Source organism: Mauremys mutica, chromosome 23 (genome assembly GCF_020497125.1).
Source record: "Mauremys mutica isolate MM-2020 ecotype Southern chromosome 23, ASM2049712v1, whole genome shotgun sequence".
Lineage (NCBI taxonomy): Eukaryota > Metazoa > Chordata > Testudines > Geoemydidae > Mauremys > Mauremys mutica.
The window spans coordinates 8,576,313-8,648,401 of record NC_059094.1 but is presented as its reverse complement, the minus strand read 5'-3'; the positions used below and the strand labels follow the sequence as shown (position 1 = coordinate 8,648,401).

Here is a 72,089-nt window from a genome sequence, read left to right as displayed (position 1 = left end):
AGGTTTTTTAATCTGTCTTCATTGTGCAGGTTTTCTAAACCTTTTATCATTTTTGCTGCTCTCCTCTGGACTCTCCAATTTTCCACATCTTTCCTAAAGTGTTGTGCCCAAAATTGGACACAGTCCCCCAGCTGAGGCCTCACCGGTGCTCAGTAGAGTGGGACAAATGCCTCCCGTGTCGTCTGCTCTTGTTAATATACCTCCAAATGATATTAAGTCTTTTTCGCATCACATTGTTGACTCATATTCACTCCTAGATCCTTTTCAGCAGTACTACCACCTTGCGAGTTATTCACCATTTTGTAGTCCTGCATTTGATGTTTCCAGTTGAGCCTGGACAGTTATGTCGATGGGATAGCTTTTGCAATGACTGTAGATGGAAGATGACCAAGAGGGAGACCAAAGACTCAGTACCTGGACCGAATGTCAGTGGACCTCAGAGAGACCAATCTGAAAACAGCCTGGTGTATGATTATGAGTTTTGGAAGAAAGCTATAAAAGTTGCTGACTCTGAATAGGGAAGTGGCAAAGAAGAAGAGAAGGGATGAAACCAATATGGCTTATTCAAAATGACTGTGTAGAATTTGGTAGTGAGATTCTTTCTATGGATTATGGATTGAGGATAGTAAGAGATAAATGAAACATATGCAATTGTATGTACAATGCACCCAATTTTGGACGCTTGAGTGGGGTTGGATCCAGGCTTCCAATGCTTAGTTATTTTTACAATTCCTTATAAATTGTTCATTATTGATTGCCAACCCCCCACTATCAGTTTGTAGCTATAACCATTGCTTGTTAGTTATGGTGGACTAAACCAGGACTGCAAGGCATGGTTTCTAGAAGGCACCCAAAAATGAGACTTTAAAGATAACGCTACACTGCAACTACAGACTCAAGCTGGTGTGCTAAAAAGAACAGTGTAGCCAGTGGTGGCATGGGTGGTAGCTCGGACTAGCTTCCTGAGTTAGTGCGCGTCTGTCTGTTGAAGCTGGGAAGCACACTCCAGCTGCAGATTACAAGTACCCTAAGAAAAAAAATTGGTTTCTCCCTTCATCTGGAGTCCAGCAGTATCTTTGAAAATGGAACTCCTGTCGAGCTGAGTGGGATTCCTGCCTTTCTCCATCACCACCCAGAAATTAAGTGAGCTCTCCACCATCCCTCTACCCCTTTTAGGCTAGCCCCTCCAGCTGATGGATCCCAGCTCCACTGACTATCTGCCAGCTCTGCGTGCCATCAGTTTCATTTCCACCAGGTTTCATCCCTGGAAGTGCCTATCTCGGCTAGCCCAAGCCAAAGCGACCTTGTGGGTAATCATCCTCGCAGAAAGGGGAGAAAATGGCTCTCTCCCCCCTCAGGAGAGAAAACACTGGAATTGTTCTGGGGCTTGTTTGAAGTTTCTGAAATTGATTTCATTACTGAGAACAGCCCCCGCCTGTACCGTCTCTCATCTCTGCCTGCCAATGTGCAGCATTTTTCTCTTGGTTGATAACAGAATTTTTAATTATTGTAATTATCACTTGAAAATTGGGTTCCTGCCACAGACAATTCAAATTAGATTCTGTTACTTTTTATCTTTGTTAATGTCTTTTAATCTGAGGTTTCATTTTCTATCTGCAGTAAAATATGTTTGTGTGTGTATAATTTTATATATATATATATATATATATATATATATATATATATATATCTATCTTAGTATACACAAACAAATATAAATACATGCTTGCACACACACAGATTTTAAGGCCAGAAGGGACCATTAAAATCATCCAGTCAGACCTCGTCCATAACACAAGCCAGAGAATTTCACCTAGTGATTTCTTCATAAGGCCCGTAACTGATGCATCTCTTTTAGAAAGACATCTAATCTTGATCCGTTTTTAGATAGACAGATAGATTAGATTAGGGATGTCTATGGGGAGAAAGAGAGATAATGGGTGTGAGGATAGGTAGATAGATAAGGGGTGTGATTGAGGGCAGATTGATAGGTAGATAGATAGATAAGGTGTGTGTATGGGGATAGTTAGCTAGCCAAGATTTTTAGAAGTGGCCTGTGATTTTGGATGCCTATTTTTGGGTGCCCAACGTGAGTTGCTGTAAAGAGGCCCTGAGTTCCAGGCATATTTTTCAGGCATTGTTTTCTCTTCTTCTCCTGAATGTGGTTTCTGTGTATGGACAGCCCCTGGCCCCGGCTCTCCCATTGAAGCCGTTAGGGGTGACTCATGCACTGCAGAGGGAGGATTGGACACTGGAGTCTGATGTTATCCATGTGGCAGGCACAGCTTGGGGAATGGCTGGGTGAGCGGCCGCACCAGGCTTTGCTGAGGTGCCTTCAATCCTGAACTCCCGGGACCATCCCTAGCTGGGGGGCGAGGAAGATGAATTCCATTCTCTGAGCTCCATTAAATCCTCAGCCTCTTGCAAGACTGTCAACAATATGAGCATTGTGGTGGGGTGCACAGGCCCTACACTGGCAATGGAAGAGGCCAGTTAGGCTACCTGGCTACCCCTGGAGAGTGGGCAAGGTCTTATTCAAGATGAAGCCCGGCTGGGGAAGGAACTGGGTGATGACTACAAGGAAAGGAAGGCTGGAGCAGAATGAGACAGCAAGGAGAGAGAGAGGGGAACACTGCAGTCCCTCTCTGGGACTAGAGAGCGGAGAGGCTGGGAAAGTCAAGGGGGAAGCCCAGGGGACCATTGGGCCTGGGATCCTGCCTGATTAGAGGAGTACACAGGAGACAAGGGGACACAGGGAGCAGCCACTCAGGGGTGGAGGAGGGTCTGGTGGCGAGAGTCCTGATAAAAGGGCAGAGCCTGGATTCCAGCGGAAAGAGCCCTGGGAGATGGTCAGTGGAAGAACAGAACAAAGGGAATTTAAGGGGGATGAATGGCCAAGCCTGAGCAGGGCAGAAGTGGGGTTAGGTTTATATTTTTGATTTGGGATTGAGGGATTCCGGAGAGGAACCTTGAGAGGCCTGGCGCTGAGGGAAGGGTACATGTAGACCAGGGCAGAGGCCGGCTGACGGGCTACGGTAGGAAGACGCCCAGGGAGGCCGTAGTGAGGAATCTGATAGAGCAGAGTTTGGCTACTGGTTATAGGACCTGGACTGGAACACAGTGCAGTGGGAGGGTCTGGGTTCCCCTACCAGCCACTGGGGAACACGGTGTAAATCCTCTGGGCAGGAAGACAAGGATGACAGAGAGCCCAGAGAGGAGGGCTTGAGGACCACAGGGCTCAGAGTCAGGGCCAAAGATCTCTGGTAAGGACATTAGATGGTTAGTTGTTGGACTCTGCTACCCCGGAGGGAGTGGGATTAAAGCGTGACCTGGCTGGAGGGCCGAGTCACAAGAAAAAAACAGACAATAGCGGGAATGGGATGACTGTGAACACTAAGTAATTTAACACAGGCCACCACGCACAGATGAGTGGAAATAACCATTGGGAATGATCACACCCTGCTGTATTCAAAATTTACCTTGTGAACCATCTTGGTGTCTGAGCAGCTGCATGTGGCCGGGAAAAGCAGCTCAAAGTGTTGATTTTTCGTAGGCTTTTCTTCCCCCCTGCGCCAAGGATTTCTTTCCCCCACAGCTTTTGTCTGCCTCTCCCTCTCTGTACGCTGCACGGCGTTTTAAATTAAATTCTGGACTCTTGGTTTCAGTGAGGCTGCTGAGTTTTGTTTGGCTGTGATGGGAGGGACCTGCAGTGAGCTCTCTATTTGCAAGGGAAAAACTGATGTCTCTTACCTTGAACAAATGAGGATAATTACATCATGGGTTTGCTCCTTGCATTCTCCTTTGTTCTACTTGCATAGGCCCATTTAGAAGCCTGCTACAGTAACCATTCCTTTCCAACGGGAACTGTGTCTGTCTGTCTGTCACTCATCTATCTGCATATGCAAGCCAATATCTAATATCTAATCAAATCTATCTAATATCTAATCTATCTATCTATCATTTGTGATTAGATAGCAAGGTAGACTGTCTGCTTCTCTGTCTATTATAATCACTGTGTAATGCACCGATCACTGCAGTATATAGATGGACATGCAACTTCTTACACTTAGAGGCACCAGGTGGCACTTACCGAGCAAGGTATTTTAATGTCCCCGTCTCAATCTCTGCTGACTCCGTTTCTTTCAACACCTACAGGATCTCAAGCACATTGCTGGAGAATTACAAGGCAGCACTAAACCAGCTGGCCAACGTTGCTCCAGATATTGTCCAACAAGGGTAAATCCTTTGCGGTTTCAGCCAGCCCTCAGCAGATGAGCTATGAGCATAGGGTCACTGCCTCGGACACAGATCAACACCCCCATAGTGGATTTACAAATCTCGTCCCAGGTTTCCTCTTAGTGCCTCAAAGATCGACTTTGAAAGGAGCAAAACAGTCCGAGCCTAGAGCTAGGACTGGTATGGAGCAGGCATCACACTGGGGACTGAATTGCAGTGGTCGGGGAACAGGAGTTTGGCCGTGATTCTGAGAAGTACTAGGTGCCCTCAACTCTCATGGATTTCTCCACCTCACAGGACTGGGCCCTTCATGGGGAAAACCACACTAGAGATTGTGCTAGTAACTGGCATGGTGTTTCTTACACTTACACCCCTCCCAACTAGCTTCTCTGCCAAGTTCACCATGTTTCTGCCCTGGTGCAAGTTCTTAAAGGAACTAGTTGGTAACTGGCTCTGGGGGAAAGCTGTGCTTAACTGTTAGAAGGATGTTATCTATGAAATGAAGCCTGATGTGTGTGTGGGGGGATGTGTGTGCATGTGTGTCCGTGTGTGATTCAACACAAACATTTCAGAGTGGTAAAGAAACCGAGACTCAAGCTGACTGAAGAACAACAACTTTAATTTTTTGTAAAGAGAGGAAAAAAACCAGGAGTTTGATTTATTTATTAGTCATGTTGCAAGCTTCATTCAAAATACCAGACACTCGTAGAAGTTGAGAAATAAACCTTCCCCTGCCTGCTCTGGAAAAGAAATAATCAGATCCTGCCTCTTGCATAGACAGAGTTATAATTACCTCTGAAACTTTCATGGTCCCACCCGAACAGCTTTTCAAAAGCAATCGAACAATGAACAATAACCCCGCTGCTTGCTGCCTGGGAAGAAGCGATGGTATCACTTCCTCCAGGCACACACGCTTCCTCATCTCTCCTGCCGCAGCATGGATCAATTAATAAACTCTGCTGCTCAAGAGGAGATGCATGTGGGGATGGGGGGTGACCGTTCCATTCACCCATCCAGGACTGGTGATGAAAGTTGGCCGGGAACTGTTAAAACAAATGCCTGTCTGAGTTTTGAGCAAAGCATGAGTGTTTGATACCCAGATATAATTGAAACCCATTCATTGGCACGTAAGAACGAGTATACTGCTGGAGATCAATATTGCTGGAGATATTTTTATAGTGTAGAGAATAGGCTAATGTGCCTTTGCACTTCTGCCCTGTACTAGATGGAATCGGAATTGTGTAATTATATGTCCTAGGCCCTATACGTCTACAGTTGGTGTTAACAGATTTTCTCCTGTAACTGAAAGTTGAGCTCTGCAAATCTGCAGATATCTGCTTTATACCCATGGATATCCGTATCTGCAGACCATGTTTGAGGATCATGGATCAGATGCAGATACAAATTTTGTGTCCGTGCAGGGCTCTTACCGAGAGGTTTGGAGTTCTGGACACGCTGCTGATGTGAAATTGCAAAGGTCCAGAATCAGTATCTTAGTGACAACTGTGCAATTCTAAGTAGCCATGGATTTGATATCAAAAAAGCAAAACAAAATCTTATTGGGCAATAACAGGTTTGTATTCATTTGCATCTCCTGCTTCGTGGCTTCCCAGAATGCCATTCTGCAGGAGTGGCCTGGTGATACTTGAGGAGGAATGCCCCAATGCACAGGCTAGTGAGTGTATTAACCCTTGTTTGTCTCTGGGTCTGGGTGTTCATCTGAAGACCAACCATTCATAAAACCCGCTGCAGTCATTGATGGGCAACAAATAAAAAGGAGGAGGAGGAGGAACTGTGTGACTGAGAATTGCAGCAAATGTTTGCAAACCCCATTTCTGTAGGTTGGTCCAGTTCCGTGATCAGTCTCAAAACCCTGTGCACTAGATTGAAACGTTAGGCTTAGCCCCAGGTTGCGGGCGAGGGGCATAGCGGTGCCACTCCAGGAGGCACTCCCTCAGCATGCGTTCCTGGATGCTGGTTAAAGACATTTTCAGGATCGAACTCTCCCGCCGGTGCAGAGTTGACTGATTGCCAGGGCATGGTGCAAGGCAGACCCGTTGTGGTCAAGCATTGGTTTGGTTGTGGTTCACTGTCAGCAAGATATGCCTTCGACTTGGGGGTAGCGGTACTGGAGGCTGGCTATGGATAGCTATGTTCATGTCATGGACCCCAGAGCCACTACTATGGCTGCATAAGAACTGATTAAAGTAAATAATTGGTACAACAGGCCACTCAGCCTCACCTGGGACACAGATCTAGCGGCTTCGCTGCACAGAAGGAGAAAGGATGTTTACATTTCAATCTGGCCTGGTGACACCTGTTTACATCCTTCCCTTTGTTCCTGTTGGCTGTTTGGGAGTGCTGGCACTGCGCCGCCACCGTAGAGTAGTTGGTGATGGGCACTGGTTTGCTATTGCAGGACATTGCGAGTACTGGAGCTGCATCAATGGATTGATCATTGGCATTGTTTGTATGATGGTAGCACCTACAGTCCCAGCCCAGATCAAGGGCTGTACGGACATATGTTGAGTGACTGTGCCCGGGAGCACACGCTGCGCCCTTTCAAAGGGCGGAGCACATGCCACTCATTCAGCTATTCCTCATCAGCACCTCCTGGCGGTGCTCTGCCTGCTTGTGCTTCTCATCCACGAGGAGGATGACTCCAGTCACTGCTGCTCTGCACAGCTGTCCTGCTGCAGCAGCGGTGTGTAAAGCCATGATCCGTACCCCCATGTGCATAGACAGCGTGTGTGTGCATGGACCTATCCGACTGCAGCAGCGGCGTGTAAAGCCGTGATCTGTGTCCCTGTGTGCACACAGTGTGTGTGGGCACATGCACCTATCCGACTGCAGCAGCGGCGTGTAAAGCCGTGATCTGTGCCCCCGTGTGCATATGCTCAGTATTTATGCACACATGGATTAAGAAACATGCTCCTCGGCTTGAGGTTACACCCCTTCTCAGCATAATAAGGACTTGCTCCTCTTGGCAGCATTACCGCTGGGGCTGCGTGTTTCCGATTAGTAATTAAACACAACAAGTCAGGGGCTCGTTCGGTTGAAAAACTATCCTTGACTGACTGGAGAAACTGAGAAACCACAACAGGAAAACATAAGGGAAAGAATAATTGGATTTTGCCTAAGGCAGCCAATAAATCACCCCAACCCGACATTGTACCATTCAGCCCCTTGTGCAGCTATGGCCGATTTAAATCCCACCCCTCAGATAAACAGTGTTCTCTGTGGGTGCACAGGTGCTGTACTGATGCCGAGTGCCCTAGTCAGTAGCATCTTAAGATCCCGGCACAGCATGCAAACAGGAGCATGTTAGTTGCCTCTTTCTCTGTGGTGTCGAGCAGCGCGTATGGGGTTTTCTGTGGTGAGCGACACCGAGGCTTTGGATTTCAGTGGGGCTGGAGGGAGTCTGGTGCTCAGCTCCCACTGGATTTCATAACTCCCTGAGGCGGCTTTGAAAATCTCAGCCCAAATGTTGAGGCGATGGGTTCCTCCGCTTCGCGCTGGCTGCGGGGAGAGGGTGGAATGTCCCAGGGGGGTAGGAGCAGAGTCAGGCTACAGACAGGTTCCCTGGAATACTCCCTGGATTGTGGCAGCAGGGTCTGGTAGCTTTCCCAGTGGCTTTACATCTCCCCTCTTGCACCCAAAGTGCCAGCTCCCCAGCTGCTGTGAGCCGGCTTATCTCCACTGAAATCAGTGGAGCCGAGGGAAGCCAGTCGAGCTAGGCTGATGTACGCCAGCTGAGAAACTGCCCCCTGGATCTTTCTGCCAATCTCCTGCCAGCAATGGACACAGTCCAGTCCTCTAAGCAGGGCAGTAGAGGTTGGGTGAGCTCACCAACCTTTTCTCTCAAATAGTACGTCCAACATCCAACCCTTCTTCTATTTTATTCTTTCCTGGTAACTGAACCACACAGACACTTCCTCTGTGCCGGTTTAAGTAGAGGTGAGTGTATACACATACAGATAAATATACAATACCGCGTAATTAAAAGTGCATCATACTTCAATCCAGCCCTGTCCAGAAAAGGACTGAAATCGGCTGTTATCCCAGAGTATATCTGGGATGACTCCATTCACTTTACTGCAGTGACTCTGAATTTACACCCGTGTCACTGAGAGCAGAGTTTGTGCGGACTCTTAAACCGTCCCTTCTCCAAAGTACTTACACTGCTCCCATTACCACAGTATCTCAGTCCTTCATAGTCTTTAACATAGTCTCACTCCTAACACCCCTGTGGGGTAGTGAAGTGCTATTATTCTCATTGTACGGCTGAGATCTAGAGAGACCAAATCACTCATCCAGGGTCACAGAGGGAGAGTAAGGAACTGAACTAAGGGACCCACATCCTGCTCTAGTGCCCTAATCACTAGGCTATCCTTCTCCTGTTGGGGCTTGGCTTGCAACCACCTACCCACCACTGAGAATTGCCTGGGTGGCGGTGCTTGGGCCGTGCTCAGAAAAGAGAAAGGAAGGTGCTTGCCTGGAAGTGTGATAGTAAGCCAGTGTTTCATTCTCTTTGGCAGGGCCGGCTCCAGACACCAGCTGAGCAAGTAGGTGTTTGGGGTGGCCAAGGGGAAGGGGCAGCACATCCAGCTGTTCAGCAGCAATTCGGCGGCGGGTCCCTCGGTCCCTCTCGGAGGGAAGGACCTGCCACTGAAAGAAAGCGGCACGGTGGAGCTGCTGCTGATTGCGATTGCGGCTTCCCCACCCCGCCGCTTGGGGCAGCAAAAACCCTGGAGCTGGCCCTGCTCTTTGAGATCCCTTTGTAATTGCTGGGAAAGCTGGAGCGTAGCTCTCTGAACCCTGTATGTGGGTTCATCATTCAGAATGGGTAAAAAGTGTGACAGATGCTGCAAAGTTTAGGAGCATGGTGCTTTGGGGAAAACAGCTCTGCTCTCTGTTATCTAAGGTCAAGGGGGGAACCATATAAAGCCCATTTCTTATATCAACCTTCCTCAGACTCTCTTTTGGTTGATGAAGTCCATAAAGTAAATACGTTCAAAGGTTATGGGACTTTTAGAGGGAGAAGGTGAAGTTAGGAATAGAGCTAGTTGGAAAAACGTTGACCGTACCACTTTGCCAGAAAACGCAGTTCTGTCAGTATTGAGACACATTGCAACATCAAGTTGACGTCACCAAAATTTTGTATTGGAGAAAAAAATGGAGCGGGGGGGGGAAGGGAGGGAGGAAGAAAGAGTTCCAACAATGTCAAAATGTTCTGTTTGATGTTTTCAGAATGAAATGTTTCGATTTTTCCTTTTGAAATAACTTTTCTTTCAATTGTTTCATTGTGTGCAGATCTGGTCGCCCTATCTTGAAAAAGATATATTGGAACTGGAAAAGATAGAGAAAATGGCAGCAAAAATGATTAGGGGTACGGAACAGATTCCTTATGAGGAGAGATTAATAATACTGGGACTTTTTCAGCTTGGAAAAGAGACGACTATGGGGGGTTATGACAGAGGTCTATAAAATCATGACTGGTGTGGAGAAAGTAAATAAGGAAGTGTTATTTACTCCTTCCCATAACACAAGAACTAGGAGTCACCAAATGAAATTAATAGGCAGCAGGTTTAAAACAAAAAAAAAGGAAGTATTTCTTCACACAACGCACAGTCAACCTGTGGAACTCCTTGCCAGAGGATGTTGTGAAAGCCAAGACTATAACAGGGTTAAAAAAGGAACTAGATAAGTTCATGGAGGATAGGTCTATCAATGGCTATTAGCCAGGATGGAAAGGGATGCAAAACCAGGCTCTGAAGCAGTGGTTCCGAAACTTGTTCCACTGCTTGTGCAGGGAAAGCCCCTGGCGGGCCAGGCCGGTTTGTGTACCTGACGTGTTTGCAGGTTCGGCCGATCATGGCTCCCAGTGGCCGTAGTTTGCTGCTCCAGGCCAATGGGAGCTGCTGGAAGTGACACAGGCCAAGGGACGTACTGGCCGCCGCTTCCAGCAGCTCCCAGTATTGGCCACTGTCGGAAGACAGAATACTGGGCTAGATGGACCATTGGTCTGACCCAGTCTGGCCATTCTTATGTTGTATTATATTATAAATGATTATATAAAATAAAGAAGTCAAAATCAAAACATTTTGATTGATATGAATTAGGGCTATCAAGTGATTAAAAATTAATCATGATTAATTGTGCAATTAATCGCGCTGTTAATAATAGAATAACATTTATATAAATATTTTGGATGTTTTCCACATTTTCAGATATATTGATTTCAGTTACAACCCAGAATACTAAGTGTACAGTGCTCACTTTATTTTTTTATTACAAATATTTGCATTGTAAAAAAGAAACAGCATTTCAATTCACTTAACACAAGTACCGTAGTGCAATCTATTTATCATGAAAGTTGAACTTACAAATGTAGAATTATGTACAATTGCTGCATTCAAAAATAAAACAAATGTAAAATTTTGAAGCCTACAAGTCCACTCAGTCCTACTTCATGTTCAGCCAAATGTTCAGACAAAACTGTTTGTTTACATTTGCATGAGATAATGCTGACCGCTTCTTGTTTACAATGTCACCTGAAAGTGAGAACAGGCATTCACGTGGCACTGTTTTAACTGGCATTGCAAAATATTTATGTGCCAGATGCGCTAAAGATTCATATGTCCCTTCATGCTTCAACCACCATTCCAGAGGACATGCTTCCATGATGATGATGAGTTCTGCTCAATGACGAACCAAAGCAGTGCAGACCGATGCATGTTCATTTTCATCATCTGAGTCAGATGCCACCAGCAGAAGGTTGATTTTCTTTTTTGGTGGTTTGGTTTTCATAGTCCCGCATCAGAGTGTTGCTCTTTTAAGACTTCTGAAAACATGCTCCATACCTTGTCCCTCTCAGATTTTGGAAGGCACTTCAGAATCTTAAACCTGGGGTTGAGTGCTGTAGCTATCTTTAGAAATCTCACATTGGTATCTTTTTTGTGTTTTGTCAAATCTGCAGTGAAAGTGTTCTTAAAATGAACAACATGCTGGGTCATCATCTAAGACTGCTATAACATGAAATATAAGGTAGAATGCGGGTAAAACAGAGCAGGAGACACACAATTCTCCCCAGTGGAGTTCAGTCACAAATTTAATTAACACATTTTTTTTTAAAACGAGCATCATCAGCATGGAAGCATGTCCACTGGAATGGTGGCCAAAGCATGAAGGGCCATGTGAATGTTTAGCATATCTGGCATGTACATACCTTGCAACGCTGGGTACAAAAGTGCCATGTGAATGTCTGTTCTCACTTTCAGGTGACATTGTGGATAAGAAGCAGGCAGCATTATCTCCTGTAAATGTAAACAAACTTGTTTGTCTTAGCAATTGGCTGCACAGGAAGTAGGACTGAGTGGACTTGTAGGCGCTAAAGTTTTACTTTGTTTTGTTTTTGAGTGCAGTTATGTAAAAAAAATTCTACATTTGTAAGTTGCGCTTTCATGATAAAAAGATTGCAGTAGGGTACTTGTATGAGGTGATTGTCTGGGGATTGGTCCTGCTTTGAGCAGAGGGTTGGACTAGATGACCTCCTGAGGTCCCTTCCAACACTGATATTCTATGGTTCTATGAATTGAAAAATACCATTTCTTTTGTTTATCATTTCTACAGTGCAAATATTTGTAATAAGAATAATATAAAGTGAGCACTATACACTTTGTATTCTGTATTGTAACTAAAATCAGTGTATTTGAAAACATAGAAAAACATTCAAAATATTTAATAAATGTCAATTGTTGTTCTATTAACAGTATGATTAAAACTGAGATTACTCGCGATTAATTTTTTGAATCACAATTAATTTGAGTTAATCGCGTGAGTCAACTGCGATAAATTGATGGCCCTAATTTGAATCAATCTTTTCAAGAGAATTTTCCTTTGTAGAGGATTTCAAAATTCTCAAGTTTCTCTCTGCTTTGATATAAAGCCACATTTGAAAACGTCACTAAATGGAACTGGCATCCTCTGACCAGCAGTAGTTAGGAGTCAGTTGTGCCCTGATTGTTAGATATTCTGAACGCCTGTAGCTTGCTGGGGAGTCAAGCGCGTGCAGCATTTCTGGAACTCAGGCTGTTGGGTGGGCATCCCCAGTGAGCTGGCTAGTGCAGCTGAGGCTGGGTACGGAGGGGCTGTGATTTGCTCCTGCTGTGGCCCAGCAGTACATTGCTATCCCCTCTGTAGGAAAGACTGTGCAGTGAGACAATGAGGTTATGAGAAACCAGATTCAGAGAGCCGGATTCTCAGCTGGTGTAAAACAAAGTAACTCCACTGAAGATGCATGAGTTGAGGATCTGGCCCATAGATTTTAGGGCCAGAAGAGTCAGAGTTTAAGGCAAAATGACCCATCAGATCACCCAGTCTGACCTCCTCTGTATCTCGGGCCACCAACACAGCCCAGCACCCGCACACTAAACCCAACAACCGAAACGAGACCAAAATATCACAGCCCACAGGAGACTAGGCTATTATGTGCCACAGGCAGAAAATGGGAGAACCAGTGCACCTGTGCCTGAGATGCCCACAAGGCTAGTGAGATGTACCCAGATAATCCTGACAAGTGACCTGCACCCACATGCCGCAGAGGAAGGTGAAAAACCGTGAACGTCACTGCCAGTCTGACCTGGGGTGGGGGCAGGTGGGGAATTTCTTCCCCGCCCTACATATGATGATCGGGTAGACCTGGAGAGTGTGAGCAAGGACCAGACAGCCAAACATCTGCAAGAGCGAATGCTTGGTGCCACCTCAGAGCCCTGGCCCACCTCAGCCAAGGTCCAGCTGTGACCATCCCTGATGCTTCAGAGGAAGAAGATAAAAAACCCTTCTTAGAAAGCATATTTTGGGGGTGGGGGGAGAGAGAGAGGGCAAAATCCCTTCCTGCCCCCTGCCGATGGCTGGCTGAAACCCTGCAGCATGAACCCTTAGGGAAGTAGGACATAAACCGGGCGTGAGCCCCAGAGCTCGAGCTCCGCCCCCCACCATCACGAACAACCCCGTCATACCACTGCACTCATACATTTGTCCAGCTCTTTCATTCCAGTTTAGTTGTTTGCCCCACAAGTCCTGTTGGGAGGCTGTTCCAGAACCTCACCCCTCCGGTGGTTAGAAACCTTCTTCTGATTTCCAGCCTGAATTTATTCATGGCCAGTTTATACCCATTTGTTCTTGTCTTAACATTGTCCTTTAGCTTAAATAGCTCTTCACCCTCCCTGATATTTACCCACTAATGTATTTAGAGAGCCGCCATATTCCCCACCCCCAACCTTCTTTTTGCTAAACGAGCCAAGCTTTTCAAGTCTCCTCTCATAAGACAGGCCCTCAACTCCCCGACCAGCCCACTAGCTCTTCTCCACCCCTGTTCCAGTTTGAATTAATCTTTCTTAAACATGGGTGACCAGAACTGTGCACAGTATTCCAAATAACATCTTACCGGGGCCTTGTACAATGGCATTAATACTTCTCTCTCTTTACTGGAAATGCCTCGCCTAATACATCCTAGGATCACATTTGCCTTTCTCACAGCCACATCATACTGGTAGCTCCTGGTCATCCTGTGATTGACCCACACTTCCATGTCTGCCTCCTTTTTTGTCACTTCCAAATGATGAGCCTCCAGCTTGCGGCAGAAATTCTTATTATTAGACCCTAAGCGCATGACCTTGCACTTTGTACTGTCTAATTCCATCCTGTTTCTGTCACTCCCGTCTTCAAGGTCATCCAGATCTTCCTGTACAATGTTCTGATCTCCCCTCTATATCGTTTTTGTGTTATCAGCAAATCTCATTAGCACACTCCGACTTTTTGTGCCAAGGTCATTAATAAAAATATTGACTAAAATTTATCCCAAGACTGATCCTTGAGGAAACTCCACTAGTAACCTCCTTCCAGCCTGATAATTCACCTTTCAGCACAATCTGTTGCCTTCTCCCATTCAGCCAATTTCTTATTCACCTTACAATGCTTGTACTGATCCCATCATCTGTAATTTAACTAATAATTTCCCATGGGGCACAGAGTCAAATGCTTTCCTGAAGTCCAAGTATATTAGATCTACAGCATTTCCCTTGTCTAAAAAATCTATTATTTTCTCAAAGAAGGAAATCAGGTTAGTCTGGCATGATCTGCCTTTGGCAAACCCATGTTGCACTGCAACCCATTTACCATCTACCTCTATGATTTATTTATTCTTGCCTTCACAATTTGTTTTAAACCTTGCATACTACGGTCAGACTAACAGGTCTGTAATTGCCCAGATCACTTTCCCCCACTTTCTTAAATACAGATATGATGTTAGATATTCTTTAGTCATATGGTACTAGCCTTGAATAGATAGATTTATCCTTGCTACTAGACGAACAATCTCATGTGCCAGTTCTTTCAATATTCTGGGGTGGAAGTTATCTGGTCTGCCTGATCTGAGTGCATTAATCTTTTTTTTTATTCCACCAAGGATGTAGTCATTTCCATTTCAAGACACTCATTTTCACCAGCCAGACTGTCTTCAGGCACATGTTCCATGTTATCATTGCAACTGGAAACTGAGGCAGAAAATCATTTAGTTTTTGGGCCATACCTACATACCATTAAGATGATCCTGCATGACGCAAGCCATAGAATTTCACCCAGAGATTCCTGAATCCAGCCCAAGGACTTTTGGTTGAATTGCCTGAGCTTGTTTCCCCTATTTGTCCAATATGTTTTTTCCTGCCCCACCCTAGGTATGAAGAACATGCAAAATCATAGGAACTAGGATTAGAAGGGACTTCCTGGGTCATTAAGTCCAGTCCCCTGCTCTCACAGGCCACCTCGTTATATACCTGAGAACCCTGTTCATAAATGTATCAAGCTCCATCTTTAAACTTGTTACATTGTTTGCCCCTGGTATTCCTAGTGGGAGGCTCTTCCGGAGCCTCGCTTCGCTGATGGTGAGAAACCTTCTTCTAATTTCCAGCCTAAATTTACTCCTGGCCAGAGGTTTCCCATTTGTTCTTTTGCCATCGTTGCCCTTTAGCTGCAATGTTTGCAAACTAAAAAAAAATCTGAAAGTAATATTCAGGTCAGGTCAATGAAAATATTTTGTTTTGATCATTTTGAAAGTCATTTCGAACCCCCAAAGATGGAATGTTTCAGTTAGAAAATGTCAAACAGGCCATTTAACCAATTTCAAACCTTTTTTCGATTATTTTTTTTTTCAAAATGGGAAATTTGTTAGAAAAACTCTTTTCAGCAAAAAGTTTCGGTTTTCACGAATCAGCATTTTTAATGGACAAACATTGCCTGCGATGGGGTTGCCTGTGATAGCAGGAGATTGGACTTGAGGACCCAGAAGGTCCTTTGCACTCCTTTATCCTAGGTCTTGATGAAAAGAAATCCCAAACAGCTCAACTTACTAGCATTCCCAGCCTATGCTGTAACGGGAGGCAGTGTCGTCTAGTGGTGATGGAACTGGACTTGGTTGGAATCAAGTGATTTTGGTTCAATTCCTGGCCCTGCTGCTACCTTGCTGCATGACTTCAATGAGTCATTCTATCTTTGTTGCCTCTCCCTCCCTTTGTCTAGTTAGATTACAAGCCTTATGGGTCAAGGCACGGATGTGTTTGTGCAGTACTCAGAACAATGGGACCCTGAACTAGCTTGGAAGGGTCTCTAGGCACTACTGCGATATAACCAATGGTGGTAAGAAGCAGCCTCTGCCACTGCACACAGCCTCCCTGAGCAATCTGCTGTGTCAACAAAAAAAAAAGAAATACAACGAAGGCTTTGATCAATTTGTGTGGGAAGAGAACGGGTTGCATGATTAAGGGAAATAAATGAGAAGCTCAGACGATTCATGTGGCTGTTTTCTCCTAACGGCAGGCGCACCCAGGGGAATCCGCATTCCGGAACGTCCTTGAACTTATGGAGTAAAAGAATGAAGAAGAAAAACAACAACAACAACAAGGCAAGATGCTGCAAGAGAATCATCAGGCGATTTAGAAACAGCCCCAATCTTGGAGAAAACTCACACATGCCCTTTTATTTTAAGCGGCACTACCTAGTCAACCTTGCCTGATTTAAATAGTGTAGGAATCCATAGATTGAAAGATATTCAGGTCTGTGCACAGCCCTCCCCTCCCAGAATTTAAATGACGGCATTAGTATTCAGGATCTTTGCATGTGTTTAAATGTGGATTAAAAATGCATTAATTGGTCTCGTTTTAACAAGCGCTTCTCTTTGTATATCAAATATTTGAAAGATTTGGTATTATCACCTCTTGTCTGCGCTAGAATTGAAGAGGAGAAAAGAAATGTAATTGAGGACCTAAGGAGTGTCTCTTCCTGTTGGCTCAGCACTGGGATATCTGATTGAAAGCTCCGGGGAAAATGACTTTGATAAGTATATGAACAACATCTGAAGGCAACACAACTTTGCGAGTGAGGGCTGACATCTGAGCAGCTGCAGTTTGGCAAAGCAAGTGGCTTTCCAGCAAAGTGTCATTCTATAGGAATTGCTATAGAGAAGCAGACCCAGGGCCCATTTGGAGGGTATCCACAGCAGTTGGTTCTGCATGGAGGGGCGGTGCAGTTGTTAGGGTGCAAGTCTAGGGCTCAGAAGACCTGGAGTCCATTGTTTGCTTTGCCACAGATTCCCTGTGTGACCTTGGCCAAGTCACTTAGTGAATGTCTACGCTGCAGTTATAGAATATCAGGGTTGGAAGGGACCTCAGGAGGTATCTTGTCCAACCCCCTGCTCAAAGCAGGACCAATCCCCAGACAGATTTTTGCCCTAAATGGCCCCCTCAAGGATTGAGCTCACAACCCTGGGTTTAGCAGGCCAATGCTCAAACCACTGAGCTATCCCTCCCCCCTCCAGAGGGAGGAAGGAAGGAAGGAAGGAAGGAAGGCAGGCAGCATGTGTAGACATACCAGAGTTAACTTAAATCTAGCTAGCTCGAATAACAATACCAGTGAAGCTGTAGCAGCAGGAGTATGTACCTAGGGTCCTAGGCAGGCAGGGCTAGTCCATGCTTTAGCAGCTTGACTGCTATTGTAACTCAAGCTGTCTTTGGTCTATGTCTACAAGTCACACCTCCTGGCTGCAGCGTAGACATACCTTTTAGAGTGGTACAGGAAAGGCTGTGTTATCTCCACGTTTGGGGAATGGGGAGTACCGGTTAGTCAGAAATTCTGGATAACTAGGAGTTATATTTACCAATGGAGGGAGGGAGTTTGGGTGCAGGAGGGGGCTCAGGGCTGGGGGTTAGGGTGCAGGAGGGAATGCAGGGCATGGGCTCTGGGAGGGAATTTGGATGTGGGAGAGGGCTCGGGGCAGGGAGTTGGGGCGCCAGATCACCTTGGGCGGTTCCCCAGAAGCGGTGACATATCCCTTCTGTGCCTAGGCAGAGGCATGGCCAGGCGACTGCATGCTACCTCCACCCTCAGGTGCCGCCCCTGTAGCTCCCATTGGCCAGGAGCCATGGCCAACAGGAGATGCAGAGCCAGCACTCAGGGCAGGGTGGGGTAGAGGCAGCACACGGTGCCATTTTGGCCATTCCTCCACCTGGGAGCAGCAGGGACATGTCACCGCTTCTGGGGAGCCGCATGGAGCCAGGTAGGGAGTCCCTGCGCCAACTGGACTTTTAATGGCCCGGTCAGCAGAGCCGGGCATTCTGGTCGAAAACTGGCAACCCTATTGAAGATTTGTATTGGGAGAGATCAGAAATGCTGGGTTCTAGAGCTTTCTGGTTGGTAAACTGCCAGATAACACAGCTTTTACTGTCTTTTCAAATGCATTTGTGACTGAAGAGCACAAGTCTCATGGAAAGTCAATGGGACTTGTGATCCTAAATCATATGCCTTAAAGATGGTGTGGTGCTCAGATACCCTTGTAATGGGGGCAGATTAGTTACTTAAATAGATGGATGTTTCAGAGGAGGGTGTAGGTGCTCCGGAGCAATTACTTGTATTACAGTAGAACCTAGAGGGCCCAACTGAGATCAGAGCCCCATTGTGCTGGGAGCTGTACAAACACAAAACTAAGCAAAGATTCCTGATCTGAAAAGCTAAACAGATAAGACAGATAAAGGAAGTGCTTATTACGTCCATTTTACTGATGGGGAGCTGAGATACAGAAAGCTTGAATGACTTGCCCAAAATCTTAGAAGAAGTTTGTGGTAAAGCTGGGAATTAAGCATTGATCTCCTGAGTCTCAGCCCCAGGAATTAGCCACAAGGCCGCCATGATTGCACAGACTGATGCTTATGGGGCATATAAACCAGCCACTGACTGATTTATATCCTGAAGAATGAGGGTGAATATCTCATTTGAATGTTTATCTTAGTTAGTGTAACTGTGGCTATTCTTGTTATCCACATAAATGCCTAATCCTTTCCCCCGCCCCGAATTTTACTAAATCCTAACACCTAAATCCTAATCCTAAAACCCTTCCGTGAAAACAGAAGGATTAGAACGAAGGGCGGGGTGGGGGGAGGATTGAGTTGGGTAAATTAAGAATTGATCTGTATTGTCACCAAAAATTCAAGCCCAAACCAACCCCTGAGTGATTTATAAATTTGAAGGAGTTTGGGGAACTTTAAATATACACAAAATACTGCTGCTTCTGCACTTTGCTCTTCTAGAAGTGAAGTGCACTGACCATCATATTGGTTAGCAGGGACTGAGCCAGGGACCAAATGGCTGCTAATGCTAGAACTAAACTCCCTAAAAGAGGGGTTAGGACACTGAACGAGAATTTCATATCCTCTATGGCTGAAGCACAGATGGGGACGTGTAACATACAAGAGACAGGACAGAAAAAGCTCATCCCACACATTTGAAGTCCGCAGCACATCAAACCTTTAGCACCACAGCACCATGTGACCTAAATGACTAAGGTGCTGATCTGAAGCTAACAATTGAGTTCAATGGACCTTGTATCCAACTCAACATCCTCAGATCAGCTACAGGGGACACATCCACCTACTGAACAGGGGGTTACAGAGGCACCAAAAGTACTGCCTGAATGGCTGTTCTCATGACATTTCTAGCCTGTCTGGAAGGAGGAAATCTGACAACAGAACCTGTCAATACGAGATTCTCAGGCCAGTTTTGCAGACACCAGATAGTTTGCAATCAAGCTGATTTAAGAACCAGAATTTAGACCCTATATGAACCTCCAAACCTTTGGGGATTTGCCTATCTCCAGTTAGAACATCATTTAGCATTGATAAAAAAACTGTTGGTCATTAAAATAATTCCTAGGTATCAACGTGTGTGCTACCAGGAAACTGCTTAATCAGAGATCTAGTGGTCAGAATTACATACCTTTTAATCTGAACTTTGAATTGTCAGAGTTTTCATTCTTAAATAGCCACTTAACTGAATTTTGTAGAAAAACAATATCTGATAGACACAAAGTCACCTATGCAGGCACAAAGAGGCTAAGGTCACACATGAGTCGGTGAGAGAGCAGGGAATTGAATCCTCATTTCTGAAATTCTCGTTTAGTGTCCCAACCATTGTTCTTCCTGTCTTTCAAGTTGTGTAATGAAATTTTTCTGAGTGTCCTGCTTTCTATCGCTGGGAGGCCTAACAGGAGATCATAAACCTTAGCACTACAGCTGACTAATGGAGGTTTTCCTTCTATTGAAGTGACAGAGGTTAGAGGATTCAGCGTCAACGCTTGTTAATTCCATTTCCCAAGCTGCTTCTGTGCGGCTCAGTTGACAACAGCGGTATGGGCAGCATGTGGCTTGGGTTGTGGCGCAAAAGGCTATGTGCTGGGGTGAACATCACCCCCAAGGAATTTGCAGATTTAAATTTGTTTGATGAACAAAGTCTAAAACCCCTGAATACCTTGTCAAATGGAACGAGCCACTGAAGTGGAGATGGCAAATGAAGCCTTTTCTTTTCTTCTTCTGTTACAGCTTAACAGTGAAAATGGGATTTTTTTCACAGTTTGGGTGTGAGTCGTTACTTTGGTGTGAAATAGGGGCAGCAGTGTTTGTGCTGAAGTGAACAAAGACGACAGGGAAGAAACAGCTGAGTGGATATTCGAGTGAATACACACTCAGAGCTCGGTTTTCTTGCATGTGACTGATTTGTATTTATAAAACAAAAATAACAAGAGGCACGTATGTGAATGGTAGGCACCTGTGACACATACTTAAAACTGCAATGAATCCAAGAAAGAAACAGAAACCACATAACAGAAATATTGAGGAACCAGCAGCGCAAAATAAACCATTCTCCATTTTGCTTTAAACCACCCCCTGCCCCATGATATTTACTCTTATTAGCACCTTGCAGCCAAGGCTCTCAAAGAGTTTGACAAAGGTGGGTCCATTTTCTCACCTCCATTTTACAGATGAGGAAACTGAAGCACAAAGAAGAGATGTGAATTTCTCCAGATGACAACGAATGAGTGGTCAAGAATGAAACAGACCATGGGTCTTTTGATTACTCATGCCCTTCTTTGACTGCTAGCCATGCTGTCTGCCAGGGAGTAGTTAAACCGAGTCGGTAAAAATATCAAAGCCCTGTTTCACTTTACATCCTGGTGCATTCTCTCTGGGTATCATGCTGTGTTTTCAGTCAAAAATAATAGCTGCAGGCTCTTTCTCTGAGGCCAAGTATATTCCCAGAGTGATGTTCCCATATGACAATACACTGAGAGAATAACTAGATAGGGCAACTAGAATGGCAAGGAAGCTAGCCCAGAATCCTAGCCACATAACCAGCTGCCCACAGGCAGGTACCCAGGTGCTGAATGAATGGCTTTGGAACAAATCACATGTGGTATCTGTTTGCTTTGCAACATTGCTACACATCCTTCCATATATCTCTGTGGACTTTTATCTCCCGGAGCGTCTTTCATTGTAAAAGGGTGGGTAAATGTGAATTCAAATCAGCCATCAGCAACACGCTGAGTTCAAAACACCTCTTATACCGTCGTAAATTATTTTTAAATGGATGTAAGGCACTTGATCTTACAGCTGAAATGACTTCTGTATTATCCTCATAACCTGCGTCTTTTTCTTCCTCTCTCTCTTCACTTCAGATAATTCAGTGGGAATTTATTTGAAAAGAGTAACACACTTAGATGGCAGGTCATAAATGAACTGAAATGCTGACAGCAGGAGTTCCAATACCTTTGTTGCTGATGCGGAAGACCTGAGTGAGAGTAGGGAGCCAGATTTAGGGAGCTGTGGAATACTCACCATTAGGGCTGGTTGAGCCTTTTCCGTCTAAACTGCTTTTTGATGTAAAATTGGGTTTTTGATTAAACATTTTTTCATGGCAAGTGTCCGCTCTCTGCAGAAAGTGTCAGTTGTTCACTGAAAACTCCAACACCCCAGAATTGAAAGCAAGATGCCCTGTGGCCGTGGGACTCCCATGATGCATCACCTCCCCTTAACAAGAGGGGAGACCATGGTGCATCATGGGAAATGTAGTCCAAGCAGGGAGCCCAGCCTGCAGAGGAGAAAGAGAGCACCACAACCCCCATGAAGGTAATGTAGGCAGCGTGACAGCATTTCTGAATCAAACTATTTTGGTTTTCAGCCAAAATTTTTCAGTTTTTGATTTTTCACTGAAAAGTTGAAACTTTCCAAGGGGGGAAAAAAAAACATTTTCCAATGAGCTGTAGTTGCAGGATGTTCTCATGGGCTGAAATTCACCCGTGGGCAGAGGCCCAGTGCCAAGCCTACATGCACATCTCACCTAAGCCCTAAGGAACCAATCCTGCAACACAATGGAGAAGGGCAGGCCCTTGCACTAGCATAGGGCCCGGATGACTTCAGTGGGGCTCTTGGCAGGTGCAGGGGTCCATCCATATTAATTTAGTTCAGGATCAGAGAGATTCTCAGGTGCACCATGAACTTAGGCTGACCAGACAGCAAGTGTGAAAAATCAGGACGGGGTGGGGGGGGGGGTAATAGGAGCCTATATAAGAAAAAAGCCCCAAATATCGGGACTATCCCTATAAAATCAGGACATCTGGTCACCCTACCTGAACCTTAGGCCCTTCTAGGGAGCATGGGGGGATACCGTGTAATTGCCTGTTTGTTGGATCCACCTGTTGCCTCTTGTTTTGCACATTTAAACTGTAAGCTCTTTGGGGGCAGAGACCATCTATTTGTAAAATGGAGGAGTACAGCACTTAGCACACTAGGACTGGGGCTCCAGGGCATTACCATAATAATATTAATTAATAATTAATAAATATTACTGTTATTACGAGCGGAGCATAGCTCTTCCTTGCACAGCGTCTGTGCACTCCATCACACTCAGGACACCGCACTCAGCTCATTAGAAAGTCACCTTTGTCTGCGGCTTTGTACATTCTATGAATTACACTGAGTGGTGCTGCACAGGAGCTGGTTGGCTAGACCCTGGCTGGCTGGTTTGAAACCCGTGCATGGCACATTGTTTCTCTCTCTCAGGGTTTTCTCAAAGCCTTTCGTAATCTGGCATATTTCAGTTCAGGTCAAAGCCCCTGCTAGCTGTCAGGAATGAGGACCTGCAGCGGCGCCAGCCCAGTTGTCAGGCAGCCAATGACAGCAGCTGGGCCACAGCAGAAGTGCCTGATTGGCTAAGGTTGTCAGGTGCTTGCTCTTAAGCCCAGCAGCTGCAGAGGCTCAGTGGCTGCTCAATGCACTTGCCCATGGATTCTCTGCTACCCTGTGTTCGCTTTGCCCCAAGCCCTGCTCCAGCCTAGAGCCTGCCCTGCACCCACTCTTTTTAAAGCCTAGAGTCCTGTCACAGCCTGGCTCCTGCCTCAGACCCACCTCTGGTCTTGTCTTCCCCGACTCCAGATGATCCAGTGTCTGACCCTCAGCTCTGATTTCTGGGTGTGACTCTGTCTTGAGTCCTGGCTCTGGCATTCAAACTCTAACTTCAGTTTTGACCTCTGGCTCCAATCCCAGGCTCTGACTCTGCTTTGAACCTGGGCTCTGGCATTTGCACTCTGACCACTAGGCCTGACTGCCTACCACTCAGTCCCATGGCACTGGCTTTCCTCAAGTCAGGTCAGTAATTTTCCACACAGCATCCTGCCTGGAGATCAGCAGCCAATTCTGATAGCTTACAAAAAGTTACAATAGTGCAAAATCTTCTCCTGGACGTCAGCCTGAAACTCTCAGGAAAAGGCTTCCTTGGCCTGGTGCAAGCTGGTTCAGAAATGCTGTGAGAATAGGAACAACATCTATAGCTCCTTTCAGTCAAAGCATCTCCCACACATACATGTATTAAGCCTCATGGCAGGCACAGGGGTAAGCCACAGAGTTAGTCGGTAGCTGAGGACAGGAGCTCTGATTCCCTCTGTAAGTGAAAAGGGAAAATGGAGGTTGTGTTCTTCCTACTCAAGGTTAATTTGCTTATTAAATTCTTTGGCTCCCCCTATAATTGAAAAGGGAGCCTCAAAAGGGTTCCTACCTGCTGCCAGATGTCGCGGGCATATGCTTCAGTGGAGATTCATAGAGCGCGTAGACTTGTCTTATTTAGAATGTGACTATCCCAATTACTGAGGCAGAGAGATGGGGAGTGTGGTTAACTGCCTATCATCTCTTTCTCTGTTCACTGGACATCAGTGCCTCCCCTGAGAGTTGCCTTCTGCAGGTGGAGTTGTGGTTTGTGCTCTGGGATGCCTCTCGTTCTTCAGATGAACCTGAATTAGGCTCAAGCTCAGCATGGTTGGGACCCACACGTTTGGAGACTTATCTGAGCTAGTCTTATCTTAGGTCTGGGGAGCTGAGCCAGAAGTCTCTTGAATGCAGCTGGCTCTCTCAGAAAATTCTCAGGGCCTTCTTTCTATGAGTCCAGCCCAAAATAACTAGAGAAGAGCTTATCTTGTGGGGTTTTTTATTCTATTTTATTTTGGAGGGGGACTTCTGCTTCCAAGTCAAGCCAGAAGCAGAGAGTGCAGAGACAGAATGGAAATAAAATAGACTGAAGAGAAGAAAAAAAGAGGAAATGAACAAGTGGAGACCAATATTTTCAAACTGAAAGACTAAAGTTGGTGCCTAAATCCATGTTTAGATGAGAGAACTGGACCAAATAATTTTTCAAAATTCAAAAATTCTAAATTAAAGCAATCGCTTAGTTCTATGGTTGGTCAAAAACCAGAAAATGTAAGAATTTTATCCAAAAACTTCCTGATGTTTTTTAATTTTCAAAATTTGGATGAAATTCAATTTTTTTGACAAACTGGTGCCTACATAATGATTTTTCAGAGTTGTTTAGAAATGCTAGGTCCCAGCTGAAGTTAATGGGCAGCTCCACAGCTTTGAAAGTTGAGGTGCCTAACAAGGGATATTGGAGATATGGACAACAAGCACCTGGTATTTCAAAAACACCTAAGCAGTGTAGGTGCCCAGCTCCCATTGACTTCCATGGGAGCAGACCAGGATTTTCAAAATAACTACCAATTTTGAGGTGCCACATTTTTGGGAGTTCATCTTGAGATGCCTTAAAGAGGCCTGATTTTCAGAAAACACCAAGCATCAACTCTATGAAAATCAGCTTCTTTTAAGATGTTTGAAGTTGCACCCCTCCCCCAATGGAGGCACCCCAAATCTCTAGTCTCTGAAAATCTTGGCCTAAGCTCCCTACTAGCTGAGGAGCTTTTGAAAATTCCATCTTTAGGCACATAAATACCTTGGAAATCTGGCCCTAGATTCTCAAAATTAGTGAATGTTTGGGAGTGTTTTGTCACTCTGAATCATCCCCCTGACCTCAGTCAGTCCTGGGATTGGCTAACTCAATCAGTGAGCCAGACAGCTGCCTGCACACTAGTACTTTTCTTTTGTCTCATTGGAACTGGCAGGCTGTCTCCTCTAAGCCATTGTCTGGCAATGTAGTTTCTGACTGTTACTATCACTATTTCCAGTACATATCTGTTGTTGTGTTTTCCCAGAGCTGGCTGAGAAACTTTCACTTTCCCTGGAAGCTCCCTGTGGGGTTTTTTTACTCCTTGACTAAATGCTGCAAGACTACATCTGATATTTTCCCTGTTGATGCTGTAGAACAACTACATGGAACCTGACAAGTCCACAGCCTGGGGCTTTTCCAGGCAGGAACTCCCCAGCTCCCTTATCCTATTCCCCATCCCTGCTCCCCTCAGGTACTCTAGTCAGCTTCCTAGCAGCCCAGCCCAGCCAAGCCCGCCCGCCTCTCTCTCCCTCCCTCTAGAAACAGAGAGACTGATGCTGCGCCTGGCACACTGCCCTCTTATAAGGGCCAGCTGAGCCCTGATTGGGGCGTGGCCACAGCTGAGCCTGCTTCCCCAATCAGCTTGGGAACTGCTTGCTCCCAGCCACAGCCCTCTGCTGGGCTGTTTTAAGCCCGTTAAGGCCAGAGCATGTGACCACCCTGCTCTCCTGTCTCTTGGCTTGCTCAGCTCCTGGAGGAAGGAAGTGGCTTTTTGCTGGCCCTAAAAGACTTTCCTTGGGAGAGGCACAGAGTGGTGGAGCTGTGCAGATGAGCTCAGGGAAGAATTAGATCTAGCTTTGCTAAGCAGGGAGAAATGCAGGGGGAAGCAAAAGAAGAGACAGGCTTTCTAACAAACTCACTGCCTACCCTCTAAAACAATGAGGCTCAGTAGACCTGCTCTCTACTCAGCCTCAATACAGTGGGTCAAATTCTCTGCTGGCCTGCATCCACTGATGGTTGTCAGATTACTCCAGCTGAGAATCTGATCCAGAATTTTCCTCCCAGGACAACAAATCCTTCGATGCATAAACAGGGAAATCTCAAGTAGTAGAGAGGTTATTTTACCTCTGTATTTGGCATTGGTGCAATTGCTGCTGGAATCCTGGGTCCAGTTCTGGTGTCCACAAGTCAAGAAGGATGTGGATAAATTGGAGAGGGTTCAGAGAAGAGCCACCAGATTGATTAAAGGATTCAGAACCATGCCTTATATTGAGAGACTCCAGGATCTCAATCAGTTAAGCTTAACAAAGAGAAGGTTAAGGGGTGAGCTGATTACTCAGCACTGGTCCAACCCATCCAATATCCTATCTCAAGCTGTGGCCAGTCACCTTCAGAGGAAGGTGAGCCCTCCCACCCTCACAAATACATCTGCATAATTGTGCATCTGGGGAAAAAACTCCTGACCCATATGGGCATGTTCTGTGACCTGATTCTACTCAAGGCAGAGTCAAGATTCTACTCACTCCTCTCTTTCCCCCTCCCACCTCCTTGTAGCAAACCCAGACCCAAGGATGAACAAGGGGATTTGTGTGGTGGTGGTGGAGACTTACTCCCCAGCTCAAGGCTATGATCTAGCTCTTAGTAAATAAGTGCTTCTACCTGATCTCTCCTTCTGACACCACACAGACCCAGTCTTCCTTGAGATCCAACCAGAGCAAAAGTCAGACGCAGAAAGAATGAGGTGCACGGACTGAAGGAAGGGGGCAATGTTTACTAGATGATCTCCTGAGGTCCCTTCCAACCCTGATATTCTATGATTCTCTCCTAGCTATTTGTGGGTTGGCTCCTTGTGATCTAATTTCTACCCCTCTCCCTCTGACCATCCCTTGTGCTCAGTTACCAAAATGTGCTACCTTGCACCCTTCTTCCTTTAACTAGCCCAGTCAGATGGGCAGAGAGGTGTAACGGGGAAAGGATCACCCCAAAGGGGCTGCAGAGAGATGGCTCCTTTAGCTGAAGCTTGCTTTCTGTTTCAGCGAGTTGCCTTCGCTTTATTCCCTTGACAAATTGCCTAACAGGAAGGGTTTACTGACCCCATTTTCCAGAATGTCCTGTGGGGGGGACAGATCACACACATAAAAGCATTCATAACTGACGACAGAAGGACACGTGATCTGGTCCCTCAGCCGACGCACTATTTAAACAAGGTTAATGTGAAGTGTATTTGAAGAGTCTGCATGCTTTATAATATTGGCCAGCAGTTCCTTCCAGCTGCTAGCGGCAACATGTTGCAGGCTGGTGACTCCCTTGCACTTGGCATGTGTTAACCTCGTGCTTTTCTGGTCTACTTTTGAAGCATGCAAATCCTTCTGGTGGGAGTTGTTCTTAAGAGGTGTAGAGCTATATTGCTTGCTGCTGTTTGGCCCTTCATGGCCGGGGCTCAGTTCTCATATCAGCTACAAATCTGCATGTGAACCAGAGCCTGGGTGGCAATGTGCTGACATTATTATTAATTATTATTATTTATTAGTATTGTAGAAGCACCTAGTGGCCTTGGACTAGGATCCCATTGTGCCAGGCGCTGCACAAACGCAGCACACAAAGACAGTCCTTTAGCCAAAGAACTTACAACCTAAGCTTAAAACAAGAAACAACAGATGGAGACAGACACCAGCTAGGTGAGGGAGGGGAGGCACAAGGAAACAATGATCCAGTATTGGTCAGCATGATGGGCAATAGTCTCAATGCGCCAGCGGCCTAACACTGCCAAGTAATGCCAGTCAGTTCTGCCTGGGTACATGTCCTGTGTGGATGCCTGATTTCTAAATTCAGACTGGAAACTGGGCACACATTTTGAACAGTGAGGGTGATTAACCTCAAAGTACTCAGGAAAGTGGTGGGCTCTCCATATGCTGATGTCTTCTGATCAAGACCGAATGTCTTTCTGGAACAGCTATCATTACGCGTCTGCACAGAGCCGTACATTCGCATAGCCTTGTGGAGCAGGCTTTTTATCATGAAAAAGACACAAATCAAGGTTTTCAAAAGGGACTAGTGACTCTTGCTCTACACCAGCTTGCACAGACTGCGTGAACAAAAGGGTCCCTGAGCTCTACACACACAGGCAGTAATGCTTCCAGTGCAACAACAGTGGCATAGCTGCATGCATCAAGCCCTTTCTGCTTACCAGATCGCTGCTTATAAGTAAAAGGAGCCCTAACTACGAAACCAAATCCAGCCATCTGTTGATGATGAGACACTATTTAGATGTTTAAGAAATCCTTTCAGTCTTTTGGATATTTTAAAAAAAAATGTTTTTCAGGTTTTGTTCCTTGGGTTTTTTTTCTATGGAAAATTTTGACTTTTTGGCAAAATATTTTGAATGGAAACCAAAATATTTTGATTCAAACTGGTGATGCAGTGCCTCATGGAAGTTGCAGTTCAGGCATTCTATGCTCCCATTTTCCTCTATGGGAGGAGCTCTCTGACTGGACTACATTTCCCATAATGCAATGTAGGACTCACTGGCTATGGTGCATCATGGGAGATGTAGTTCAGTCTGAAAAGCCACTCCGTAGAAGAGAGAGTGGGAGTATCAGATATCCAAACTGCTTTTTCTATGAGGCACCATAGCACCATTTTGAATTGAAATATTTTGGTTTGGGGAAGAAATATTTTGGGTTTTAGATTAAAATATGGACATTTTCTGTGGAAAGCAGACACTTTTTATGAAAAAAATATTTTGCTAAAAACCCAATTTTCTGCTGAAAAACAGTTTGATCAGCCCTATTCCTGACTCAGGGCAAAATTCACTTCTGTGCAGAGGGGCCAGCACAACATCTGTGTGTCCTTGAAATCCTCTGTGCCCCTATGCAGAGAGTTAAACCTCACCCAAAGGCTTTTCTTCAGGTGAATGCTTGGAGAAGGGTTATTACAACCACTCCCAAATGATGATATTTGATATATCCACGTAATTGCATTTTTAAAGAATCAAAAGCTTTTCATTGTCCTAAATGTCTTTGCAGGCTGCAGCTGAGCGAGATATCTAGGTGGGTACAATCTACAGCTCCTGCAGCTGACTGTGAATTAGCCAGGTTTAATAGAATCCCAGCATGACTTGCTGTTCCAAAGTAGGCAAATACAAAGATTCATAGCTCCCAAGGCCAGAAGGGGTCGCTGTGATCATCTGGTCTGACCTCCTCTATAGCACAGGCCAGACAACCTCCACAAATGATTCCTAGAGCAGAGCTTTTAGAAAAGCATCCAATCTTGATTTGAGGAATGTCAGTGATGGAGAGCCCCCCACGACCACTGGGAAGCGGCTCCAGTGGTTAATTACCCTCACTGTGAAAAATGTATGTCTTATTTCCACTCTGGATTTGTCCAGATTCAATTGCCAGCTGTGCTAGGCAAGCACTTTTTAGAATAACATCTCTTAGTCATTGATTTAGGCTGTTTATGTGGTGCACAATATGTCTGTCGCTAAAATTGTTACAGAATACAGACCCCAACCTTAGAGTCTGAGCTGCAGTCAGTGGGATCCCTCAGCACCTCACAGGATTGATGCTGATTCAGAGTGGTCTGATCTTTATCAAAAAACCTTGTTCCAATGTGTGGATCAAAAGGGAACTGTGCCTGTTCTACATCCTATCTGCTTCCTTTCCTGGGATTTGTCCTTTTCATGCTCTTCCTTTTGAATCAGTGCCCTAAGCCAAGTGAAAGGAGGCTAGCCTGCTATCATTTATACATCTGCTCATAGGCCAGATTTGCTTCATGGTTAAATTGAATGCATTAACCACCAAATAACTTCAGTGCGATGTGCAGGTGAGAAAAGAATTTGGCCAGTAATGTTCAGAATGATTTATTCAGCCTCAGATTTGCTTAAATGATGCTCCCGACCTACATGGGAAATAGAAGATTGGTTTAATTGAAGATTAGAAATAATGCATGAACATAATCCCAGAGATGTTCTTTGTGGGAAGGCAGTGTGGTCTGGTGCACAGGGCATTAATTTGGTTGTTAGTAGACCTGGGTTCTATTCCTGGCTTTGCTACTGATCTGTTGTGTGACCTTAGTTAAGTCACTTGACCGCTGGTTTCCTTCCCACCCTTGTCTAAATAGACAATAACTTTTGGATCAATGACTGTCTCACTATGTGTTTGTACATCACCTAGCACAAAGGGGCCTGATCTCAGTGGGGGACCCTCAATACAATTTTAATATTGCAACTTATTACTACCTCCATCAACACCCTTCCCACCTTTATGCAGCACAGAACCAGCTATACATACATGTGTCTTAGACTTTTCACCCAATTTACATGTGCAGCGCACCTTTAATTCTCATTCTTTCCCCAACTCCTTCTATGTGCTCTGGCAGTTCAGGTGTCCATCACTCCCTCCTTTTCTCTGGCTTTGCAAAATGGGACTACTTAGGGGTTTAAAGCTTTACAAATAATGGATTTTTTTTTTGGTTCGCTAGCAGTTCTGAAAAACTGAAAACAAAATATTTTGTTTTGGGTCAAACTGAAAACAAAAATTGTCAAAGATTTTGGCCAACTGAAAAGTAAAAAATAAAATAAAATAATTTCGGTTGAAAAAAATGTGGTGTTCAACCTGAAACGAAACATTGTACTGTATTTTGATTTCAAGCATTGTTGAATGTTTTTTAAAAAAAATAAAATAAAACTAAAGGAAATTTCAAAACATTTAGATAATATAAAAATAAAATGTTCTTGCTTTTGGGGACTTTTTCTGTACAAAGAATTCAGTAACTAACAAATTTTTAAAATGTTTTGACGTCATCAAATCTTGAATTTTGAATTGAAAAATGTTTTGATTGACAAGTTTTACCCAGCCGTATTCCCAGCTGCAGGCATGTGTTCCCAAAACAAGGCTTAAGTGCTGCATGGACCTTGTTCTGGCCCTGTGCCTATGAATGAGTGTCACCCATTGAAAATATCTATCTGCTGTTTGCGTATGGAGAAACACAACATACTGCCACTGATGGAGAGTCTAAAAAGCAATGGCTAACAAATGCTAGTAATTTTGACTGCATCTCCGTTGCTGTGATAGAATTTATAGCAATAACCTTACTAAAGCTGATGATTCAGGTTAAGTTGTTGATAAGATATTACTTGTAATGCCATGGTATTTTCTAGCATAGCCACATTTTGGCCAAGCTGTAGCTTCCATATGACATTGTAATTTTAGCTATCAAAGATTTGCTTGAGTTAACACTGGCCTAAATGATATTGAATTTTATTTAGGAAATTACAGTGTCCTTAGCAGGGTGAGATTTTCTTATCACATGACTCTATGCTCCTAAAACCTTGGTATCAGGGAAATGCAATGAAGGGGCTGAGATAAAAACTGTGGGTTAGATTCTGTGCTATGTCTCCTGAAAGAAGCAACACAGAATGCCCAGTTCAGTGGGAAAGGAACAAAGGTGACTTTGTGCCGCCCACGTTTCAGGTTGTTGCAGGGCTGAAATGTCTGTCGCCTAAGTTAGAACAACCGGGGGGGGCTGCTCTAACTTACACCAGCCTGTTTATGGGCTGGACTGTAACCCGGGATTCCTGTCGCATCAAGTGTCAAGAATCAGGGCCTGCAGCAGAGCCAATTTCTGGGCAACCTAGTGAGCTCAGCTGGCCTGTAGTAGGCTGCCTGATTGGCTACACATGAAGGGTCAACAGACCGGCTCTCAAACCCAGCAGCAGCAGTTCAGTGGCTGCTCAGAGAGTTTGCCCAGGGTTGCAATAGTGCCTGTGCCTGCTTGTTTTTGGTCTTGCCCCTGCCTTGATCCTAGCCCTGTTCCTGCCTTGCATCACTCCAAGGACCCCAGCTCTGACCCCGGGCTCTGGCCTCTGACTCCAGCTCTCAGCCTGGGCTCTTATTCCTGGCCTGCTGACTCCTGCTCCAACTGCTGGACGTGACTGCCCACATCCTGGTCTCGGACACTGAGTACGATGGATACTCCCTATCATAGGCACCAACTTTCCCTGGCGCCGGTGGGTGCTCCCTGCCCCTGTCCCGCCTTCGATAGGCTCCCTGCAACCCCAGGCAGATTGCCTGTGCGGAAGAGCTTCTTCCACTGATCCTGCACTGCGGGAATTCTCTCCCAGCCCACGGGGGCTTGCTCCCAGCCCCTGTAGGTCATCAGAGCTGTGTCAAGAGGCTGGAGGGAAGAGGACAAGAACGAGCCCTCAGATTTGTTGAAGATTTCCCAAAGGCAACACATAGCGGAATTGCTGCGGTTCCTCAGGTCCTGATCGTCGCGCCAATGAAATCAATAGGCATTATCGACTTCACTGGGACCAGGGTGGGGGCCCTGAGTCATGCAATTCTTTTAGCAAGGTGCAAGAGTGACCCTGAGGGGAGGACAAGCTCAGGGACAAAGATGACCCAGGCACCTGTTCAGAGCCGCAGTTTCAGGTGATGGCTGCATATAAAATAACGACAGGTGTAAAGAAGGGCGGAAATACTCCTACTTTCCCCCATCCCTTAATAGGACAGCAAAGGGAAACGTGATGAAATTAAAAGGCAAGGCAAATATAAACGGCCCAAAGGAAATAGTTTTGTGCAACCTGTGGTACTCATTATCGCCGCATGTTATTAAGAATACCTCGCTCTTATAGATCATTTTTCATCCGTAGCTCTCAAAGCAGAGCAACATCATTATCCCTATTTTACAGATGAGGAAACTGAGGCACAGATTAAGGAAGAGGTTTGCCCAAGGTCATCCAGCAGGCTAGTAGAAGAGCTGAAAGTAGAACACTGATGTCCTGAGTCCCTGGACAATGTTTTATCCACTAGGTCACACTGCCTCCTTGAACAGTAGTTTACTGGACATAATATTACAAGAAGTTAGTAAGCTCTGAATAGGACTCAGTTAGGACCCTTTGAAAATCCCACACATCAAAACCTCGGTTAAGGTGAAATTAAGTTTTCAGGTCCTCAAGCCCTTATTCACCTGCACAGGTGCATACAGCAAGCAACGTTCTTGCTCTGTGGTGATAGAGAGGAATTCACCCCAGTGCAGGGAGTCGGCGCAGACCCATACGCCACATAAGTCCTAGTAAGTGGTGCATTGCTCGTTGTGCTGGCCTTGGATAAAGACATGAACTTTACCTTTTGTTGTGATGGTCATCAGGATTGTGGTGGGGTTGTTACAATGGGCAACAGGAGAGGCAATCTGGGGGGTTCACAGGGCTATGCGGTGGCTCAAGAATAAAACGAATAACAGAACATTAGAAAACGTGCTTTCTTCCATCGTGTTACTGATGATGCTGGCCACCTTTCTGTTTCATCTCACCAAGCCCGACATGCATTGCTCTGTGATGCGATGATTATTTGGTACGCCTTTAATCTTAACAAAAGGAATAAACACCCTCTTTCAACAAAGTCTTGTAATGGGCAAATCAGTTCCCAGGGACTTTAAGCTCCTGCGCTGGTGCACAAGACATCGGAAGATCCTAATTTAAGATAAAGTGTCGTAATTCAATTGGCACTTTATCTATTTGCATAGGCCAGCGAGCAGAGGAATTGGCCAGGCGGCGATGGAGAGCTAAGCAATCTGCAGCTCGCGACGAGCCGTGTGCGCTGTGGATGTGCTGTATCCGAGGGGCTTTGGTTCCCTGGGGAACGGAGGGCAGGGGCAAAGCTGGGCTCGCAGTGCCACATTTGCTGTCCGTGGCTGGACAGGACTTAAAGGGTTAGCAGAGTCCCCCATTTAGTGTCAGACTGATCAAAGCACAACTAGGTATGTGTGGGGGTTGGGAGAGAGGAGTGCAAGGAGCTGCAACTTCCTACCAGATTCTTGAAAGACTTTATGGTATTATTGTGGGCCGGGGCTGAATGTGATAGGTATTGGAACCCCGTGTGGTCCATTGGTTTAAATGAATGGTTTATGCATGATTGTGTTCTACTCCACAGCTACCACTGCTTCTCCAGGAATTAAAAACGGCAGGTGGTGATTAAGCAAATTAGCCAGTTTGTAACCCTCCAGAGAGGTATAATCTCCTTGGGGGAGGCTCCCAGATAGTAGTTCAATCTGGATTCTCCAGAGACCAACAGACAAAGAAAAGACTTGGATAAATAGCCTGAGTTTAAACAGCCTCAGGGTCTTCTTTTTCAACCAGCAAACAGACAGGACCTTCTGTCCAAAGGGGCCCCCACTTTTTCCTGGGAAGGGCTGGAAGGACTTTGGGCTTCTGAGGCCCGTAAGACTGATGAGTGACCTCTGGTGAGCTTTTAGCGTGTGTATAGGAACTTTTATGGTGTTTATAGGTTTTTCTCCGTCACGCTCTCACCTTAAGAATAAATGTGCTTGCTTAGATAGGGCTGCATGGGAACTCGAAACTGCTGGCAATTACAGCTGCTCAGAGCCTTTGGAGGGAAAGCAAAGCACAGACACTGGCCTATCTCAGCAGTCTGGGATGCTGGCAATATCCCAGTGAAGGCAGGGACTTGCACAGCCTGCAGATGCTGAGTCAGGAGGCAGAGAGACGTGGGTGTCTGCCCAAGAGAGGTGAAAGCTGGGGAGCCGGAACCCTAGAATGGGTGCCCTTGGTGGACCATGGAGAGGGAATACAGATGCAGCTGCCCTGAACTGTGACACCTTCTCCCACTGCATCCCCAGGCAAAGGCTAGGGTCAATTGTAGCCCCTCTGTGCATTCTCAAGGCACAAACTGAGAGATTGGAAAGGTACAGAACCGAGGCCTCTCCATCCCTCCGCACCAGGCCCTGGAAATGGTCAGTCACAGAGGGGACAATAGCGCTCATGCACGCCCTTGAGATCTGGATCCCACTGTGCTAGCTGCTGGTACAAATAGAGAATAAGCGGCAGTCCCTGCCCAGCAGGGCTTGTGGTCTCAGTAGTCAGCACAGCTCCGCACAGCCTCCTTCTCAGGTCTGAGGCCAAACACCACAGTCTAGCGGCTAGTGGATGGACTCACTGGCTAAGCATCCCACGCAGCACCAGAGCCGCAATGTCAAGGGGAAATGTCCTGGTCCATGAAGAACATTTCTGCTAGCTGATATAAAGGGGAAACTCACCACGACTGAGCCAACAGCAGCCGTGCCAAGCTTTTCTACTTATCCGTGCTCTCCCATTAGGGACGAACGTTCATTTTTTAAAGCTCCAGTTCTTGTCCCTTGTGACATCCCCCAGGATACAATCTGGACTGTTGAGTCGCTGTGTCCCTTTAACTCTCCAGCCCAGTGTGCCTTTTACACTGATTTGCTAGTGAAAAGCAGCCTCTACAGGTTCTGCTCACACACAAGCATTAGCATGTCAAGTCACTCCCAGCAGAGTTACACGGATACGTTCCCAGTCACTCATGAACTGTGCAGCACCCGCTAATTCTTAGCCCCAGCCTTGCCCCTCGAGAAACGTGCATCTTGTATTGTCCAGCACACAACTGAACAACACAAGCTCATTAATAGTCACTCATTTCATCAATGGAAATGATTATCCGCCAGCCTGTTGTTAACCTGAGTAGAGATTCCCCGAAGACTTCAACCAAAACACACTGGTTTCGATAAAACAATAAAACAAGTTTATTTAACTAGAGAAAGAGAGATTTGAAGGTATTCTGAGCGGTAAGGCATGTGAGTCAGAACTGGTTACAAAAGAAATAAACAGATAGAATCTAATTCCTGAACGGTACCAAGCTAAATAAGATTTGAAAGCAAAAAGAGTTTCTCTCGCCCAAAAACCTTCAGCAGCCTATACTAACTGGGCAGCCTTCCAGGTAAGACCACTTCCCTCCAGTTCAATGATGCTCCGATTGTCTTTCAAGTGATCTTGCTGCCCTGAGTAGAGATGAAGTAGGAGACGTGATGAGGAAGTCACTGACTCTCTCTTTTGTGCTCTCACGCTTTGTACTGGAAACGTCTTTACTGGGCTATGGGGTCATGCGGTTCCATGGCATCCGTGAGCTGCGGACTGTCCTTCAGGTGAATTGTAAATGTCTTGTTTACAACTTCCCTGCTGGTGAATTTCTGATTAAACAGGTGATGACCTCTTAGCACCCAGCTGGCATGCTTGTGTGCTTTTGTCTCTGAAAAACTAGTTTGAGCCAGCTTTTCTAACTTTGTAACATGTTACAGTAAAATCATTGTTATTCAATAGAGTCTCACAACTTTACATGCAAAGTTGCCACACATATTTTAGCAGGATAATAATGTTCAGTAGGTTATGCGTTTTCAAACGATACGTCACAAGGCATACTTTGTGTACAGTATATCATAAGCATATAAAAGTGGTGAACTTAGGATACAGGATGTCACAAGGGGTACAGTACGTCACATCCCTCTCTAAGGTTTGTCATCAGGAGAAAAAAAACTCTTGCTCCTGGTGTAGTGGAGATGGAGGGGTGAAATTTTCCCAAGATCTGGCCATGATTCTGACTCTCTGGTCCTGACAGGAGTCAGCATCTCCGCAGAAAGGGGTCAGATGAAGGGGAATGCTGACTGCTGAGAAGAACAACCTAAGAGAAATCGCGTTCATAGCAGAAATTTCCTGCCAGTGGTTACTTTTATTTAATTATGTTATCAATGAAACCTCTGCAGACCCTGTGCTTCCTTCTGTCATCCCTACCCGACAGACCATCACTGAGCTTTTGCTCAGTTCCATCCATTCATCCCATGTAAACCATGGGGTTCATTTTTAATTTCATTTACTACCCTGCCTGCTCTTTTCTCTGTGCTCCATTGCAACAAACCCTTCCCTCTTGGATTTCGTTTGCAACAGACTCAAAACACAGAAATTCCATCATGACACAGCACGGACCTCAACCACCTAAGCCAGTGATGTAACTGGCAGCAGTAGGGGGCTGTTATCCTCTATATGGACTGGTCAGTAGAGGGGGCTGAGGAACACACTTTGCCAGTGGGATTTATAGCTAGCTGGTAGACAGCACAGGAATGCTGAGACTTGGGAATCCAGCATTCGGGGCCAGGTGCCGGAGAGAGAGTTCTCTAGTGCAGGGGTTCTCAGACTGTGGGTTGGGACCCCAAAGTGGGTTGTGACCATGTTTTAATGGGGTCACCAGGGCTAAAGCCAAAGTCCAAGCCCCACCACCCACTGCTGAAGCCCTCAAGCTTTGGCACCCCCCAGGGTGAGGGGCTCAGGCTTCAGTCCCTCTTCCTGGGGTCTTATAGTAATTTTTGTTGTCAGAAGGGAGTCGTGGTGCAGTGAAGTTTGAGAAACCCTCCTCTAGTGGTAACAGACACGTCTGCCCATGTCCTGCTAGCCTGGACCTTCCCCCCTGTACTCCAGTCCACTTCCTTCCCCAGCTCCTGGATCTGCTCCATCTTCGTTCCTCTTACTTCCCTGCCACCCTGTCTCCGTGACCCTCTGTTCCTATTGCTCACAGCCTGCCCCTGCCCTCTGAGCGCCTCACCCCTTTCCATTTGAGTCAAGCTGCTTCCTCCTTTTCCTCCATGCTGCCTTAGCTTTAGCGGGAAACGGGGGAGGCATTAAGATAACTTGATGAAATTGGAGGAAATTTTTGAGAGATGGCAAAAGGCAGATCCCTGACCCCAGCATGACCTCCCCTGCCAAATTAGCGGTTCCTGCACCAGTAACATATTGTAAGCATTTTTTAACTTATTTTCACCTGACTTTATTATCAAGAATGGCTTAACTGGTCTAGCTGAATCTTTGAAAAACAAGCAAGCAAACAAACCCCCTAGAATTCAGCCTGAGGCAGATACCTGGAGTGGAACGAATGATCCCAAATGTTTAATGTTTGGCAAAGTTATAAAGCACTGAAAACAGCATCTTATAATGAGAAGTAAAGCTGGTAACACATTTTGCAGGGGAAGAGTTTTCTGTGTTGCTGATTTGACAAAATCAAAACAATTCTTTGGCTGTATCAGTTTTTGTCCAACGTTTTGAGGGAAATGATTGAAACCGTTCATTTTGAAACAGTCGGCTTTTGAATATAAAATATCAGACAGTCTAAATAAAACATTTTTGGAACATTTAATGTTGTGAAAAATTCCGCAGTTTTGACTTTTCATCCCAGTTTGAGACAAACCTACCTTTCAAAATGTCAGCTTTTCCTGAATGCTGGATGAAAATTTCAAATGCTGACCATCTCCAGTGGGAAGTGCTGGGGAACCTTAATCATAGGCAGTGCTACCAGACTATAATAAAGAGAAGGAAGCAGCTAAGAATTCTTCCAAGCCTTGCAGATGTTCTCTCCCCCACCCCTGCCTTTCAAAGCCCTATGTTTCTCCTAGTCACGTATTTTGTTGCATGTGTGTTTGTGTATTTGTGTCCTTGTGAAACTGTTTCTCAGGCCAACTTTCCCTCCCTGCTTTAATGAGCTTCCTTGTATTTCTGGTGGTTTCTCCTGAAGTTCTTTAATCCCCTGGATTTGCTGACTAACATAACCCCAGGAGAGCCTCACAAGAAAAAAAATTGCAGAATAAAAGCAGAGATTTCAGCCCTCTAGCTTCTTAATTAGCAGCCAACACACCAGAAGTCCTCAGGAGTGACTGTCTGACAGGGAGATTTCACACTTGCATTGAGCTCCATGCTCTGTAGACAGCGTCTTGGGGTTTTGTCTTTTTTTTAATATATATATTCCCCATGTCTTGGAATTCGTAGAGTTCCCATCTCTCTCTGTGTTAATTACCTCCTGTGTAGCTTTTTCTGCATCAGCTGGATACTCAAGAGGTGGGTGATGTATACCACATACACTGACTACCCCCAGAACCCTTAGAAATGCTGTGTTAGCTATTTGAAAATTAACAAACACACTAATCTTTTGAGATCTGCCTAAACTGACTTTCTCCCTCATCACACATTCCTAAAGTTCCACAGCTATTCTATTTTTCTTGCATGGTATTGTGTATGCAATGCATTGTCTAAATGTATTGTATCCCCCTCTAGTGGCTGCTCAAGATTATATCGGATAACAGCCTACTTCTGCTACCAACAGAAAATGAGGCACAGAGAGATGAAGTAATTGCCCAAAGTTAGATAGGAGTGAATGGCTGACCCAGATCTATCAGCTCCTCATCCTTTGTTGTGTCCATGTGATTGCATTATCAAACACTCAGTCCACCTGCATGTAGTACAGCAAGTCTTCAGGATGCAATTCTATTTTGGTGTCACCGGCCCTTTAACAGAACCCCACTAAAACTGCCCATTTCCTTGTATCTTAGATGTGCTCTGTTCTCAACACTGCTGACATCTCTGATCCAAATCATCTCTAAACACCTCCTTAGCCCTGCTGCCCCTTGTCTGCTGAGTGCCTCCCCTGCACTGTAAATGACACAGCAGCCGGCTCATGAAAGCTGACATTTTCAAACTCGATTTTCAAATGGTAAAATACGTGGCACGTGTCCTGCCAAAATGAGACAAAATCAAGTTACTCTCTCAAATGTTAGAATTGCCATTTATATTTATATCTGAAATTAAAGCAGTAGGCTGCAGCCTACAAGGATGTTAGAAAAAAAACAACACCCTCTTGCATGTTCTAGTTCTGTAAGGACATTATTGAAATGCTATTCACTCAGTGTCTTAGTGCCTCTGCAATATTAAAAGTGACACTGACATCACAGGAGTGGGAAGGTTTCAAATCACTACCAATAGGCAGTACAGATTACATCTCCATGCAGGGAGTTTATATACTCTTATGCCACTAAGCAAGCCAGGGTAGCCAGAAAACAAAAGGGGGGATACTCGTAATTCAGAATAAGCATGTAGTCCACTAGAGTCGTGCACGATTCAATAGTTTCATTCTGAAAGGGGCTGGACGAATGCTTGCTTCAATTCCCGTGGAGAATGTCCACCAATGTTAGTTAAACAGGTGCAACTGGTGTGTCTAGAGAAGCCGCAAATTGACGTCAGGCATTGTTAAAGAGAAATCAGTGTGTCTGCACAAGGGGGTGGCACTGATTTAACTACATCAGTATCTAAACCAGCCCCGTTCAATCCGTGCACTTTTATCATGTAGACAAGGGGCAAAATTTTCAGAGGTCGAAGAGAACCCAGAGGTGGCAAGCCTAAGCTGGGGTAACATACACATCGAGGGAGCTCAAAGTGCTAATTATACCAGTTTAGAGTCCCTTGAGCCTCGTCTCTGGGTTGAGACCAGTTTAGCTGGCCTCTTGGGTTGGAAGGAGAGGGAAATGCCATCTGATCAGGAACTGGGGTTAATTGAACCCGAAGGGAATCCTACTAATTTAGGATGGCAGCTGCAGTGTATGGGCCTGAAGCATAGGACAAAGCCAAGGCCTGTGAAGGGATCACAAGAATCATACAGAGAAGGAGGATATTTCCTACTGAATTGGGGGTTGGCTACCAATGGGTGAACCTCAAGTAGTTTAGAGGTTCACTTTGCAAAAGCATCCCCAAAATCGAGTTGCTAATCCTTCTAAATGGAATCTCTCAGGCCTTCAAAGCTTGCCAGAAATCTCACGAGAACTGGCTTTTCCTGTAAGATTTCCAGTTCATCCTACTTTTGGTCTGACTGGACGTACCATGGGAAAGAATTTTTTTTCTGTGCAAAGATGTGCACGAGAATGAAACTTATCAGGGAAGAGAGTTAGCCAAACTTTTTCAAACCTCATAAAAGTTTCAGGGTTGAGGTTGTGTTTGAACTTAGGGCAAAGTTTCAGGTAACTTTTTGTTTTGAACTTCTCTAACTCGGGATCTCTTGAAGCACTAACATGACATGGAAGAGCTCAGAAGCAGTTGACACTCATTGATAAACTTCATGCATCTTTTTCAGTTCAGGTTCTTTGATTGGGGCTTGGGGGGTTTATTTATTTATATAGTTTTTTGTAGATGTCAGATCAACTACTTTGCCTTGCAACTACAGAGAATAAAAGATGATAAATCTTGCACTTGCCAGCTAAGTACTTTTGATCGGTGGTCAGCTTTGTGATAAATGTTCTTCCATCACATTCTTCAGCCCATACATTTTCAAGGCTAGTTAGAAGTTGGAAGGCAAGACAAAACAATGCAGCTATCCGGCAGAATTCAATTTCCTGAAAAAAATAAATCATATTTTTTCCCCGTGACCTAAATGGAAAACATATTGTTCTGAAAGTGCTGTTCAAACAGAATTACCAAAACCTTTTATCAACAAAGAGACTGTCATATATCAGACATCTGGTGTGGATGTCAATTATAATAATTAATTAGACATCTCCCCAGATGCCTGACACTACATTCTGTCAGCAGATTTTTTTTACTTCAATCAAAACTGCTGCTGCATTATGCATGAAACTCGTAGAATAGTTGGGAGTTGAGGAGATCAGCTGCAAATCACAGCTAAACACACCAAAGGGCTTATGCTTCAGGTGGCTTTTACTGTTTTTTTAAGAATGCCAAATGAAGGTCACATGGATTAATTTTTTCCCTCCTTAACAACATCGTCAAATGTTTTATATATATATTTTCTGCAACTTCAAAGAAGGAGATGGATGGGAAAGAAAAAAAGAAAAAAGGTAACAATTGCCACTAGATCCTGCTGGAAAACATAAAACACTCACTCATTCACCAGATCCATTAGGCAAGAAGCAAACATCCTGTCAACTGACGGGGATGAGCACAGTCTAGCCTAGTGGTTGGAACAGGCATCGAGAACCAAAGACGAGGGTCAGAGCTGGAGTCAGTCGTCGAAGCCAGAGCCCAGGCTCAAACCAGAGGGCAAGAACTGGAGCGATCAGGGTAGCAGGCAAGGAGAGGGTCAAGGCAGAGGTAGGACAGAGGCAAGGCTGGGTGCTGGCTGAGCTGGAGGTGTGTTGTAATGCCAATAAACTGGGCTTATTTTGAGCTTGTTGTGTTCCAGATAGGCTAGACAAGACCAAAATGCTAGTGTACCAAGCTCGCGTTCTCAGCCCTCTCATGTATAGTGCGGAAACATGGAGAAGCAGGAACAAGGTATTGCAGGGGCAGGCACAGTGGTGGGCATGACACTGAGCATCCTCTGCCATAATGTAGTTGTTCCAGCTGGATTTTCCAGCAATGACACTGAAGGAGCATTCAAGGAGATGGCCTCTTAGTCACTGCCATCCGCTAATGGCATCCCTTATTCTACTGCTCATTCGCAGCAGCTAACAGAGAGGCAACTCCTCTGGAAACCTTGAAATGGGTGTGGTTCAGAGAGAAACGGCTGAGTGCCAAACCTTTCAGCACATACACAGGAGCAATTCTCACTGACCTCCATTTTGCCTGAGTGAGGAATGAAGGATCAGCAGTTGACCTCTGAACCAGAACTGAAAGAGACGTCAGCCCAGATCCTCAAAGAGATTGAGATGCCTAACTCATACCAAAATCAACATGGCTCTGGGCCTTCTTGTCTGAGCCAATGACTGGCTGAGTTGGAGGTGTGTCATAATGCCAATTAACTGGGTTTACTTTGAGCTTGTGTTCCAGGTAGGCTGGACAAGACCAAAATGCTAGAGTACCAAGCTCATGTCCTCAGCACTCTCATGTATGGTGGGGAAACATGGACAATTTATGCTCATCAGGAGAAAAGGTTAAACAGTTTCCAGCTATGTTGGTTACGCCGTATACTCAGCACCAAATGGTAGGGCAAAGTCATCAACGCAGAGGTTTTTCGAAGGGCAAATTTACCAAGTGTGACAGCCCTGCTCAAGCAAAGACGACTGCACTGGGTGGGCCATCTGAGTAGGCTGGAAGATGGACACATGCTCAAGGACATGCTATATGGGGAGCTGTCAGAGGGAACAAGAACAACAGGATGGCCCAAGCTTCGCTATAAAGACATATGCAAGCAAGATATGAAGGAATTTGGAATTGATCCTGACCAATGGGAAGTCTTGGCAAGTGATCATCACAAGTGGCGCCATCGTCGCATCAAAGTCCATGACAGACGCTGGCCCCCCAAAGCTTGAAGAGAAAAGAGCTTTTGCAAACCATCTACATCATAGGCTACAATTCCCACTGTCTCTCGCAGATGAAAGGATGCCAACACACTCTGAGCTCCAGACACATGACATCTAAACTAGGTTAACAACGTAGGCCCTAGTTCTGCAACTGGATCATTCTGACTACAATGGGAGTTTGCCCATACATAAGGGTCTACCTGTTTTTTTTGTAGCAGCAGGACTTTAGCTTGTAAATTCTTTGGGGCAGGGGCAGTGGGTGTAATTCTGACTCCACTGAAGTCAATGGTAGTTTTGACATTGAAGTCAATAGGGCAAAGACCTCATCCTGTCTTCTAATTTGTTCTGGGAAGTACACTTTTGAACACCTTCAAATGATGAATAAATAAATATGTCCAACAACCTCATTTCCTGGTTATCTGTAAGGCTGATTGAAATGTTTTCACTGGAATGTTTCTCCAGTGAAAAACAACATTTCAGATGATGCAAAAATCTTTGGGAAAGAAACATTGTATCATTCAAAATTGTCCAGTGTCTCTTCAAAGTGAAAAAAATTATTAGATTTTTTAGCTTTGATTTGATTATATATGTTTTTGACCACCACACCTGGCAGCTCACCTGATTAAAAATGCTTCATTTATCTCTCACAGAGCGTTTTAACTTCCAGAAGCAGATGAAGCATTTTTAATCTTGTTTCGTGCACAGATACCAAGGGGACGAGCACTCTAGAAATGCCAATAAATAAAATAAATAAAGTGCAGGGAAAGATGATTGCTTTGGATCCATCAGAGTGGTGAATTAACACAGCAACTGCAACCAGTCAACACGAGAGGCCACATTACATCAACTCTACCGTTTATAATATAAATTTCTACATTTCTCTTGGCCCACAAAAAATAATAAGATGGATAAAAATACTTCTGTTATTTGTAGTCAAAAATCTCCCCAGCCAATTAATAACCTTTGCCACCAGCTTCCCTTCCCTAGGAGTTTGGATTGCTATTATTTTTAGTTCTTAATCGTTTAACGCGATTTGTGTCCTCCAGTGACCTATAGGTTGTTTTGCTCTCAGCCAGCTCCGGGATTGCTCTAGCATCTAAAGTCTTGTTGCTTTCACCTTGCAACTTCAGCTTCCGTTTTTGTTTCAGGAAACAAAAAATATTTCTCCTTACAGTTTTATGATGTAGGAAACTGGAGGGGGGAAAAGAATAAAGGTTAGAAGAACCTTAAAACCCCGAATGAGGCAAAGACCTTTGGAGCGGCGCTGCCCAGAGGATTCAGGGGGCCCCTTCCATTAAAAAAAAGTTGCAATACTATAGAATACTATATTCTCGTGGGGGCCCCTGTGGGGCCTGGGGCAAATTGCCCCACTTGCCCCCCCACCCCCTCCGGCTGGCCCTGCTTTTAGGGTGACCAGACAGCAAGTGTGAAAAATCAGGATGGGGGTGGGGGATAATAGGATCTTATATAAGAAAAAGACCCCAAAATCGTGACTGTCCCTATAAAATCGGGACATCTGGTCACCCTACCTGCTTTGGAGAGTAAACTGCCAAGGACCCAGGAATTTGACAGTAGGTTATCATAGGACTGGAATTACAGATGTTTTTCAGGATGTTTTAGGACATTTTTGAAAAACATTATTGCCCTCCCTGGTTCTCATGGGAAATTACTCAGAATGATCTCTCTTAACCTGTCAGGGTCCTGAGATGAGACGCCAGCTTATAAACTGTCGGACAAAGATACATCAAGAGGCAAACCGTAACTGAAAGGACCAGAAGACGTGGTAGCTTTCACTGAACATGTACAGAGTTTTATAATAGTTCGGCGTCATGATTTGGGCTTTCTAATATCAGTCCTTTATTTACAGTAGCAAACAGCAATCGTGAGCAACCCTACAATAACTAATGTAGGGAGCACAGGCTCAGCTCTACGCTCACAAGCGACAGGACAAGAACAAACTAGTAGGCTTGCCTCCCAGTGCTCACTAGCAGCCCTACAATAATAAACTGATACATAATGCGAAGCTCACAAGAGATGTTGTAACAACAAAACCAGGGGATACAAGCTCTCACGAGCAGCCCTACAATAACACCAGAGTGACCCTGATACTGAGCTCACTTACATTGTGACTCCGTTGATGTCAGAAGAGTTACTCCTGGTTTGCACCGGTGGAGGTGAAATCAGACTCAGACCCATTTCTTACAGAGCCCAACAGCCGCAAGCAACTTTACAGTAACCAGCTGAGATGTGCTGCTCAGTGGTACAGGAACAAACCAGGGGGTGAAGTTCATCTCTGGGCAGAGGATCAGCAAGAGGCCTATGCACCATTTACAACAGGGACTTAAATGGTGCAAGGGCTTTGAGCCAGCCCTGTGTGCAGGGATGACTTTAGCGGGACCAGACAGCAAGTGTGAAAAATTGGGACTGGGGTGGGGGTTAAAAGGGGCCTATATAGGACAAAGCCCCGAACATTGGGACTGCCCCTATAACATCGGGACATCTGGTCACCCAAAATGACTTTCGCTTACAGGATAAAAGTGGGACTGAAGTGTTGCATCTGCCTTGTGCTGAGCCTTTGCGTAGGGGATGAATTTCAAACTTTTGTATTCAGCCGAGCCCCTAAGGGCAACAATAGAGTAACAAACCACGGTTTGCTTGCTTAGAAACAACCCTATAATAACAAATGAGTAGTCTTTGTGTGTAAGTTGATGAAGACTTTGAGATTTCAATTGCAAACTTCTCTGCAAAGGGTTTGGCTGGGATTTGCAAAGGAGCCTAAAGAAAATGGGGGTGAAATTTTCAAAAGAACCTTAGTGACTTTAGGAGCCTAATTCCGATTGACTATCATTGAGATTTAGATTCCTACATGTCTACGCCACTTTTGAAAATAGGACTTAGGCTTCTAAGTCACTTAGGCATTCTTGCAAATATTGCCCTGGGTGCCTAACATCCAACAAAAGTCCATGGGAATTGGTTACCTAAATCCCTTAGAGCCAGATTTTCAAAGGTATCGAGGCATCTACAGCCTAGTGGGATTTTGGTGACCAATTCCCATTGATTTCAATAGGAGTTAGGTGCCTAATCTGCTCAGATGTTTTTGAAAAACCCTTGTCTGCATGTTTAGGTCCTTAAATACCTTTGAAAATCTGGCCCTTAAACTCTTTTGAAAAGTCTGGCCCTTGTGGTTATAGAAGTTTTCTAACAGATATATTACAAGAAAGCAGAACAGAGGGGAGCAAGGGAGTTCTTTCCCCTGCTGTTTTAGGCCATGTCAACAGCAGGTGTTGATGTAGCAGGTCTGGTGAAGACCCAATATATCGACGGCAGAGCGCTCTCCGCTCAACTCTGGTACTCCACCGGAACAAGACGAGTAACTGGAGTAGCGTAACTTAGGTTGACTTACCGCGGCAGTGTAGACAGGGCCGTACTGCAGGTAATGCCATCCATCATGTCTCTACAGATTTCTCCTCCTTCCCACCTACATCTCCATGGGTCGCTCCCGGTGCAAGTTACGGTGAGAGATCTTGATCCCACAGCCCCCTAATCCGCTAGAGCTACCTAAATATATCTCCTGCGCTACTGCTAATGCCATCCCCCAGCCTGAACTGCGAAACTGCTGCCAGAACACCAGCCACGGCCTGAGAAATGTTTAATGAACCATAATTGACATCAATAGCAGATGTCTGCTCTAATGAATGAGGAAAGTCATAGCCAATAAGAGACAAGAGGGGTGGGGGGAGCCAATCCCAGAGTTTTGACTTCCCAGGGAAATGTCTCATGGACAGGGATAGCTCTTAGAAGTTTATTACCCCCAATGACCTGTAACACTTTATTGGTCAATCCGTTGATAAAACGCCAAGATAACTATCCTGGAGAGTTAGCGGTAGGGACAAAGCAATAAGAATGTCCCAGTTGCAGACTCAGAAGCCAGGATTTCACCTGGAGGTGGCGGGGGAAAGCATTTCTGACTCTCATTTGATTTCGGGGGGTTGTGTTCTCACCTTCGTTCCTCACTGGAATTAGTGACAGTGGGGGGCAAGGGATGGCAGAGAGGACAGAGGGCAAGGATCGGAAGCAGGGGGAGCGAGAAGCAGGAGGGTCTAGCATGGGATTAGCAACCCTGGGAAACATGATATAAGGGTCGGCTCCTGCACCACAGACGCCAATGGAAATGTTGCCGTTTATGTCAGTGAGAGCAGGATTAAGTTAGAAACGGGCTGGCTCCAAATCTATTGCCGTCGGTGAAAGCCTTTCCACTGATTTCAATGGGCTTCTTAGCAGTCTTCGTATAAGCACACCAGGACCATACAGAAATCATTAGATTAGCTAGGTGGAGACCTCGCCTGGGGTTGTGCGTTCAGTCCTAGTTCTGCCCGCGATGTGGTGTGTGACCTTGGAGAAATCACACTGGTTAGCATTGTTTTCTTCTGCTCCTCACCCGACTGCCTGCAGCTGCCCGTTGTCTCTTGCCCGGACTTAGATTGTAAATTCTTTGGGGCAGGACGCGGCATTTTGTTCTGTTAGTACTGTACCTAACACGCTGGTGTCCGGGTGCAAGACTAGCTTTCCTGGATGCTACCTCCATCCTACTAGTAATATGATAATAATATCATGCATCATGAAGTGGGCATTCACCCACGAAAGCTCATGCTCCAATAAGTCTGTTAGTCTATAAGGTGCCACAGGACTCTTTGCTGATAATAATAATAATTATCAAAAACATCCATGAATTGAGGCTACCTGAGTTTCTGGATGTCCAATTTGAGATATTCAGAGACTCCAGTGAGGAAGAAAACACTGTGCATGCTCATTAGCAATCCTCCAATAACAAGCTGGCAGGCGGGCACGGCTCTGCGAACATTTCTGTATGATCAACCCCCCAATTTTCCAGCAATATTTATCTGATGGAAAATTTCCCACCCAGCCCTATTATAAACAGCACAGGGGGAAATAAGATTTTTTAAACAAGACAAGTTGCTTTGGCAGCCTCCTTTTTAACCTTCCTGAACAAAAATGATACAAATAGCAATACAGATGTTTTGGAAGAGTGGATGTTTTCCACTAGATTGTATTTTCTTTTTGCCAAGTGAGTTGAGCCCATCTATTCCCTCGCTTTTGTTCAGTTGCTCGGTTTTTACCCAAAGGATAAAAGCTGCATTTGAACATCCCCCGGAGGGTCTCATTTCTGCTCCGAGCACACACACCACCACTCGAACAAGGGGGAGCGAGGCACCAAAGATACTGCTAATAAAATTAATCCTCATATAAAATCTTATCAGTGCCAGAACAACCAGGGCGCTCAATCTTGTGTCTCAGGCAGCGCTGAATTCTTTCATTACTGGGCTCACTGGACCAGAGAGCCTACCAGCCTGTATATCTGAATATAGATGATGTACAATTTACTGGTCCATGGGCTGTCACTTAACCCAAGTTACTGGCCCATGCTAGGGTTTGCCAACCTTTCTGTTTCAAGCAGGAACAAACAGTTTATAGGCTGTCAATTTAGCAGATCTATTCCCCGGCACCCCTAACCTCCCTCGCCTGCCGGTTGGTTTCATTAATCATTTCCCCGCTGTCTCCTGGGCGAGATGTGTTAATTTTTATAGGACTTACTTGGCAAGTCTTAAATCTCAGAGCCTTTCTCAGAGCCTTTGTGAGCCCACTGGTTGGCGTGAGCTGTTCCATGCCGATGGAGGTCCCTCTGCGCTGGCGAGAGCCCAATGTAATGGCTGTGTTGCCCGTAGGAAAGACTCACTTTAGGGATGCACAGGTGTGGAAGACACCCAACCACCAGAAGGCAAGAGAGGATGCGGGGGGCTGTGGGTTCGTACCGTAGCCAGGAAAGACGCGCTGGCTCTACTCCAGCTTGGCTAGCAGCCCGTTGGCAGTCTCTTGCATGTCCCTTGTGGTCATTTGTCTGTGTAACATCACAGCAAAGGTATGAAGGTTAGTCTAGCGGATTGGCTGCTGCGTGGGGACTCTGGAGAGCTGCGTTCAGTTCCTGACACCTTGTGTGAGCTTGGGCAAGTTGCTAGATTCGGTCAGACCAGAGAGGACCCGTGTCTGCTGATTGATCGTGGGGGCGTACAACCCCAGAACAGCTCGACTCACACCCTTCCCTCCCCCGGCAGTCTACCCCTCCTGGATAGCAGCTGCCCCTCCCTGCAGCTCTGAGCTGTTCCTCCTGCCTCTGCCTCTCCATGCCCAGCTCAGCTCGTCGGCTCAGCTGTCCCGTAGGGACAGGGCCTGGCAGCACCATGTGTCCCCGCATGTCCCCTCCCCATGTGTCACCTCTGGGTCAGACTAGATGATTTAATGGGCCCTTCTGGTCTCTCTCTGTGCCTCCGTTCTCCATCTGTAAATAGAGTTTTGAGAGTCACTGGATCATCTGTCTGACCTCCTGCATACCACCAGCCGCCGACACCACCCAGCACACTAACCCCAACCACCAATGTTAGAGAATTAGCCCAGATAGTGCTTTCCTCCCTCCCAGAGGTGTGTTGTGAAGATAACATCCGTTCACCATTGTGAGTGATGACGGCTCTATAAGCACCTAGGTAGATACAACTACCTAAGTGGTGGCCTCTGCTCAGGGGAGCCCCCGGGACTGCAGTAGCTGTGGTTCTCCCAGCACTCAGATACCGCAGCAATGGGGGATATAAAAACACGTAGATAGATAGTGCCGGAGGAGGTGGCAGTCACAAAGCTGTGAGGGGACAAGAGGTTATTGTCACTAATTTCATTTACAAAATTAAGTTCCAGGCCACAAATAACCTGCGGTCAGATATATGACATAGGGGGTTTTGATAATATTAATTACAATATTTGTTGGTGACTGATGGCTTTGTGAGCAGGTCTCAAATAAATAGCCGGTGCCTTGTGCTCTGGTTTTGAAGATGTATTTGTAATACTTTAGGAGAACTAGCTGTTAATATTATTTATCATTTGCACGACAGTGACAGCTAGAGGCACCAACCCAGATCACAACCCCACCGCGCCAGGGGCTGCACAGACCTAGTAAGAGACAGCCCCTGCCCCAACAAGCTGACAGTCGACGTAGGTAAGACAGACAAAAGTGGGAGAAAGGAAATATTATTAATCACATATTACAGGTGGGAACTGGAGGCACAAGGAAACAGAAATGACCCACCCAAAATCCCAGAGGAAGTCTGTGGTAGAACTAGCAATGGAGTCCACATCTCCTGACACTCAGTCCAGTACTTTAACAACAAGACCACCTGTGATGGGGTATTCACACCACACAAAGCCTGAAGGAGTTAAGGTGACTAGGTGGGCCAATTAATCAACTAGGCGGCACCTGCAGGAGGAGCCAGGGAGTAACGAGGACTAATTAAAGATGAAACTCAGCTGGACAGGAACAGGAGGGGTCTGTATAAAGGCCAGTAACTGAGAGTAGAAGGGAGCTGCAGAGAGAGAGGCTGCAGAGCTTCTCAGGGCGAGTGAAGGCAAGGCAGGCAATAGCCCAGGGATACAGCCGTAAGGTTTAGGACTGTGTAGGCCCTGACTGCTTGTTGCAGGTCCCTGGGTGGGAATCCAGTGTAGAAAGTAGACCTGGATTCCCCTAGCAACAACTGGGGAAGTGGCACTGTTAAGGGGCAATGGGTCCGAAAAACTCTGACACACCTGTCTCCTAGCTCCCCAGAAGGAAAAAACTACAGTGATCTGGCTGGAAGGCCAAGCCACTAAGCAGGTGCAATCGAGTCCAGAGAGAGAGAGAGACGGTGACCATTTGCAGGAGTGGGTATAGACCAGCAGAGCGAATCTCCAGGCGCAGCCACAAAGAGACGCTCCAGTGGTGAGTAAAACACCTGTGATGCCATCCTTCTCTTTGAGTCAGCTATGATTGAATAGGGGGGATCGGAGGGTGGGGAAGGGCAAGGAGAAACAGACATTGTCTATTTAAAAAAAAATGCTGTGACTTTAATTTTAGCATCTCTACCATTATCTGATTCAGTTGTAGAATATTGAAATTAAGTGCGGCAATACCTCTCACTGAGGAGAAGTGCATCTGAGTGTTCAAGTGGAATTTGGTTCTCTTTAGCCCCAGATGTGATGCGTTGAGAGCTTTGTGCTGTACATACACTGTACCTTTTGCATTGGACTTCTCACTAAGCTCATACTAACTTGGGTCAGATCCTGCCACCTTCACTCCTTCTGAGTCGTACCTTGCCTTGCAAGTAGTCCCACTGTACCAGTTTCAAGCAGAGATCTTTGCTGTGTAGTGAAAAGTGAACTGAAGGTGCACATGGGCTGAGGCAAGGTATCCAGATGTAAAATGTGCTAGAATAAATGGTATTATTGGCAAAATAGTAGTGGATCATGCCACTAATGGGTCTATTATAATGCAGCACTGGACAAAAGGGGAGAGGTTTGAGCATTGGCCTGCTAAACCCAGCATTGTGAGCTCAATCCTTGAGGGGGCCATTTAGGGATCTGGGGCAAAAACTCTTTCTAGGGATTGGCCCTGCTTTGAGCAGGGGGTGGGACTAGATACCTCCTGAGGTCCCTTCCAACCCTGATATTCAATGATTCTATTCATGCAAACTTAACTTTGGCATTGACTGTCTCTGGAGTGCTTCACTAACAGTGTACCTTCATATTTTATTAAGAGGGATTCTTTTTTGTCTGGGATTGAATCATGCATTTGTTTACATTGGTGGAATCTTTATCTTTACTGAGCTGCTGGATCCTGAGCCAGCTTAGCTCCTCTTCTGCCCTAGGACTTGAACCTAGAGAGCTACAACCATGTCTAAAATGTGTGTGTGTGTGTGTGGTGGTGGTGGGGGGCATGATGACAACTTTCCTTCACTGTGTGGATTGGGGTCAGATGAGCCACTGATATTGCTGCTTTTGAAGAATCTGGTGATTGATATTCCTGTCTTTTATGGCCAGTTATCTCAGTGGCTGGCACCAACTGCGTTCGGCATAAATAAGAATAAATTCTCAGCGGTCTCACCAAAGTGCTGATTTCTCCAGCTAGAACAAAGAAACATTCAGTTGGGTTCCTGTTCTGACATTCAGCTCAATTTTTTTTCTTTCTTTCTTTTCCTGTATTGTGTCCTCTTGACGCCTTCTGCTCTGACCTTTTCCTTCATGTATTGCATCTAACCCGCAGGCTGTTGGCCCAGCATCCCCTTTTGAATGCCTGGTAAAGGCAGAGAAGTCATTCCACTGGTTACAAATTGACTGTGATCTTCAAGGTAGGGGTCTGGTGGGATGTATTATCTCCCTGCCCTCAGGGTGCCTTTTATCTAGCATGGAGCTTTACCTGATGGCAACACACCTATATTCATTTTTTCCTATTCATCCTGTTGAAAGCTGCATGCTTGTTTAGCATTATTCCTGCACTAAAGCATGCATTTTTCCTTGGCATCCTGCTAAATTAATGGGGAGTTCTGTTATGAAGACAATATACATGGTGCAAATACCAACGTCCAGTAATCCAACTAGTGCATCCGTTCCAAGGACCAGCACTGAAAGGACCAGCGCTCTTTCTTTCTGTGCTGCTGCTACTCTGGCATTCACCAGCTTCCTCCCTCCTTTCAGTCCTCATCCACCTTTGGCCGGGTGATGGAGGAAAAGCCCAAATCCCTCTCCGCATCACATCAATGCAGTGACTAGCGAGGGATGAGCCAAATTGGCCTTATTTCTGGTGGAATAACATCATGAGGAGCCTCTGTTGCATTTTTATTCTCTTGCTGTGTTGCCAAAAACACCTGGTAGCCTTTTAGGGCAAAATATTTTTTTCTCTCCTTGCCAGTAGTGCTTTTGTCATCGAGATGGAGCTCAGCTTCCTACTGTACCATTAATTCTACTGAGACCGTTAATATCTCATCTGAAGAGCTAATCGCTATTTCATCCTACTCCTTTCACTGATTGCTACCTGGTAGACCAGGTTATTTTATCCATCCCAACTGTCAGTGCCCCCTTACTCTCAATATTTCAGATGTTTATTCAGTAACATTATTCTAATACCCTTTTTGGGTGTGGTGGGACCCCGCAGAGAGATCTTTAGGTATCTCAAATGAAAGCCACAAACTGCATTGTGCTTAATAATCTATTGTATTTTCTTAGAGTTACTGCACTCGGCAATTTTTGGCTTGATTTGACATGAAAGTTAATGCTCTGGGGTGTGTGTGTGTTAGTTATAAATTCCTGCTATATCCCATTGATTAGAAATGTGAAAGTTTCTAGAGATTTAAACTGAGCGGCGAGACTAACTGAGATCTTTGTGATGGCTGCACCATTAGGTTTAATTGTCTGCTAATGGCTCCCAGCATTTAACTCAATCTTCCGCTACACATAGAAAAATGCCGGGAGAGGAGATTTACTAAATCGATATGGGGATCCTTGTCACCTCCTTGGGGAAAAGTTGCTTTGCTGGGAGCAAGATGTGGCTTTTTGGCTCACTCAAAAAACATCCTCCTCGCTGGGTGCAAAGCATGGCGCCTTGTGCCCGAGAAAGGAGAATGCTGCCCTGGTCACCACGTGCTCATTGCTTGGCACTACCAGCCATTCCATTCCCATCTCTGTCACTGACTTCCTCTTGGGCAAGTCACCGCTCTGCACCTGGTTCTCTGCTGGAAGGGGCAATGCCAAGGGGCCTTAAGCAGGGTGGAACCTGCCTCTAGGAAGATCCTTTGCCAAAGGGGGCTCCGTGGCCAGCATAGAGCTGCTGAAGTGGCTCTATATGCCTCACTCCCTCCAAGTTTCTGGCATAGGGTATATGTCTGGAGCAGGGAAAAGGAGGAGACCCTGGTTGCAGTGCAGTGTGCCTCTGGCTTCTGCTGGCTCACCTCACCTGCTAATAGCTCAGTGTCATGCTGACAGACCCCGGTCGTCGGCAGGGGGGATTGAACTGGGGACTTCTGGAGCTTAGTGCATGAGCCAAAAGCCAATGGGCTGTTAGCTAAGGCTGTAGAGCCAACTCATTTTTACCTTTCTCTAAGTGGTGTTGGTGCCATTAGATGGGACAGAGCACCCCCATCTCTACCCCCAGAAGATGTGTGGGTTACACTAGCATCTACAGCAGGCTGATTTTTTTTAGTCACCGTTCTAGCAGTTACATTGACATCTGGATACTGAGTGTGGATTTCGATGCAATGTGTTGATTTCAAGTATGTTTTAGATATTGTTCGAAACGCTTTCTCCTTTTGTTTCAATAATGTTGAAACATTTCAATAAGGTAAAAATGTTTCATTTCTACAGTCTCATTTCATTTTGATTATATAGCCGTTCTGATGCCCTTAGCTGCCCCTCGCTTAAAGGCCCTTTTGCCCCTCCTCTCCTGCCATGCCTATACCTCATGCAGGAATGGAAGAACTAACGCCCCCATGGCCAAAATGGAGTCTGCTCTGCAGGCAGCTCTGGCCAAAAAAAAGGCACGTGCAGGAACGCAGCAGTGAAAGCCCCTTCCACCCCAGGGGCACCTGTTGCAACCCCCTCGCATGAACACCCACCCACCAGCAGAGTACAATGAATCTAGGAAGGTGAAATATTTATTTACACAGGGATGAAAGGAGGAAAACGGGGGAAATGTAGGAGCAGTAAAACAGGGTTACAGTCAACTCAAGGCCCCAAGGCTCAGGGGTAGCACAGTCTGACAGGGCAGACACCCGGCAATGTGTCTGCACACGGAGTTCTGGGGAAAGTTCCAGTCCAGTGGTGAGTCTTGGGTGATCCTGGTCGTCTTTGGTGCCAATGAACTTTCCCCAACAAACCCCTCCGGTGCCCTCTTCTGCCGCTCTCTGCAAAGCCACACAGAGCGACCACCTCGCCACTTAACTCGCTACAGCCTCCTTCCTTATCCCTGATGCAAAGCCACAAGCCGCAGTACTAACGGCCCCAGGCAGCTTGGGGCTAGAACAATACTGGGTCCAGCTCCAGTCTGTTCTCATCAGGCGATTCCTCCCTGGCACAGGGCTCCTCCTGACTCTTGTCCTGGGATGTCCCCGACCGGCCGCCCTGTCCTTCTCCGGCTTCAGGCAGGTTTTTGGCTGCTTCACTCTGAGGGTCTGCAGGCTGCAGCCCTTCTGCCTGGAGCTCCAGACACCAGCCCCCTTTACTGTCCCCTCTCTCTGCTCCCCCTCCCACCAAAAAGTGCTTCCTCCTCCTGAAACAATCAGCACTCTCCCCCCCTCCCTCAGGAAAAAGATTCAAAGGGGCCATGGTTTCTAAACCCCAAAGGGGTTACATAAGAATTGAGGCCTCTGCATCTCATTTTCTCAGTTGTCAAGTAGGGGTAACAAAACCTCTTTTACATGAGGGATTGTGTGTGTGTGTGTGTGTGTGTGTGTGTGTGTGTGTGTGTGTGTGTGTGAATACTGTCCCACAGGATTTCATGAAAACATTGCTTGCAATTTTCTTTTGGCCCATTTTGGGACCTAAGAAGTATTGTGTTGGTATTTCCTTTTTTACCAATGAGCCATTGTGGAATCCCAACGGAAACTTCAGACCTAGCCCTGGTAGGATGGGCAGCAGCCCAGCCCAGCCACCCTAGTACAGTCCTGTCCGAGACCCTAACTCAGCACTGTCTGTCAGGCTGTGGTGACGCTGCTCTTCTTCAGTGGCTAGCTTGAGCATAGCTAGTGCGTGGATGTCTGCAGGAGCTGGAAACGACACTGGCCGCTGAGCTACCCAAAGTGATGTCTGAAATGCTGAAAATCTAGTTTTTGACTCAAACCCAGGAGTGGCAGAAAACGGTCTATTTTCTGATGGCCATGAACAGTACATGATTTCCACTTAGCTAGTACATGTCTCTCTTTTCCTAGGGGTGAGTGGTAATGACAGCCGTCTATTTGCTTCAGTCTGACCACACGTTCCTGAGCGACTCGGGTTATTCTGTCTCAGCTCTAGGGTGACCAGATGTCCCAATTTTATAGGGACAGTGTAGATTTTTGGGTCTCTTTCTTATAGGGTCCTATTACCTCCACCCCCTGTCTTGATTTTTCACACTTGCTGTCTGGTCACCCGACTCAGCTCCCCACTCATTTCTCAGTCTCCTGCTGTTTTCAGAATTCCCAGTGGGCAATGACTTCCTTCCTGCTACGTAATCTCTTCTCTGCGGGTCTGAGCAAAGGCTGCTAAGCTTCTCGGAAACATGTTCAGAGCAGCAAAAGGGACTCAGAAGTTCTGGGCTGGCTCTTTATCTGTTCTTGCTCACTAATAACTGGCTATGAAGCAGTGATTTGTTTCAGACGCCTGGCTGGAGAGATACCAAACTGCTCCTTTTTTTTTCCCATTCATGTGCCATTTTTAAATGCTATAAAGTGAAAACCTGCAGGGTGGGGGGAACCCCACAAACAAATCAGAAACAGCCAGCCAAGGAGTAAATTAAAATTCTTCCAAACATCACCAGGGTCTGCAGAAGCTTGTTCAGAATATGGGCAGGTGAGGCACAGAGAGGCAAAAGCTGCCATGGAACTTGAAACTCAGGGCAAGTCCCATAGGCACCAACTCCGTGGGTGCTCCAGGGCTGGGGCACCCATGGGGGGGAAAAATGATGGGTGCTTAGCACCCACCGGCAGTCCCCACCCCAGTGTCTCCCACCTACCGACAGGCCCTGCAGGTCAGCGCCTCCCCCTCCTTCCCTGCGCCTCCCGCCCGCCTCGACCAGCTGTTTCACGGTGTACAGGAGGCTGCGGAGGGGGGAGGAGCAAGGATCTGGTGTGCTTGGCGGAGGGGGCAGAATTGGGCCGGAAGAGGCGGGAATGGGGGCTTGGGGGAAGGGGTGGAGTAGGGGCGGGGCCTGGGACAGAGGCACTTTGGAAAGTCGGCTCCTGTGATTTGTCTACATGACAATTGCTCCATCGGCACAGCTGTACCCATGTTGCTGTGCCATGGCAGTGCAGATGCTCTGTGCTGACAGGAGAGAGCTCTCCCCATTGGCATAATTACTCCACCTCCCCGAGGGGTGGTAGCTATGTCGGCTGGAGAGCTTCTCCAGCTGACCAAGCGCTGTTCACACCAGTGTTTAGATGGGTATCACTTACATCGCTCTGAGGGGCGGCTTTTCCACACCCTGAGTGACCTAAAGTCACTCCGACGTAAGTGCTACTGTGTACAAGCGCTAAGTGACCCTCTCTGTCGCTAGGGGTGTGGCGAAGCTGGGACTGGAGGTGTAATTTCCATACCTGCACCAGCTCCGCCATGCTAAAACAGAAGCGGAGCCCAGGTACTTAGTGATTCAGGGTGTCTAAGAATGCGTCAGAATGCAGCCACCAACTCTTGCTGGTGGCTGCTCTGGCATTTTTTCCTAAAATACTTAATTAACTGTAGGAAAACACAATGCTTTGGACATGCAAGCTTATTGGAATTGATTTATGTAGTAGGAAGGTGGTAGGAAGTAGCATTCAGGGCACCTGGACTTTGCTCCTGTTCTGCTGCTCAGAGTGTGTCACGGAGCGGGAGCCCCTCACTCTGCCGGGGAGCTGCCAAGCCCTGCAGTAACCCAGAGCCCTCTAGCTACTGCAGTAGCTACAGCAACTGTGAACAGTGAGTGCGGCCCCAGGCCGTGGAAGAGTCGTCCCGTCTCTCTGTCCCTGCCTCCTGCGGCCCTTCAGCGGGATCCCGCTCCAGGGATGGCGGGTTGGAAACTTTCCGTCAGGGCCGCCCGGGGGGGCAAGAGGGGCAATTTGCCCCCGGGCCCTGGGGCCCCCACGATAGTTTTTCGGGGCCTCTGGAGCAGGGTCCTTCACTCGCTCCAGGGCGGCCAGAAAACTCTTGCGGGGCCGGGCCCAGGAGCTTCTTCCGCTTCCGGTCTTCGCCGGCCGGGGGAGGCGGGGGTGTCCTTCCGCTCCGGGACCCGCCGCCAAAGTCCCCCGAAGACCCGCGGTGGGGGCCCCCCGCCGCTGAATTACTGCCGAAGTGGGGGCCCCCCGCTGCCGAAGACCCCAGGCCCCCGGAATCTTCTGAGCGGCCCTGCTCTCCATCCCAGACTCCTTGTGCCCTGTCTGAGCGGGAGTCAGGGAGTGCCCTGGCAGCTGCCCCTACGGACGAGTTGCCTCCAGTGCTGGACACTCCGCCCCTGTGTGTCTCCAGAGGCGGTGCCTGGAGTCCCCGAGGAGGCTGCGTGATGCAGGGCGCCGGTCCCTGCTAGCAGTGCCAGTGTAAACACCAAGGTGGTGCATCTCGCTGCCCTTGGTAACAGCTATTCAGGCACAACAGCTGCACTGCAGGGGAGGGGCTGCTGATCCCGTTTCCCCACCCACCCCCAATCTCCATCCATGCTTTGGAAGCTGCTGTGGTTGCAAAAAAAATCCACTGGTGGCCTCATGCCTCTCCCAGAGCTTCTGCCTCCATATCTATGCTTCTATTTTTACCTGCTCTAGCTCTGATCAAGGAGCATGCTATGTCTCCTCAAGCTGGAAATACACTTCCAGCTCGAAGTGTGTCAACTCACCCATAAACTCACAAACTCGTTGCAGAACCTGGGACATTAATTCCTGCTTCAAAAGTTTGTAAGTGAGCTTGGGCTGGGTTTCAAATCCTAGGCCCTGATCCTAAGGAAGCTTGGGCCCAAATTCCAAATGAGTTTACTCTAGTTCCAGGCAATCTTGAGCCCAACTTTCAAGCAAACCTAGGCCACAGATCTTAAGCAAGCCTGGGCCCCATTTCCTTTGCTAGCTTGAACCCCAGCTTCTAAGTCACACGCTGAACTACAACTCCTATACGAGGTAAATGAAGTGCTGTACTAACCACACCTCTGATGGTCCATGACAGAAGCTGTGAGCCACGGGCCAACAGTTGGGTCTGAACTTCTGACCTATCCACTGCTAGTTGCCTGGGGACGTATAAAGTGAATCACTCCCAATTCACTGGCTTTCTGCTTCTCCCAGGTACTCCAAAGTGCATTCTCTCTATTACTCTATTTTTTTTTAATTGTGCTGAGCTATTCTAATCCAAATTTCTCTTTCCCCTTCCCCTTGGTGGTAGAGGTAAAGTTAAGGTCAAGCTATTTTGAAAACAATAAAAATCTTATTAAACTTGTCAAAAACAGTGGGAGCTTTACCCTGGTGTTTAGCTAAATTTCCCTTGGAAATGTCACTTGCCCATCCAGGCACAGAATCAGAAGGTCTCTGTATAAATTATGTATGCAACTTCCTGATAATTATGTACCCTAAGGAATATCGTATTCACAGAGACGAGGGCTGGAGGGCTGGGAGGAAGGAGAGTTTGGAGAGATAACAGCCTGATTCACTGAAAAGAAAGCTCTTAAATTGCATGTAATTCAAGGTGATGTTTTTTTTTTCTGCATCAGACTCAGCTTGCTATTATGTCCCCCGCTGCACAGAACATTTAATGTGAAACTTGGCCATAAATTGCATATCAGGTGAATTATCATAGTTACCGAGTCATTCACTAGGAAAACCATGTAACTGTCTGTGTGGGTGGAGGAGGAAGTGGGTGGGAGAGAGGGCCAGGTGAAGGAGGATTCAGGGAAATTTCATCATTTGAGCCTGATGGGGGAAAAACACACTTTTATTTTTATGGGAAAATCAGTACCAATCACGGCACCTGTCCATGCTACCAGTGACTGAACCACCAGTTACAGAAGTGGCGATGCTGTGGGGTCCTGGCATCTTGTGCTGTGAGTCCATTATGATTTACATGCTAAAAAGTGGGCTGTATTGAACATCCGAGTGCTGCAGAATTGGGGATCCAGTCGGGGGCCACTCTTGTCTCTGAGTCACTTCTGAGTGTCATGTCTCAGCATGTTCTGTAAGAAATGATGTTTGTGATCCAGCAGAGTATGCCTTTCTACCTGAGTCCAAATGGCTCCAATGCTTCAGCGTGGTGGTAAGTTAGAGGATGAGGTGTCAGTCTTCAGGTAGCATGTGAAATGTTGCACTTCCTGGCTGGCCATTAGAGAGACTCTGATACTGTTTGTGAAAGTCGGGACTGCATGGAAAACCCTCATTTGAAGAGATTGAAAAGGTCAGGATTGTTTACCTCACAAAGGAGACAAATAAGAGAGGACATGAGATTAAAAAATGAATAGTCTAGAGAAGATAAATTGGGGAATGCTCTTTTCCTTGTCTCATAACTCAAGAACAGAGCACACATTCCATGAAACTGAAAGATGGCAAAATCAAAATCAACGGAAGGAAATACTTTATTCACACAACGTGGAGAGTGACTTTAGAACTCGTTGTCACATGATTCCATGGAGACTAAAACAGAGCAAGATTCAAGGAAGGATTAGACATGTATTTGGAGAACAAGAATATCCAGAATTATAATAGTGAATGCTAACAGAAAAATTGGCTCAAACCTGATACTTTACATCTCTTTCAATCTCAATTAGGAACAAGGATTAGGGTGACCAGATGTCCTGATTTTTATAGGGACAGTCCTGATTTTGGGGGCTTTTTCTTATATATGCACCTACTACCCCACCCCCACCCCCTGTCCTAATATTTTTACACTTGCTATCTGGTCACCCTAACAAGGATGCTGGGAAGCAGAGTAGCCCACATCTGCCTACTGGTGGGTTTCTTGCACCTTTTCTGAAGCATCTATGTGGACTGATGTCAGAGAGTGAATACTGGGTTAGATGGACTGTGGGTCTGATCCAGGCTGGCCACTTCTTTGTTCCTAGGCATGAGCACGGATGTTCTGCACATATTCCAGTTTGATTTTTAGATACAGAAATTATCCTTTGCAGTTTCAATTGCAGATGATGATGATGACGATGATCCTTTCAGAGGAGAGGTGCTATTTATGAGATGTTGATACATCAAGAAGCAGCATGGTCCAAGATCGGTGGTCTGGGAGTCAACACAGCTATGTGCAGAGTGTCTAGCAGAATGGGACCCTGGTCTCACTTGGAGGCCCTAGGTGCTTCTGTAACACCAATAATAAATGCAGTATGATTGTGCAAATGCAGCAGGCAAGCTGCTGCAGGCATGAATGCTGCCAAGGACCAACCGAGCATGAAGTCAGAATTTCCAGGAGACAATGGGCCAGATCCTCATTTGGTGTAAATTAGCATTGATTTCAATGGTGTTCCTGTGATTTACCCCAGCTGAGGATCTAGCTCAAAGTTGCTCATGGCAATTGACGCAGAGTTTTGTTTGCTTGTTTTGGTTCATCAGGCCTCCCATTAATAGGTGGCCAGCGCGCTCTAATTGCACCTGCTCCGTTAGTGAGCTTATTGAGCAGAGCAGCTTGACTACCTCGGGAGATGATGGGTAAACTGCTGGCAGAGGTCTAATGGACAATGAGCACATTTCCCATTGCTAGTTAGGCTTGACGGCAAGCTGCAGACAGTGTGACTTCTTCTGTTACTATTGGGTCTCACTTCTGATTGTTTAATCTGTAAAAGCAGCAAAGAGTCCTGTGGCACCTTATAGACTAACAGACGTTTTGGAGCATGAGCTTTCGTGGGTGAATACTCACTTCGTCGGATGCAAGTAGTGGAAATTTCCAGGGACAGGTATATATATGGAAGCAAGCTAGAGATAACGAGGTTAGTTCAGTCAGGGAGGATGAGGCCCTGTTCTAGCAGCTGAGGTGTGAGAACCAAGAGAGGAGAAACCGGTTTTGTAGTTGGGAAGCCATTCAGAGTCTTTGTTTAATCCTGAGCTGATGATGTCAAATTGTTTTTGTCTTTGTTTAATCTGGGAGCAGAAGAGGCGCTAGCCCATTGGGGGCCCAAAGCAGGAATATTCCCCCCCCCCTTGCCATGCTAAAAAGTAAATTGGGAGGGTCCCCCTTGAGCTGCTTGGGGCCCTAAGCAATTGTTTAGTCTGCATCTGTCTGGGAGGGGCAAAAAGATGGAGTGATCTTGACTGCAAATGGAGATTCAGCTGTGCCTTGATGTCAGTTGTTTCACTACTGTACTGTCCGAGTTAACTCTCATCTGTGCCTCTGCTTCACTTCCAGGCCCATAAGCCGCCTGCTCCAAGTCTGATGAGCAGAGCTATCTGTTTTGAATATCATTCTATAGATACTCTAGCGCTGGCTGAACGTTGTCTGACAGAACGTATTTCCATCAGGAAGCACCGCTTCATTGAAACGGCTTGCAAAAAAGTGATTTTTTGATGACCTTCTATGTGGGGGTGGAAATCAGAATGGAACATAGTGATTCTCTGAGAAACAACTTTTTGTTTCAATTTTTAATTTTTTCTTTTTATATGATATAAAATTTAAAAAACTCAAATTGGAATGGAATGTTTCATTTATATCAAAATGAACCATTATGAACAGCAAAATGAAGTTTTGTTTTGAGAGTTTCATTTAATGAGAAATTTCAAAATCTTTTTGGTTTTGTTCCATTTCAGAATGGATTTTTTTTTTTAAATCATGGAATTTCCAGTGAAATGGAAAATCGGATGCAGCACAGCTGTAAGACACTCCCAGTAGAGTGAAATTCACCCCCTGCAGATGGCCAGCACACGACCTGTGCATCATTTAAGGTGCACGTAAGCCCACTGGTAGGCTACGGTCAAGTATGTTGGGGCTTGGGCCAGTGCAGCTCCAGTCTCAGAATCATGGAGTTGCAATGCGGGGGAACCTGGTGGACTCCTCACTCCCCACTACAGTGGGTACAGAGGAACATCTGGCCTATACCAGGCACATGATCCCATGATGTTCTCCTAAAAGATACCTCTCTTTGAGCCAAGCTAATTGATTTTTCAATTTTGGTGGCCAAACCAGGGAACATATTTTAGGTCATTTGATCTTTCATTTGAAATGAAATGGTTTTGTCTTATTTTATTTTTTTTAATTTAATTTTCAGGTGTCTCCCCACCTCTCTTTTGTTGTTATTGATTTGTTAGTTTTATTAAATCTAGCAACATTTCTAAACGAAGCATCATTTCAAAATACAAAGCCAAAATATTTCTATTAGAAAATATGAAAACTCAGCACTTCACAGAATCTCACAGCCATAAAGGTGGACGGCACCTCAACGGGTCATCCAGTGAAGCCCTCTGCTGAGGCTGGGCCAAGAAAACCTAGACCATCCCTGACAGGTGATTGTCCAACCTGGTCTTAAAAACCTCCAGTGACGGGGATTCCACAACCTCCTTGTTCTGAATTTCTGCAGGGAAACCGCATTGGGTTTTAAAGCCAACACCGTAAGCTTTTGGCCATTACAGCTGTGTATCAAATCAACGTGTTCTTTAAAAAACTTTTTTTAATAGTTGACTCCAAACTGCATTTTTCAGTAAATAAACTATTCATCTGAAAAAATTCACCCTGCTCTGCCTGTGACCTCCCACACCACCCCTTTCATCTTCTGCCTTTGTCCGTAACCTGACTCCATGTCTTCTTCCACCCCACTACAGCTGAGACTGACAGGAGAAAGCAACATTTAACATGCAGGGCTCAGCTATCAAAACAATTCTGCGATGCTGTCCTCTGATCTTTGCATCTCCCCTATAATTATGTATCATTTTCAGTGTTGCTAAATGCCCCTCCCCCCCACACTCATCCAGCCCTTGGATTCCTCTTTCTTTTTGCTCTTCATCTCTGACAGCTATTTCCCACCCCGCTTTTTGTCAAAACAACTGCTTTGATTTGAGCCAAGTGAAATAAAAATTGACATGTGATTGACAGCAGCCCAAACAGATGCTCTGTTTGGCAGGCTGGAGCTACGGCGCCTGAGTGAGTAAATAAATACAGGCATAGGTACGGTCAATTGTACAGCAGACACCTCCTGAATAATTCAGTCTCCGAGTGGTTTGGCACATTAGAACTTGCTGACTCTCCGTCCAGTTTCTAGTCTCTGCTCATTGGCCAAGTGACTCTGCTGCTCTGTGCCTCAGTTTCCCCATTTGTAGAATGTCTCACAGTGCTGCCCTATCTCTCCGTGCTGTTCTGAGGCTTAATTAATGTTGTAAAGGACTTGGAGAGCTTCAGAAAAGTGTCATAAAAGAGCGGCAATGTATTTTATATAGCAACAGCTCACTTTTTTTTCTTATTCTTGGGCCAATTTTTCAAAGGCACTTTGTATATTCGCTCCGAAGTACTTGCAAGTGATTATTTGTGCACACAACGCCAAAATTGTGTATACAAATAGGTATTTGTTGGTGCAAATGTATATTGCACGTGTGAGGGTGAAGAAATGGGTACATTGTACATAGTATTGAGGGATCATTCATTACCTTTGCTTTCTTAGAAAATAAACTTACAGGGGAGGGAAAGAACTGCAAATTACACCGTAATTCCCAAGAATACAAGTTCTCTTTCAATATCTTAAATCAACCAAATATTTCTTTGCAAATTATGGAACCCCAAAACTCAAACAATATAATGGTACAGATCACCAGCTAAACTGGTTGAAATAATACACTTTCCATTATTGTATAATTGTCCAGTGAGTAGGTTCAGAAGCCAGTCAGCTAGAAGGGTGATGTTTGTTTTCTTCCCTGACATAGCTATAAAGCCCTAGTATATGCAGTTATCCCAATATAACAGTTTTCAGAGTAGCAGGTGTGTTAGTCTGTATCCGCAAAAAGAACAGGAGTATTTGTGGCACCTTAGATTAACAAATTTATTTCAGCATGAACTTTCGTGGGCTACAGCCCACTTCTTTGGATGCATAGAATGGAACACACAGACAGGAGATATTTATACATACAGAGAACATGAAAAGGTGGAAGTATGCATGTTCTCTGTATGTATAAATATCTCCTGTCTGTGTGTTCCAGTCTATGCATCCGAAGAAGTGAGCTGTAGCTCACAAAAGCTTATGCTGAAATAACTTTGTTAGTCTCTAAGGTGCCACAAGTACTCCTGTTCTTTTTGCCAATATAACAGTGTTTATATGGTATAGCTGATGTTGGGGTAGATGCAGTTAACACTATAAATGTATTTATACTAGCTCCCCAAACTGGCATAAGCAATACCAGTCTAAACACTTTTATACTGGCATAACTGCATCCACCCTAAGGGATTTTACCAGTATGGCTACAGAGGTTTAACTATCCTGGCAAAAACCTCCAAGCAGAGGCAAAGCTTAAGGCTGTGTCTGCTCTTCTGACTTCTGCCAATATAGGTAGGTGCTCAGGATGGGAGGAGGTGTGATCTGTGACCAACCTAGCTGCGCAGGCAGAAGTCTCCGGTGTCAGTGCAGCTATACTAGCAAAAAATGCACTTTTACTTGTTTTGCTCAGGGGTGTATGTGTCAGAAGCAGCTCTGCAGGTGAAAGTGTAGCTTTGCTGGTATACGTTGGGCCCACAATGGGAGTGCTTTGTGGGCATAATACACAGGCATTTCCATACTGGTAAAGTGCTCCTAGTGTAGACATGGCCAAAAGCTCAATTTCAAAACCGACTGAGGCTACAGCAACACACAGAACACTACAGTGACACACTGATTCCAGGGATGGGAGGGGTTCTCCCGTCGCTGTCGGCAATTCATCCCCATTGTAGTGTTTGAAAGGTAGACAAGCTCGAAGTCTGGGCTGCAGGGAGGTGCCTCCTTTGGCTTGAGGTTCTCAGCTGCAAACCCTCTCCTGGGGTTAGGTTCCTGTGCCATTTCAGCAAGAAACTGGGAAGGATTAGACCCACCCTCCTAACCATTAGCCCAGTAGGGCACTCACCAGAGATCTGGGAAACCCACCCTGCACCTGAAGGGGGTGGGTGGGAGGTGAGAGGATTTGAATAGAAATCTGATACCTTTCAGGTGAGTGAGGTGACCAGACAGCAAGTGTGGAAAAATTGGAATGGGGGTGGAGGGTAATAGGCGCCTATATAAGACACAGCTCCAAATATTGGCACTGTCCCTATAAAATCGGGACATCTGGTCACCCTACAGCCACCGGGCTGTGGGATGTTCTGATGTGTGGGGGTCCCTGCAGTCTCTCCTGTCTAAACTGTTCTGCTGTTATTAAACAATGAGACTCGTTGGGCCAGACAGAGAGAGAGAGAGGGAGCAAGCACAGGTGTGAGAATGGCGCTGTAGCCTGGTGGTTCAAGCCCTCACCTAGGTGGTGGGAGACGGAGGATGCAGTCTCCCTATTCCTATGTGTGGCAGGGTGGACTAGGACTGGAGGCCCCCTGCTGGAGGCCTTGTGGCCCTGCATCACCCTATTCCAAAATGGAGCAGCGAGAAGTCCTCCAGGCAGCCTAGAGTGGCTGCAGAAAAGTGGCCAATCAGAAAGGCTGCTGGAGCGACCAATAAGGGACCAGAAGAGCCAGATAAAAAAGGCAAGCAGCAGAGCAGAGCCTTGAGTTGCTGTGTGGAGCTTGACAAGGGAGGGCCGGGTGCCTGGCTGGCTAGACGAGCTGCAGGCCATGGACAGCTCACAGGCAGAACAGGGCCCAGGGAAGGCTGCCAAAGACCAGGTGCCTGGCTGGCTGGATAGAATAGCAGCAGGACCATGAAAACATCAATGTGGGCAGGCTGAGCCCAGGGGACTGAGCCTAGGACCTAGTCAGACCAGGCAAGGGTGCCGAGATGAAGCCCAGGGAGGGCTGTTGAAAAGTACCCCAGCTGAGGCTACTGAGATGGGGCCCTGGCTGGGTGGTTGAAGAAGGCAGTGTTTTGGGAAAGAAGCCTTAGTGCTACACCCCCATACCAGGGCTGAGAAAAAACTTGGACTGTACCCCCAAAGTGGGGACAGTGTGTGCGGCTTGGCCAGAGGGCTGAGTTGCCAAAGACCAGCTGAGAGAATCAGCAGCCAGGGGGCGCTCGCAAGAGGAAGGTGCCACCCTGATGTAAGACCAAAAAATAAAAGCGGGATCACACCTAACTGAGAGAAGGGGGGCCATCCATGAGAGGTGGGTGCCTCCCCGTGAAAAGAAGTATGTTTGCCGACACTATCAGCCAGAGAAAAGGAGGCACACACGAGAGATGGGTGTTCACCCTGTTGCACTATGACTTTCAAAAATTATTTATCCACAGTGTAACAGCTTCAACAGGAGAGACTGAGGAAGCCCTCCATCTGGGACATTCCCCAGGGTACAATCTGGAGTGATGGACAGCTGTGTCCCCTCAACTCTCGAACCTGGGGTGCCTTTTAGACGGCTTTGCTGTGAGAATAGCCACTGGTCTGCCCACACACAGCCTCTAGCATGCAAAATCAGTCCCAGCTGCATTATGAGTTTTCCTAGCCAGCCACTCCTGAATTCCTAATCCCAGACCTGTCCCCAGAAATATGCGTCTTGTACTGCTCAGCTCTTTCCTTCTGGACAATACAAGCTCATAGCAAGTCTGTCACTTCAGAAACAGAAAATGATATGCACAAACCTTATCTCAAATGGAGGTTTGCAAACACTTCAATCCAAACACACTGGTAAAACAATAAAACAGGTTTATTAATTACAGAAAGATAGCTTTTAAGTGATTACAGGTAATGAGGCATAAAAGTCAGAATCGGTTATGAAGAAATAAAAGGTAAACGTAAACTAATTGCTAACTTAACAAGCTAAGTGAATTTAAAGCAAAGGGTTTTTCTCACCATAGGCCTCTGAGCAGTCCAGCTGGATTCCTTCAGCCAGGCCCACTCCCCCAGTTCACCAATGCTATCTTTGTCTTTCAAATGTTGTTGATGCTGTGAGCAGAGATCAGGGGAGAGAGGTGATTTGGGGCCTCTGTTCCTCAGTTTTATATATTTTCCTTCTCTTTGAGAATCATCTGCAGCTGGGGTACAGGTGACAGCAAGTCTGTTCCTTTGCCAAGATGTAAATTTTCACTCACACCCTTCTTCCTGCTAAAGAATGGCTGCTTAACCAGGTGATAGTTCATTTGGTTATGTTGACACCTGGCTGAAGTGTTGGCTAGCCTTTTGTCTCTGGGGAACTGGTCAGAAGCTGTTTACCCAGACTTGGAACATGCCTTGTACAGCAGAATTGCATAACTTTACATACAATGTTGCCACACACATTTCACCAGGACAATAATGTTCAGCAGATTATGAGTTTTCAAATGATACCTCACAGGCTGTACTTTGTACAAAATTTATCATAGACTTGTAAAAAGGGTGAATATAAGAATAGACACTGTTACACCAGCACATTATCCCATAGTCCAGTGGCTAGCACACTCATTTAGGAGATGACAAAGCACAGTTCAAAGTCCTTCTCCCCCTCAGATGGAGAGGGGACTCGAATTATGGGCCTTCCTGGTGAGCACCTTAATAACGAGGCTAAAAGTTATGTGGGAGGGTCTCCTCCTTCCCCTGCTGGTGTTTTGTGTAAGCTTCTCTATAAGGGCCAGATCAGGTAGGTGAGCTCTGAGCATGCTTACTGGTTGGGTGCTGCAGTCGAGTGGATGAAGGCCATTCTTGTTTGTGCATCGTCCTGGGGCTTAGGCATCTGGACACCTAGCATGGGGCTGCAGTGTTCGTGCCCAAAGGCAGAAACGTGGGCACCTGGAGAACTTTTACTGCATAAAGGTAGGAGCCAAGTGACTTTAAGCACCTCCAGAGTTTGGGTACAGCTGAGCAGGGCCTTTGTGAAAGCCAGTGGGCCTGATTCTGGGATTTAGGTCGACAAAGTGGCAGTTACACATGTAACTCCTTTGGCAAATCTAACGCCAGGTTTCTAAGTGCCTGAGCCACTTCTAAAAATGGCATTTAGGCTCCCAATTAGGTGCTTTTGACAAAATGTATCCTAAATCAGTAAGTTCCCAAAGGCAAGTTTCAGTCCAACATCTTTTCAACGTTACTCTTGATGTTTCTTCTCTTTTGTGGGGCTGCAGCATGCTCAGAGGCAAAGAAGAGCAAATAAATTGCAGCAAATCATTCGTTCAGCACATTTTCCTCTTTGCAAATTACCCACAACCCACTGACTTTTTTTTCTCAAATGGATTTGTGATTCAAAATTATTCACCGGCTCATTTTGATGAATAATTTGGGGTCTGTAGATTTCCCGCGCCCCCCTAGTTTGAAACAAGCATATGATGTTCGAAATTCAAGCTGTGTTGGTTAGTTCAGGTTGACTATGTAGGTCATGCTGTTCCTCTACTTACAGTAACCCCCCTACCCACACTCTTCTGTTACCGTGGGAAATATCTGCAGAGAAGATTTACAGCTAGCAAGAAATTTTTAGTGACTATTTACCATGAAAATGAACATTGAAACCTCTTAAACTAAGAGGGAAAGAAATTTTCTACTCACCTGCCATTTGAATGGCATCACACACAGGCACTAATTTGATGCAAATCTCATACTGCTCTATTGTGTTTGTCATTTCAGTGCATTTGTACTCCCAGTTTTGAGACTGATGATCCTGCTTCATTGCTAACTAGGTCTCTATACCTATAATTTCAAAGTTATTAGTAATTACACAGTTGTGTGTGTGGATATGTGTATATATATTCTGTGTCCTGCTTATCTCTCTGTTGCCTCTCTTTTAATTTTGGCTCAGCGAAGCAAGGTTTAACAATCAACTTGATGGCTTTTCTCTCTTCGTCTGTTTAGATATAACACACAAACTTTTCAGCCACCACATCCGCTCATTTCCAAAGTTTCCGGGAATGTTGTAGGCCTCACGAGGCCGAACTCTCTTGATCTGGGTGAAATGTGAAAAACCAGAGGGGGGAAATAGAGCCCAGAGGAGCTGGTTAGCACATCCAGCCGTTTCAACCACCTCCGCAATTGTCTGAAGAGCAAAGAACCACTTGATGGAAGCCATTAACTCCTTCCAATGTAACATACCCATTCTCAGCCCTGCCCTTCCTCCCAATATGGTTTAAAAATGTCGACACCCTGAATCAAGTATCAGAGGGGGAGCCGTGTTAGTCTGGATCTGTAAAAGCAGCAGAGAGTCCTGTGGCACCTTATAGACTAACAGACGTACTGGAGCATGAGCTTTCGTGGGTGAATACCCACTTCGTCGGATGCATGTCACCCTGAATGACTGACTTATCTGCCAGACAGAAAGAAATGAAACAAGAATGGGAAGGGTGCATGGGGAAAGGTGGCGGATGGAAGAACTCTCGGAGCCCCTGGCATGCAGGGAAGAGTAAGGATGGGGAGAAGGAGGAATTGGACTCTGGAGGGATGGGAGCTACATAGAGCCTCTGCCATGGTGGGGAAGTAGGGAATGGGGAGGCACACACAGCCCCTGGCATGCAGAAGGGGCTGTTGTGGCTTCCAGGTAGTCTCTGAGATGGAGGGGGATGTGAGAGTGGCACCCCAGGGGGGTGTGCAATGTACTCGACTGACAGAAGCAACAAGTGTGCAGCCCTCTGGTAAGATTCTTAATGGAGCGTTTGACTGTGTTACATGTTTTTGCAATTACATGACTGAGGAGCTGCATCCGGCATTATCCCGGGCTGCACATGACCTACATGAGGAATTACTAAATCCCCCAAAAGGTGCCTCCTAGAAAAGGACTGGATGGCTCTGAGTAGTGGTGATGTTTCTGAGTGCTAATTTGCTGTTTAAGCGCTGCAGAGGATAACCGTGAGCAAAAATTGATGCCATGTGATGGCATCAATGGTACCACTACTACCCATGGTGTCATCACCCACTGTTGGCACTGAGTTGTGAACAAAGAGTACTCATGGGGGGGATTCTGAAAATGCCCCCCACCCATCCCTGCAGAATTCCTGTGCTTCCCTGCAGAAAATGGCAAGGAAGTAAAGGGAAGCCATAGGGGATGGAGGAGCGGGGGGATGACCATGGGTGTGTTCTTGGGGGGCGGGAGTTCCCCCTCCAAACAGAGGTGAGGCATGGGGGGGTACATGGGGTTACAAGCCACTCCCCCCCCCCTCATTTCTGCAAGTGCTGAGCTGCCCAGCTGAAGGAGGCTGTGCCTGGGCTCTGCAGCTGAACACAGCCTCCTGGGTCCTAGTGCCAGTCTCACTCCCTTTCTGTGTGCTGGGAGCCTTCCTGTTTTCTGTGCAACAGTGAGTGCCCTCGGTGGGTGTTTCTGGGGCAGGCCCAGCCCTTGCACTGGGTCAGGGTCGGGTGCAGCCTCACTGCCAAGTCCCTGTATCGGGGGAGGTGAGGACTTCAGGGCGATCTCCCACCTCAGTGCAGCCAGTGGCCTGCGCTCCCCACTCCCATGCTGGAGCCACATATATTTGCAGAATTTTTCAGAATTTTAAAATATTGTGTGCAGAATTATTAAATTGTTGGCGCAGAATTTCCTCAGGAGTAAAAGAGGTCATAAACTGAGTAGCCTACAAACGTCAGCCTCCTCTCAGAGCTGGTTCTGCGGGTCGGCGTGCCCTGAGAGGAGCCCTGATTGCTTTTTTTACCTACTCGGTGGGATTTTTTTCTCCAGCGTTCTCAGTGGGGCACCTTTCACCAACCACATTAAACATGTGAACAAGAAGAGGATGACAGGTAGACAGATTTTGCCTAAGACCTGATTCTGCCAACCTTATTCCCACTGAGTAGCATTTATTCACTCAAGTAGTCCCATTAAGTACAGATAGCAGAATTACAAGATACAGGCATTACCAGACTGGATCAAACCAGTGATCTTTCAGGTCCGATATCCTGCCTCGGATAGTGACTAGTACCTGATGGTTCAGTGGAAGGTGCAAGAAACCCTGTAATAAAAAAAATCTGGATTACCCTGCCCACAGGGAATACTGTTTCCAGACACCCATAGGTTAGTGGCTGGCTCTTGGCCTGAGGCATAAGAGTTTACAACACTTAGATTTTAATAATCCCTTGTATATTGTAGGCATTAAAGTGTCTCTTTTCCCATTATTGCACTGGAGACACAGATGTATGTGACCGGGTACAACCCACTGGTGAGTCTGTGTCACAGGCCCCTCCCTGTGACACTCCATCGAGGGGATGAGTGTTAGAAAGCCTGGCTCTTTTGGCCCAGGCTAGAGCAGCTGGAGGTTCCCAGTTCAATCCCAGGTGTGTTGGCTAAGACGGCAGTGGTCCTGTAGTGTAACCCACATCCAGTCAGCACGGTACTCTGTCCCCCACCAGTGATGGTCGTTGAGCCACGTTTAGGAGTTGATGCACCTGCTGCAGCTGTGACTAACAGAAGTGGGACTTTCACCTTTCACGTTTCCAAATCCGAGGTTGAGTCCCCACCGCCAATGACCCAGGCAGGGGTGTAGTGTTTCATACGCTCTGTTGCAGTCTTCCTCACAAAGCGCACAGTGCACGTCTGACTCGATGATTGTGTAGTCGCTGCACAGTAAAAAAGCGGCATTGAAAATGGGATGGTACAGAGCCAAACGGAGCTGGAAAGCAATACGTTGGCTCACTTTGCAGTCTGTTTGTGAAAACGGTAATACGGGCTTGGGAGGTAGGTTATGTGTAGCTATGGCCGCACAGCGACTCTTTGCTGTTATGACACAAGCAACTGAATTCACAGATGCACTATCAAGGTTAAGCAAAGGTTTGAATCAGCTGTTATTTATCCACACGTGTTTGCCC

The 72,089-nt window shown here is 46.1% G+C and overlaps 1 long non-coding RNA gene across 1 annotated transcript; it reads left to right on the top strand.

The window, feature by feature from the left end:
- Window positions 1–44,924: 44,924 nt before the first annotated feature.
- Window positions 44,925–50,565, top strand: LOC123355325. Its single transcript, XR_006575063.1, has 3 exons — window positions 44,925–45,019; window positions 49,716–49,819; window positions 50,415–50,565. It is a non-coding gene; the product is annotated as an uncharacterized LOC123355325 (long non-coding RNA).
- Window positions 50,566–72,089: the final 21,524 nt, after the last annotated feature.